The 72089-nt window shown below is 32.4% G+C and overlaps 4 protein-coding genes and 1 pseudogene across 7 annotated transcripts; 1 reads left to right on the top strand and 4 right to left on the bottom strand.

Annotated features, from left to right (window-relative positions):
* Positions 1 to 16603: 16603 nt before the first annotated feature.
* On the bottom strand, positions 16604 to 20258 carry LOC114416332 (endoglucanase 8-like). The gene is made up of 7 exons (XM_028381198.1): positions 20055 to 20258; positions 18401 to 18808; positions 17911 to 18003; positions 17684 to 17836; positions 17445 to 17553; positions 17061 to 17224; positions 16604 to 16933 (listed from the first exon to the last, which is right to left on the bottom strand). The coding sequence occupies exons 1-7, from the start codon at positions 20256 to 20258 to the stop codon at positions 16604 to 16606; spliced, it is 1461 nt and encodes a 486-aa protein (XP_028236999.1).
* A 3154-nt stretch (positions 20259 to 23412) lies between these two features.
* On the bottom strand, positions 23413 to 27141 carry LOC114416331 (annotated as a pseudogene).
* A 12165-nt stretch (positions 27142 to 39306) lies between these two features.
* Positions 39307 to 42089, top strand: LOC114417101 (F-box protein MAX2-like). The gene has a single exon (XM_028382209.1). It carries the CDS (start codon positions 39737 to 39739, stop codon positions 41888 to 41890), a length of 2154 nt encoding a protein of 717 aa, XP_028238010.1. The 5' UTR covers positions 39307 to 39736; the 3' UTR covers positions 41891 to 42089.
* Positions 42090 to 42176: 87 nt separating this feature from the next.
* Positions 42177 to 52237, bottom strand: LOC114417100 (serine/threonine-protein kinase EDR1-like). 3 transcript variants are annotated; one of them, XM_028382206.1, is made up of 17 exons: positions 51931 to 52235; positions 50510 to 50909; positions 49625 to 49828; positions 49081 to 49269; positions 48467 to 48711; positions 47811 to 47930; positions 47540 to 47629; positions 46693 to 46788; positions 45997 to 46092; positions 45380 to 45500; positions 44741 to 45023; positions 43804 to 43927; positions 43691 to 43710; positions 43318 to 43474; positions 42723 to 43011; positions 42518 to 42590; positions 42177 to 42402 (listed from the first exon to the last, which is right to left on the bottom strand). In XM_028382206.1, exons 2-17 carry the CDS (start codon positions 50756 to 50758, stop codon positions 42320 to 42322), a joined length of 2439 nt encoding a protein of 812 aa, XP_028238007.1. In that variant the 5' UTR covers positions 50759 to 50909; positions 51931 to 52235; the 3' UTR covers positions 42177 to 42319. The 3 variants fall into 3 exon arrangements, with proteins under 3 accessions (XP_028238007.1, XP_028238008.1, XP_028238009.1); XM_028382207.1 differs by lacking the exon at positions 51931 to 52235 and adding an exon at positions 51784 to 51807 and having other exon boundaries at positions 42198 to 42402; XM_028382208.1 differs by lacking the exons at positions 42177 to 42402; positions 42518 to 42590 and having other exon boundaries at positions 42935 to 43063; positions 51931 to 52237.
* Positions 52238 to 58629: 6392 nt separating this feature from the next.
* LOC114417099 lies at positions 58630 to 63221 on the bottom strand. Of its 2 annotated transcripts, none has more exons than XM_028382203.1 (4): positions 62989 to 63221; positions 60736 to 61766; positions 59623 to 60636; positions 58630 to 59002 (listed from the first exon to the last, which is right to left on the bottom strand). In XM_028382203.1, the coding sequence occupies exons 2-4, from the start codon at positions 61753 to 61755 to the stop codon at positions 58973 to 58975; spliced, it is 2064 nt and encodes a 687-aa protein (XP_028238004.1). In that variant the 5' UTR covers positions 61756 to 61766; positions 62989 to 63221; the 3' UTR covers positions 58630 to 58972. The 2 variants fall into 2 exon arrangements, with proteins under 2 accessions (XP_028238004.1, XP_028238005.1); XM_028382204.1 differs by lacking the exon at positions 62989 to 63221 and adding an exon at positions 62697 to 62892.
* Positions 63222 to 72089: the final 8868 nt, after the last annotated feature.

Here is a 72089-nt window from a genome sequence, read left to right as displayed (position 1 = left end):
ATTAGGCCACAGGAGTTTCATGTATCCTTGATAAGGCATCTGCAACTGAGTTGGCCTTGCCAGAGCAGTATTGAATGGAATAGTCATAACCGAGAAGGTGAGCTAGATAAAGTTGTTGTTTCAGCGTCTGTATGACTTGTGACGTCAATTCCTTTAAGAATCGGTGGTCGGTCAATATAATGAAATGATGCCCCAATAAATATTGGCGCCACTTCTTCACGACCATCGTTATTGTCTCCAGTTCACGCACGTATGTGGATGAACGCAAAAGTTTGGGATAGAATGGTTTGCTAAAGAAAGCAATGGGGTGATGCGGTTGGTTCAGGACAGCTCCCATGTCGACGTCGAAGGCGTGCATCTCAACGATGAATGGTTGAGATAAGTCTGACAAGCTTAGAACCAGGGTTGTGCAAATTGCTTCCTTGAGTTTGTCAAAAGCAAGTTGAGCCTTCGGCGACCACTGAAATTGGTCTTTGACCAAGAGGTGAGTCAACGGTGCTACAATAGAGGCATAGCCTTTAATGAAGCGACAATAGAAACCCGAGAGACCCAGGAAACCGTGCAGGGCTCTGGTTGTCCAGGGAACAGGCCAAACTTGAATCACCTCCACCTTGGTGGGCACAAGTTCAACACCTCGCTGGGAAACTATATGGCCCAGATACTCCACTTGTTGCTGGGCAAAGGAACACTTCGTGAGTTTCAGGAAGAAATGCCTTTCTAGTAACACCGTGAAAGCTGTGTTGAGGTGCTCCAGATTATCAGTGAAGGTCTTGTTGTAGATTAGGATATCGTCGAAGAAGACAATAATGAACCTGCACAAATAAGGCCCAAAAATGTTATTCATAGTCGCCTGAAAAGAAGATGGAGCATTGCACATACCAAATGACATCACGCAAAACTCATAGTGGTTGTGGTGCGTGCGAAATGCCATTTTACAGATATCTTCAGGCTTCATCAAAATTTTGTGGTATCCTTGTAGCATATCAAGCTTTGAAAACCAACAGGCTCCCCCTAATTCGTCGAGTAGCTCATCAATAGTTGGTATTGGGAATCTGTCCTTGACGGTAATGGCGTTCAAAGCTCTGCAGTTAACGCAGAAACGTCACAAACCATCATGTTTCTTGACCAATAATACAGGGGATGAGAATGGACTAGTGCTTGGACGAATTATGCCACTGTTGAGCAAGACAGACCTAAGTTTTGATTTCTTGCATTTGATAATAAGGGTACCGGTAGGGTCGAACGTTGATGGGTTCAGAATTGGGTATCAAGTGTATGACGTGGTTGGTGGGGCAGGATGGTGGAAGGGTCGCTGGTGTGTGGAACAGGGTTGTGAATTGGGTGAGGAAATTGGTGATTTTTGGGTTGTTAACTCGTTGGCAAGTGTACCAAATCGTTACAAGTAGTAAAGTTCTCAGAAGTCGGAGTGTCGAATCCACAGGGACTTTGTTTGTACTTAGATTAATGCAAACCCAAATTAAAAGCAAGAGATAAGAATTTAAAATGAAAGATAAAGAAAGATAGAAGATAAGGTAAAGAAGAGATAAGATATTTAAAGATAAAATTAGAAGATAAAAGAAAGGATAAGATATTTAAAGATAAAAGATTTAAAGATAAAAGATTGAAAGATCAAAATAGAAGATAAAATATTTAAATTGCGATACTTCTACGAAATTCAAATAAATAAAATCTAAATCTACTAAATCTAAATACTTACTTCTAAAATCCAACAGTAAAATAAGGAATAACTACTTCTAAGAAAAATCAACAATAAAAATAGGGAATAAAATCTATATATTAGAATCGCTAAAACCTAACAAGTCTAATCAGCCTAGATATATGGGTTCAGGATTTGTCTGTTATCAATACCAGTGAACTAATTCTGCCCCACATCTATCCATCTACTTGCCCCTGATGCCTCATGATGGCAAGCCTACCTTAATTACCTATCTTCCAAATGCCCTTTGCGAATACTCAATAACTAAGATACATTAGGATTACATTCTAGATGTTTGCTAAAGCATGGGCATTGGGGCATTAAGTCATGCTAACCCAATAATTTCTTTCTTTTATTGTTCTATTAAGCGTTACCCTCTCCCGAGTGGCCTAACCCTTAAAACCGATTCACGCATTCATTCCTTATCCCTAATTAGGCTTTACCCTCTCCCGAGTGACCTAAAGACTAACAGAAAACAAAGTCCGAGATGCAGAATAAGCAAGAAAGAAAAGCAGATAAAAGAACCTGGAAGGAAACCCCTCTAAAAGATAACCCGATAATTTCTTCCTTTTAGTGTTCTCTTAAGCGTTACCCTCTCCCGAGTGGCCTAACCCTTAAAACAGATTCAAGTATTCATTCCTTACCCCTAATTAGGCTTTACCCTCTCTCGAGTGGATTAAACCCTAACAGAAAGTAAGTTCCGAGATACAGGATGTAAAAAGAAAGAACGGTAAATAAATAAAAGAACCTGGAGGGAATTCCTCTTTTTATTGATAACTCTTGAAATGCTCCATACATCAATGGCTTTTTAGGCCTGCCAGGCCCTTGCTAGGGGGTTTAGCCTCTCATAGTCATGAGGGCTTTACAATGAGAAGGGGGGTGAAAGAAAGAAAGGGAGTAAATGAAACCCCTGGGAGAGGGGTTCTGTGGTGGTGTCTGTCCCTTGGACTGGCTTTCTATTTATAGCTGCTGAAGTGGGCTTTGGGCCTTCATAGGCGCGCTTAGCGCGCGTGTTGGGCTGGGCCTGCTTCAGATTTTCTTCTTTTCTTCAATTTTCCTGCCCTTTTTGCTTGTTACACCTCCAATTTTTATATCTGCAACCAAAAATTCAATTTAATTAATTTCCTAACTTTTAATCACAAATAACTGCTAAATAATTAATTTCAGGCCAATATTTGACTAATTTTCTACTATCAAAATACAATTATTTAGCAGTTATTATGGGTATTGGTCATTGTCAAAGGTGGGTGAGGGTTTGTCAGAGTTAAGGATACAAATGTGGAAGAAAGCACTGGCACCGTCCGTTTGTACCATTCGTCGTAACTGGGTGGGAGTTACAGGTTGAAGAGCGCCAGCCACATTCCCTTTTAATTCTATCATCTTGCCATCATGAATGAATTTCAATGTCAAGTCATTATAGTCGATGAGAATAGGGCCAAGAGATTTTAGCCACTGAACGCTGAGAACCATGTCCGCACAATAGAGGGGAAGAACGTGAAGGTCAATTGAGAACGCCGAGAACCATGCTCGCACCACAGGCGGCGGGCCTTGAATGTTAATCATGACACCAGAGCAAAGTTGGTGACAAGCTAACTCGTTGCCATTCCCTACCACGACTTGGAGAGGATGCGTGAGCTGTGCCTTGAGACCAAGGGAACGAACCAAGCGTTCATGCATGAAATTATGCGTGCTTCCTCCATCGATGAGGATGATCACGCTCTGTTGAGAGACACGACCCACTAGATGAAGTGTTTCTGGGGCCAGGTGGCTCAGGAGTGTGTAAAAACTAATCTGGGCCTGGGTCGGGTCCTGCGCGGGTGGGTCAGGGACTTGGGTACTGAGGTCAATATTAGGGTTTGCGCCTGTACTCTCCTTTTCTTCATAAGAGTCCGCAATGAAAAGAGAAATACGAGAGGAGCACTTATGCCCTCGAGAAAACTTTTCATCACAATTGAAGTAGAGACCATTTTCCTAGCGCATGATGATTTCTTCTGGTGACAGACGGTGGATGTGCGGTGGGGGTGGTTTAGCGGAAGAAGGCAATAGCAGAGAGGTCAGGGGTGGAGGAGGTAACAGGGTGGAGATGGGATGGGGTTGGCACGAATGAGGACAGTCGAAGGCACCACGGTGTTTGTCCACCAACTTCTCTTCCTGAATGCGTGCTAGGCCCGCTGCCTGAACCAGGGTCAAAGGGTGAAGAGCTTGAACCTCGCGCCTGATTTCTGGAGCCAGCCCGGACACGAAGCAACTAAGGAGAAACGGTGCCGGTAAGCCAATTATTCGATTAGTAAGCATTTCGAATTAGCTGAGGTAAGCACTCACTAATCCTTGTTGTGTCAATTTGCATAGGGACCCTGTGGGATCCTCATACTGGGACAGAGCGAATCGGGTCTCAAGAGCATGAAGGAAAGCGAGCCAAGAGGATCGAGATATGTTCACTGCAGGTGAGCCATTGGAACCAAGCCAGAGTAGGGCCTTCCATGGCGAAGGAAGCAACAATTAGGCATTCAGGCTCGGGTGTGGAATGATAGTCGAAGAATTGGTTAATTTTGAAGGTCCACCCCGAAGGATCGGAGCCATCAAAACGGGGCACCTCAAGTTTCATACGAGAAAGGTTAAAGGGTATGGATGGTGTTTGGGGGTTGGTTGAGGATGAAGAAGGTGTGGGTGAATGATGTTGGTTGGATTCCAACACAGTGATGCGCTGGATGAGATCATCAAGTTTGCTGGTGACATGGAGCTGGTTGGAAGCAAGTTTAGCAATAGCTTCTTCCATCCATTCAAGACTGGTTTTAGAGTGGGTAGCTTCGGCCATGGCAACAGTGCTCAATGAAAGCACCAAATTGTTATGGGTGTTGAAGTTCCTGGAGTTTGAGGCCCAGGGTTTCTCCAAAGAAAAGATAAGGAAAATGAACTTTTATTTCAACTTGGATTTTGCATTACATGAGTGTATTATTTATAGACAATGAAATGCTATTTTGATTCAAGTCATTTCTTGCAGGTCCTATAGGATACTACTAGCATTGACAGATTATGGAATTATCCTAACAGAATGATGCTTCCATGGGGAATAGGATATTTTCTTAGCCAATTAATGCGTGCCAGCTTAGCACCCCTTGTCGGGGTTAGTTACGAAATCCCTCAGGTAATGTGGTTTGGTGATTTGCCTCTTGCTCCTTGAATGAATGGCTGATTCTGCTTTGTCTGATGTTCCCTGATTCTGGTTTGTGCCTTGTATGGTTTGCTTCATAACAGTTTTCGTAGAATGAGGACTTTTAACAAATCATTTCTTGCAAAGCAACTATGGCGTTCATGTGTAATGAAAATTCTTTGGCATCTATGATTTTCATAGCAAGGTATTTCCCTTCTTGCTCTCCTATGTTTACTAGGAACTTCGACCAGCATCCTATCGTCCAAGGACTTGGTGGAGGAGGGGGTTGTTTGGTGCATTGGTGATGGGAATATAGTCAAAGCCTGGGAGGACAAATAAGTTCCGGATTTTCATGGTAAGGTTCTTCCACCAATATATAGGTTTCTCTCCAAACAACCAGTTGAAGGGGGTTGACCTCATAAACCATGACTCTCGCAGTTAGGACCCTCAAAAGATTGTGAACCTTCTCTCCCAACATATGGGGCTTTTATCTAGAAAATTCCTCTACGAGCTTTCCAATCTCCAAATTGTTTGATTTGGAAACATACACCAGATGGGTGTTTCTCTGTTAAATCATGCTACCATGCTTCTATCCAAAGTCAAGTTTCGAATGCTGCTTCTGCAAGCAAAGCAATTACCATGGTGATCTCTGGAAGAAATTATGGTACATCAAAACAGTTCCAAAATGCCTTCATTTTGTGTAGAGAGCATGCAGGAATATTCTGTCGGTCAAGCTGAACTTGAAGATGAGATGAAGGGAGGTTGAGGAATCAATGGTCCATGTAAAAGTGGACACTATTTGCCCAAGCTCTTCGACTGCCTCGTAGTCAGGAAGGGACCATATATCTCTTTCAAACCCTAAAAGATGGGAGAGACAGCCAGATGATGTCAATAAAGCCAATTTTGACGTACCTATCTGTTAAGAAAGGTGTAGGTTTTTATTTTGGGGTTATATATAGAGATTGCTTTGGGGAAGTTTTTGTTGCATCAACTTCTTTCTCCCCTTCTTGCTTTGATCCGCATGTTGCTAAAGCTTTAGCTTTCAGATGGACGATTAAGACCATGACGACTCATCTCTCTTTTTCAGTTGTAGTCTATGAATTAGTTTGTCAACGTCTGATCTGGGCTTGGAAGAATAGGAAAGGTGAGGATAGAAGCTATTTTTCAGTTGTAGTGCTTTGTTGGGGGCATATGACCCAAACGTTCTTAGGTTTTTGTATAAGATAGCAAATAGAGCTACTGATACTCTTGCTAGTTTAGCTTTTAACCTTAAAGACAAGTATTGGATGGAGGATGCCCCTCACAAATTGCTGTCTATTTTGGCTGATGATGTGGCCACTGGCCTCCTTTTCTAATTGAATGGTAGGTTCTTGATTTTTATTTTTTTTTAAGAAAAGACTAATAGAAAGCAGGGAGACAAAATCCATATAATCCCTTAGTTTATATATCATATAAGAGTTTATTTTACTGATTATAATATGATTTTTTTTGCGTACTTTATTTTTTATTTATCTTAAGTTATTATTTCATTTCATTTTTTTATTTCTCTTTCTTTATATTGTTAATATTTTTATAATTTTTTCTAATTTTTTTAGTAATTAACTATATATCAATTAAAGTGCGTTAAATTTGAGTAAGAAAATACTTTATTGAATATATAATAATATTAATAACAACGAATAAAAACTAACAATAATCTAATGTCATTTAAATTTAAATTTATTTATAGATTTTATGGTTTTCTTAATCTAATTATTATATTTTTAATGAAATTAATATTAATCTAATTTAACCTAGCCGAGCCTTCAAACTATTTTTTGAGCTTTTATTTATCAATTATTTTTAATCATAATTTCCGTTTACATTTTTATTTATTAATACCTCGTATATTTCAATTCGTATATAGTTCCTGAAATAATTCTTGTACTAAATAGAGTTTTCTTTATCGTATTACTATATCATATATATATATATATATATATATATATATATATATATATATATATATATGCTCAATTCTTACATAAGAAATAACAAATCTAGCTGTGTTGTACATAAAATAACCAAATTTACGCTAACAAGTAGTAAAATATAAGATTTATGAAAAGAAAAGGCACATTACATCAAAATATTTATTTAATTAATGCCCAATTTTTGAATCTTACAATGGTTATAAAGTTTGTATGAATTACCCGCCATTACTAGACATTAAATCTTTTACGATGCATATTTTAATATGGTCTGAAATCGTTGTGATGTGATAACAAACTTATAATTAAATATTTAAAAATTGTTTTTTATATTGTACATCCTAAGACGACGATCGTTAGTGACCATCTTAGAATTTACTTGATTAGCAATTTCGTAATTTTTGGTAAAACAACAACGACAGATTTTACAGAAATCAGCTTCGTTTCATTTTCGTTTCATTTCGTCGTGACTGTCTGTGTCATTGTAATTTGCGCAAGATAAACGGTCTCGCAAATTACAATGGCTGCCCAAGCAACCGAAATTTGAGCAAAATCAATTTGGCAATTTGCAATTTTTGTTAGCAGACAACAAATGGTAATATTTTCGGAAGTACATTTCCAATAATGAGACAGAGGGAATAACATATATATAGAATTAATTATATAACAAAAATAATTTTGTAATAAATGAAAACATGTTTTCAATGAAGATATTTTTAAGTTTAAATTAATTTTCTAATCTTCTAATTTACTATTTAGATTTAATTTGGTCTTTTAATTTTTTTTGTTTAATTTGATTTTTTAATTTTTAAAACTGATTCAAGTTGGTCATTTAGTTTTTTTTGTTTAATTTGATTCTTTAATTTTTAAAATTGATTTATTTTTTTAAAAATGTACATATTGTAGCGGTTTAAAATTATTTAATGATAGTTTTGAACGGTTATAAAGTGTGATTTTTTATTATTTAAATTGAAAGACTAAATTAAATTGATTTAAAAAACTAAATTAAATTGATTTAAAAAAATTAGAGGATGAAATTAATTTTTTTTGTTTTGTTATTTCTATCACCAAAATTCAGCGAAAACAGAATTTTTAATACCCAAATTTCTGAAAAAGTATATTTTTTCACTCAAATCCTATTTTACATGTACAAAGAGTGATAAAATAGAAAAATATGAATATTATAAAAGATATGACGTGATAGAAAGAAAGAAAAAAAATACTAATTGTTGAAAAGATGTTTTAAAAAAATGAATGTCATTGCTTCAAATTTTCAGTGAAGCATCCAAGGAAATCGTAGTTTCTAAAATTCCCACCACATCTCGCAACACCCGAGTTTCCTATTGCTGATCCACCAGTGTTACATTTTGTCCACCCCTTTCCTTGGGTGGTCACAAATTATGTTGGTGGGTTTAGGGATATTGAAATCCAAATCAATCAATTTTATAATTTCAATAAAAAAATTTCTTATAAAATTAAAATCATCCGTTTGAGGCAGTCATTTCTCCGCCTAAGTTTCCTAATTTTAAGAAATTTATCCCCTTTGTATATTTGCATTTGTCAAGAATGAATTTACCTAATTATTATTCTTCGAATTTATTAAATAGATAATATTAAGTCCTTAAAATAATAACGAAGATTTATATTTTGTTTTAAATGGTAAAAAAGTGTATCTTTCCCTACGTCCTTGGGTGTAAGCAGAAAACTCGTAAGCAAAATTATTTTTATAATAAAAAACCTTTTTTTGTTATTTTTTATTTGAATAGCATTTTGATATATATATATATATATATAAACAGTGTATTTTCCTTTATTGTTTAGTTTTTAATATACGTATAAACAATATATTTTCCTCTATTGTTTTTTTTTGGGTAGTATTTTGTTAGTTACTATCATTTGTTGCCTAGTCCTTAAAATAATTATTCGAAACATTTAACATTTTCAATTTTTAATATGGTGCAATTTTGTTTTTCTTGAACATGCAATGATTTGACTATCAGCGGATTTCTTGTTCTTTGATGAGTTAATTAGTGGTTTATCATCATTTGCAATCTTCAAAGAGATATATATGATTATCAATGTCATTTGACCGTCGAGATATTCTTAATTAGTGAATTGAGATGTTCTTAGTTAATTAGTGGCTCGAGTATGCTCTTGTTGGAGGTGTTAGATATATATTCTTAAAAGAAGTTGGTAGTTTCGGTTTCCCATATTCATAAAGAAGTTAATTAACAGTTTAGTTGATTTTCTTGCTAGTCATGGGGTTTGCAATGCAACCATTTTCGCATTTGGATTGGAATTTCCCTTGCTCTCCTCTATCTTATCTCCTATTAAAGGATAGAGATAGAATGGATACTGGTTTTATTTCCATAATAAATGTAACAAGAATGGTGTTTGACGTCAGTTTGTATGACAATGGAGGCCTGAAGGGATCAATTATGGTTTGTTTTGAATCCTTCGTTCCCTTTCAACTAAATAATTACACGTAGAGCATATCATATGGGATAGGATCGAAGAAGCCACTAGGTAGTTGGTTTACAGAGGCTGTTCAAGCAATCATAAGATCTAGGTCGTGTAATTTTATTTTGTTTTTTCTCTCTTTTTTCCCACTAAACTAAGGTTGTGTTAGTAACGAGTGAAAGAATAGGATGAAAAGTTAGGGTGCCAATCAAATGAGTGGAAAGTAGGGCTTTCATGTGTTTTGTAGGCGAGAAATCACCAATGAAAATTGTTTAAAAATGAAGGACCTAACACATTTCAATTTCACTCCAAAAATGAGGTAAAATGCGGTGAAAGTCTACAAGAACCTCTTGACTTCGATTGATTTCCAAAATTGCGCTTATCTCATGTTTGGTGCATGCATAATCAAATATGTGTTGACATATTTGATTATGGCTGCATGCATAATTGGTTTTATTGATAACAAAATGGAATGTGTGACCAAAATTGAATATGGTGTGTTAGGAAATCGAATTGGAGTTAGCAAAATGTTGTTGGTAAAATCTAACGTGTTGACATATTTGATTGTGTATTTTTTCTTATAACAGAAGTCCAGCATATAATCTGTGAAAGTAAAATAAAAAAACATATATGAGTAAAAATTAGAATCGTAAAAATACTAAATTTTTTTTATTATCAACTACACCACTTTTAATTTAAAACTTTCATGTATTTTTTTGAACTCTATTTCACTTTAAACAAACAACTTTACTTTCCATTTTCTTTTTACTCTCTTTTATTTATTTTCATTCCAGACACTTTTATTTCTTTTCTAAAGGAAATTGTTATGGGTAGGGTAGAGAGAGAGAGAGACTATGCTAATTACTGGGACTTGTATCAATATTCTTATGCTTTATTCATGAATATAATGCTCCTTTTATACAATGGTGTTACACCGTTATGGCTCGTAACGAACCAAGCTTAACAGAATAACGGTCTAACTAACGTAACTAACTGGTCTCTAATACGTGATGCATCGTGTACGTGAACCTATATGTAATCCTCGAGATACTTAGGGCGTAAGGTTTGCCTTCTAGAACGTCCCTCGTGGTTCCTTGTTGCAGAACTAATACCAGTCGTAGTGTTGCTAACATCACCTTCCCCTGGGAAGCCCACCTTGTCCTCAAGGTGATGACGACTGCGAATATCTTTCCAATTTTCCCAAGTTGAGTCCTCGGGTGGTAAACCCTCCCATTGTATAAGTACTGAGCGAGTAGGGGGAGACGTGGAGGTATCCAGTCGCGAGTCAAGGATAGTAAGTGGCTTCAAAAGAGGTTGATTGTGGACCGCGTCTGGTGGTAACGGAGACGTTGGGAGTTCAAAAGGGCCGTGGTGCGGTCGTAACAACGAGCAGTGAAATATAGGATGTATTCTAGATCCCGGAGGAAGCTGCAGGCGGTAAGCCACTTGACCAATACGTTCCAAGATGGAAAATGGCCCAAAATAGCATTTGGCGAGTTTATTGGGTCGTCCCTGTCGTAACGAAAGTTGACGATAAGGCCGTAGTTTGACGTAGACTAGTTGTCCTACCTCGTACTGAACGTCCTGTCGTTGCTTATCGGCGAAGAGCTTCATAGTAGCTTGAGCTTTGATGAGTTTGCGTTGAAGTTTCGCGTGGACCTCAGCCCTTGTTTGGGTGACTGTTACTGCTGCGTCGTTATTAGAGGATCCCAGGACATAGCTAGGAATTGATGGTGGTGGTTTGCCGTAGGTGGCTTCGAACGGCGTAACGACGGTGCCAGAATGTTGTGACGTGTTATAAGACCACTCAGCTAAGGCCAGGAATTTGTACCATTCTGCCGGCTGGTGGTGGACGAAGGAACGGAGGTACTGCTCCACCGTACGGTTCATGACTTCCGTTTGTCCGTCCGATTAAGGATGGTAGGCCGTGGACATGCGCAGCGTCGTGCCGTGAAGGCAGAACAATTCTCGCCAAAAGGAGCTGATGAAGACGGGGTCACGGTCAGAAATTATACTACGAGGGAACCCATGGAGTTTGCATACCGTATCCATGAAGAGGCTGGCGACTTTGAAGGCCGTGAATTGGGTGGGTAGGGCTCCGAGATGAACTCCCTTAGAAAACCGGTCGACCACCACGAGAATTGCCGTGAACCCATGCGAGCTTGGTAAGTGTGTAACGAAGTCCATGGAAAGGTCCTCCCAGACACCATTGGGAATGGGAATGGGTTGGAGTAAGCCAGCGGTTTTTCGTGTGAGGTGCTTGACCTGTTGACACACGGTGCAACCCTTGATGAACGCTCGAACGTCCTTCCCCATGGAAGGCCACTGAAAGCTTGATTGCAGGCGGTGTAGGGTTTTCTTTATTCCAAAATGACCCCCAATTGGTGTTGCATGGAACTCGTGTAACAGGGAAGGTATGAAGGAATTCTTTGAATCTAGCCAGATCACTCCTCGGAAAAGGACGAGGTCGCCGGAGATGGAAAAATCGCGATACTGCTCCGGATGGGCCAGTATGGCGGCGCGCTGTTGCTGGAATTCAGGGCTAGCCTTTAACGTCTCCTTTAACTGAGCCATAAACTCATGGTGAGGTATCGAAAGGATAAGGCATTGAGCCTGGGATGAGCAGTCAATTCGAGAGAGAGAATCTGCGACTATGTTAGAAGACCCTGCCTTATATTGTATGTCATAGTCAAAACCCAAAAGCTTGGTCAGGTAGAACTGTTGTTCAGGTGTTTGAACCACCTGAGACATTAATTCCCTAAGGCTCCTATGATTTGTGTAGACTGTGAACCAATGGCCCAGCAAGTATTGCCGCCATCGTCGAACTGCTGCCGTGATTGCGTGCAGTTCCCTAACATAAGCTGAAGCGTGTTGCAGTCTAAGGCAAAGAGGTTTGCTGAAGTACGCTATAGGGTGGCCTTGTTGTTGGAGAATCGCCCCTATGGCACTGCCAGAAGCGTCCGTTTCGAGCACGAAGGGGAGGTTGAAGTTAGGGAGGGTGAGGATGGGAGTTGTAGTCATGGCGGTTTTCAGGGAATTGAAGGTAGACTGGGACTCCATGGTCCATTGAAAGGCGTCTTTACATAGCAATCTGGTCAATGGTGCTGCCAAGCCTGCGTACCCTTTAATAAACTTTCGGTAGAAGCCTGTGAGGCCCAGGAAGCTTCGAACATCTTTCGGGGAACGAGGGGTAGGCCAGTCAATGATGGCCTGGACCTTGGAAGGGCCAGGTTGTACTCCCTTGCCGGAGACGACGTGACCTAAGTAGTCAAGTTGTCGTTGTCCGATAAAGCACTTCGAGCGCTTGAGATAATATTGGGCCTGTGATAGGGCCCCGAAGATGCATTCCAAGTGAAGAAGATGATCAGGAAGGGTTTCGCTATATATCAAGATATCATCGAAAAAAACCGCTACGAATTTCCTCAGGAAGGGGTTCAGTAAAGCATTCATGGCTGCTTGGAAGGTTGAGGGTGCGTTGCACAACCCGAAAGGCATCACTCTATACTCATAATGGCCATTGTGGGTTCGAAAGGCGGTTTTAGGAACGTCACTATCTACATTTAAAATCTGGTGAAAGCCCTGTCGTAAGTCCAGCTTCGAAAACCATGAAGCATGGCCAAGCTCATCCAAGAGTTCTTCAATGGTGGGTATTGGAAATCGGTCTCTTATTGTGATTGCGTTTAAAGCTCTGTAGTCGACGCACATGCGCCATGTGCAGTCCTTCTTTTTCACCAATAACACGGGTGAAGAGAATGGGCTTCTGCTTGGCTGTATTAACCCGGACTCGAGTAAGGCAGTGACTTGTTTTTCGATTTCGTTTTTCTGCGAGTGGGGGTACCTATAAGGTCTTACATTGACTGGGTGAGCTGAAGGGATGAGGTTAATGTGATGGTCATGCTGTCTGGGTGGAGGTAAAGTAGAGGGTTGCTGGAAAAGATTTTGATATTTGAGGAGAAGGGTGTTAATGGCGGGATTAGGATGAGGTGGGTCACTGTCTGAGTCGGGTTGACTGACGGGTAGCAGGGATAAGTGAAACAAACCCGAGATGGAGTGGGTATGGATGCTGCGTCGAAGTTGGTGGGCTGATGTCGGGTCAGTGTTGGAGGAAACGTCTGCATGAAGGGTAATGGGCTGGTCCAAGAAGGTGAATGTCATCGTAAAGGAGGTGTAATCAGTGATAATTGGGCCCAGGGTCCGTAACCACTCAACCCCTAAAACGACGTCGGCGCCACTTAGAGGTAAAACGCGCAGTGTAACTGTGAATGGGTGGTCTTGAATAAGCAACGTGGTGGCCGGACATAACTGCCGGCATTCCATTACGGAGCCATTGCCGACCATCACCTTGAGGGCCATCGTCTCTTCCATGTCCAGGCCCAGAAATTTGGCGACACGTGGTTGTATGAAATTGTGTGTACTGCCACTATCTATTAAGATAGTGACACGTGCGTGGTTGATAACACCATATAAGCGGAAGGTATCGGTGGCCGGGACTCCCGTCATAGCATGTAAGCTGATGTGAGGTTGGAGTGGATTGGGGTCGTAGGGTGGGGGTGTTTCGGTTAAGGGTTGAGGAGGGTTTTCGTGGAAGTTATTATCAGAGGCGGAGGGTGCATCGGAATCTGCAATGAACAAGAGCACACGCCCTTTACATCGATTGGAGGAGCTCCATTTTTCGTCACAATTGTAGCATAGGCCTTTTTCGCGCCTATGCATCATATCTTCTGGAGTGCACTGGATAAAGGGAGTCTTGGGTCGAGGGTGTTGAGCCAGAGTGGAAGATTGCGGAGTTGAGGTTTGGGGTATTAGCGAGGAAGGCCGTGAGTTTTTCCGGCGATCATTGATCTTGTCTTCTTGAAGACGAGCAAGGGCAGTGGCGTGGGGCAACGAAACCGGCTGGAATGCCTGTACTTCCCTCCTGATTTCGGGATTTAAACCTGAAATAAAACAACTTAGTAAATCGGAGAGTGAAAGGCCAACGGTAAGGTTTGCCAATCTTTCAAATTCGGTCATGTACTCCGTCACGGAACCGCGTTGAACGAGTTTGAATAAAGCGCCACGAGGATCATCATAAATGGAGGGGGCGAAACGAGTTTCAATGGCGTGAAGTAAGGCTTGCCAAGTTGTAATGAATCCGTTCCGATACATCCATTGGAACCAACTGAGGGCAGCGCCGTCAAGGTAGAATGACGCGACGGTGATTCGGTCTTCCTCTGGTGTGGCCTGGTAATCGAAGAACTGGGAGATCTTAAAGATCCATCCCAGTGGGTCATGGCCGTCAAAACGTGGTACGTCAAGCTTGACGGGAGGGCGCTGATGTATACGAGGGGAAGAGGATGGTTGTTGATACGGTGGTATGGAAGAGAAGCGTTCAGTCATGGCGTCTACTCTAGAGGCTAGCTCGGAGTGTTTTGCGGCAAGGGTGGTGAGGGCCTCCTCGAGGCGGTCGGTGGTGGCGCGGCGAGTACCGTGCTCCGCCATAATAGCAGGTCGGACCAAGATGTTATGGGTAGGGTAGAGAGAGAGAGAGACTATGCTAATTACTGGGACTTGTATCAATATTCTCATGCTTTATTCATGAATATAATGCTCCTTTTATACAATGGTGTTACACCGTTATGGCTCGTAACGAACCAAGCTTAACAGAATAACGGTCTAACTAACGTAACTAACTGGTCTCTAATACGTGATGCATCGTGTACGTGAACCTATATGTAATCCTCGAGATACTTAGGGCGTAAGGTTTGCCTTCTAGAACGTCCCTCGTGGTTCCTTGTTGCAGAACTAATACCAGTCGTAGTGTTGCTAACAGAAATCCTAATTCCCAAGGATGAAATTGAGAATTAGGAGGACAGAAAGAGGTGATGCCTGCGAGAGAAGAGCACAATCAGTTGATGTTAAACTGTTGAAGAGAGAGATAAACAGTCAATCTGTATGGAGCAGGCATTCTGGACGCTGTCATGTTTGAATTAGATTATTTTTTAAGATTATATATAAGGTGATTCTTAGCATAAAGAAAATAAAAAGCTATATATTAACATTATTATTAATTTTTTTACCAAATTATTAATTATTATTAAAACGTTCTACTTAGTAGTAGTAATTTAGATAATGATTAAACATTGTAATTTAATGAAACAAATAAATTTTTTTCTAGATCAAATATTCTTTACCAGAAATAATAGTTTGAGTTGAGTATGATGATTATGGAGGATAAAATTTTTCTTTTAAGTAAAATAAATAGCTTTTTTATTGTAAATAAAAAAAATCAGAATTTATTACTGCTTAGTTTTTAGTTAATTTTTATTTCTCTATTTTATAATTTCTTGCAAATGATTAATTTGGAGATTTTAAATTTATTTTATTCCTACCAATTAAAGACAAATATCAAATATTAACAACTTCCACACCGCTCAATTTTATAAGGTATGTTTTATATATACTCTCGTGCATTACTTTCAATGTATTTTTTTTACAAGTGCTTTCACGCAATGTGTGTGTGTATATATATATATCACTTAATATTTTTTAATAAAAATTTCATTATTTATTTTTTAATTTTAGCCTTATTAATTTTTAAAATATCATTATCCTTATTATTGGAGAGAGCAAATTTGTTTCAATTATCGGAGGAGATGAAGCAATTGCAAGATTACAAACAGCTGAAATAGAAAGCTCAAAATGCAATTAATTAGAAGGCTAGAAAACAATGAATAAAAAACAATAATGCTTAACGAAAAAAAACGATAATGCCCTCAACTGCCAAAGTGACAAGAAAGAAAATAAGCCATTATCAAAGGAGAAAGCTAACGTCATGGTTAGGAAAAAAAAACAAAAAAACTAACATCAGAAATAAAGATGAGCCAACCAACGAAATGAAGAGCGTTTATAAAAAGGTTGAATGGTTGGTCACCATTTATATATATTGTATTTTAAATAATAATGTTCAGATTACAATTACCTAAAGAGTTTAATGCTGTAAAATAATTTAAACGGTTATTCAATGACAAATTATTATTTAAATTATTTTAAAAGGAAAAGTCAATAAACTTATATATTTTGATAAGTTATGATTGGAGTACTCTATGAGTGAATATGGACGCTATAGTTTTTGTATGCACATGATTTTACTGTTCTAACAATCCAGCAAGTGATGATCCATTGCTTGAGTGGTTATATTTGTTTGTTTAATAATTTTTATGGATATTGAATTTGATCAATCTAATGGAAAATTTATTAAATGAATAATAATTTTGCATACAATTTAAAAGTAATTATTGATAGTAATTGGTAAGGCTAAGAGTAAAACTAACTAATAGTATGCTTGTTGAAGTAAGCCAAAAGACCAACAAAAGGAGCATTGATGTATGTTGTTGGCTCTGATTGACCAACATTATAGCGCGAATCCTGAAAAGAATCATCTTCAGCAGGTCCTCCAACCACAGCCCCTGTTAGAATGTTAGGATTGGGTTTTTCTGATTTGAAATATTGGTCTCCCTCACGACACTGGATATGTTGTGGGTGCATATCCACAGATGGTAAAGTTGAACCTCGGTGGTGTATCTTCTTAGGGTACTTGGCTCCATACCCTACCATGTATGACATTCCTAGTGGGTTCTTTCCCAATATGTAATCCACCTACAAATTTGCAAGACCCATATAATTCAAAAAATTAATTAATATATGCACATGCTTATACTTTTACCCTTCAATCAGGATTTATTTATGATCAATTGCCCTAGCTGCAATGCAATTGCATGCATACCTGACTTTTTGCAAGATTTATGAGCCTAGCTGGGTCGGCAACTTCATTCCCACATGTTACTGTTTTCTTCGCAGATTGCATGTAACGTGCATAAACAATTAAAAGAAATGACAGAGCTGTTGTGTGTTGTAGGTTACTTCCTCCAGGTTTGAATAGAAGTCCACCTAATCATGACCACTCAGTTTTTAATTTATTGGATTGAATCAGTCAGAAAGTATATGAAGTGAGTACATGCTGCATTTAATTTATTTTAACCAAATACAATATTTAATTTCCTATTCTTAGCACGTATGTTATTACTTATTGAAATTATAAGCATTGTTAAGCTTTTAATTGAAAGAATTTCCCGAATATATTTAAAGAAAAGAGTATCCACTAAAACACCTTTAGAGTACGAGACAGATTTGGTAGGGGAACTCGGCAACAAAGAGCATATAAATTTATCTGCATTAGGAATGAAAAGATCTCTACTGGATGCATCAGCCATCGCCCACTGCCAAGATTGGAAGGATTAAATGAGATATGAAAAAACTATTAAGTTACCAATTTTTAGATATACCAGAATTAATGATTGTTTTAAATCAAAATGTAAAAAATAAAAGTGTGGTTGAAAGATTAGTAACCTGCGAAACAAGCACATTTATGCCAGCATGCTTGCAGTCCCATCCAAATTCATCAAGATTGCCCATGGATTGGATGTTTGCTTTCACAAAATCCCGATAATTGGGCTTATTACTGGCTTTATACAACCATGCTGCTCCCCAAATCAACTCATCCTGATCAATTTTGTGCATTAATAATAATAATTTCGTTTCCACTGCAAAAATTATGAGCTTGAAAATTCTAGTACCATGTAGCCACTAAAATCACAGTAGAAGGGGCATGCTCCCGCACCGACGCTGTTATTATAAGATCCACGATATTTATTTGCAAAGTCAAATACCTAAACATAACATAGGGAGATAAACATTATTAGCTAGCAGTAGAACATTTGAAATTGAAATATACATATAAAATTATATTTTTGATCCCCCAATTTATCTTCGATTTTAGATTTGGTTCCCTAATAATTTAATTCACGAATTTGATATTCTTATTTTATAAAATTGTACAATGTTGATCCATAAGGTCACAATTGGACGTTGACATATGACAGACATTATCCAACAAGAACGTAAACTTACATTCAACATCATCCAATTGTGACTTTGGGGATTAACATTGCACGATTTTATAAGATAAAAATACCAAATTCGTGAATTAAATTATTAGGAGATCAAATCCAAAATTAAAGATAAACTGGGACACCAAATTTATAATTTTGCCTGTAGCATACGTACCTGCATAGCCTTAATGAGAAGCAAGTTGGAATAGTGAGGATCAGTTTTCCTAAAAGCCATGGAAGATGCTGCAAGTGCGGCAGCAATCTCAGCAGAGAGTTCTGAACCTGGCCTGTTCTGAGAAACAAAGTACGAGGTTCGAGGAGTGTCCATGTCTTCTGGCCTCTCCCAACAATCGTGATCGGCAATGGGATTGCCAACTTGTGCCACAACTATATTAGGATGTTTTGTGGCTTTGAGAAAATAATCACTTCCCCACCGGATTGCTTCCAATGCATTTTGCAACTCTGAACCCATCAGATCTCCAAATTCTACGACACTCCAACCTAGCATGCTCAATGTGAATGCCATGGGAAAATTGAATTTCACATTGTCGCCAGCGTCATAGTATCCACCTACCATATCCATCTGAAATTTCGAATAATTTAATAAAACATACTATTTAACATTATTTTGAGGTGGGATGAGAATAGAAATTTAATATTTGTATCAAAAATTGAAAATGTCGATCAATATACGTTATTTTTTTAATGCTAAAAGATCAATCAATCTCTTGGAATTAATTCACAAAATTTAAGAATTATCCTTAAAATTATTCTACTCCTTACTTTACTATTTTCACCTAACTATTTTTAATCTAATTAATTAGTATGTACTAATCATCTTCAATCCTCACCGGAGAGAAAATAATTTGATTTCATTAATTTATAATATTTATTATTGAGTTTAATGCCCATACTAAATAGTAAAATAATTTTATAATATCATCTAATCATAACTCACAATTAATATGATTTAGTATAAAATAATTAATTATCATAAAAATTAATAAATTTATCATATATAATAAATAATTTTTTATTGGATAACGTATATTATATTATCAATGCATAAACTATTATATCTTTATTATTTATCAACTATAAAAATTATATAATAGTTAGTATTTTAGCCCTTGCATTGCATGAGCTAAATATTTATTTTATAAGTATAATTAAATTTATGATAAACAAATATTTTTAAATACATAAATTATATTATAATTAAAATATGTAATTAATAAATATATTTGTACTTATAAATTATATTTTATATTTATGATAAATAATTTATATTATGATATATAAATATTTTTAATTATTGATAATTTCTTTTTAAAATATTGAAATTAAGATTTTTTTTAAAAGATAAAATTAAAGATATTAAAAATGGTAGATTAAAAAAATATTAATTAAAATAATTAAGATATTAAAAGTGTAAGAAAATACTATGTTTGAATTTAAATATATAATTGAAATAGTTTAGTTTTGATACTCAGTTACAACTTGTAGATGATTTAGTTGATATTAAAAATATATGAAAAAATTCACTACATCATGATAACATAGTATTCAACTGAGAGTAAATATAAGGAAGAGTTGAGCAATGAGAAAGCATGACATATTGTAATTTTATAAAAGAAATGCAATAAAAAAATTTTAAAAAAATCATATAAAAATAAATTAACAAATTATACAGAAAAAAGTCTTACATATAACAAACAAAATAATATGTTATTTTAACCATATCATTTTTTTAAAGGATCTTTTATGAAATTTAAAAAAAATAATAACTTTAGATATTGAAAATATAAGCACGCATAGAGTTTAATTACATGAATGTCTGAGCCATCATGAAGTGCAGAGTCTTTCCGCCATTTGATGCGTTGAGAAGGTGGTAACTTGCCAGACCTCTGACCTTCAAAAAACAAGATGCTCTTTGCTAATGCTTCTGCATAGTTAATTGAAGCTGCCCTTGTCATTGTGACCATCACCATCATCATTGTCATTGTTACTAACAATAACACTTTTGACGACATAGCTATTAGCTATACGTTGTTTGCTCTCGTATTTTACGTAGTTATGTACCTTTCCAATTACTGGTGTATGCTACTGTGCAGTATGAGCCTTCATTCACCTCTCTAACACTATAAATAAGCATACGTTCCTATTATGATATCCTGAAATCTGATCACTATTTCCATTAACACGTTATAAATAGAAATATAAGAACAACAAGAGAAATAAAAGATACTATAACATATACGATATGTTAAACAAAAGAAATAAAAATTATAAAGTAGTATTAATTAATTGAATAGCTGTGATATTAAAAATATGAATTTAATACTTATGTATTCATGATGTAAAATAATTTTCATCCAATAATAAATCACTTTTAAATTATATTGATAATTATTTTAAAAGTGATAAACTTACCGTTGAAAAGTAATTATATAATTGTGTAGAAAAAATTTACATTATAAGTATTATAAGTGTAACATTTCTTCTCTTAAAATATTCATGTATTTATTATAAAGGGGAAAAATATATATCTAACAATAACAAAAATTAATTCAATTAATAAGAAATAAATTCATAAACTTGAGTTTGATTCTCCCCTAAAGACCTTGTTGGTGGTAAATTGGGAGCATATATGTAACAACCTTGATTAACACCTATAATGATAGTGATGAGGATTTGAGATCTGATTTAACTAAACTTTTGGATATATATATATATATATATATATATATATATATATATATATATATATATATATATATATGGACAATTTATTACATTGGATTGCCTTTGTTTAAGAGAAATTTTTTATTATAGAAATATTATTAGATTATCATTTGGAAGACGTGGAAATATTTTACAAAAACTAAAATATCATTAATTAAATAAGGACGTACGTATCCACTGAACCATGGATTAAAAAATATATAATGTTTCAAGTTCTGTCTCTAGTATATATAGTATAGTTTAATTTGTGTAAATAATTTTATACCGCTGGTTAGAAAAAAAATATAATTATATATTTAAAATTATTATTTTAAAAATTAACAAATTTCTCATTCATAAAATTTATAATTATATGTCTACGTAAAAAAAATACATTATATATACTATTTTTTCTGTATTATATATATATATATATATATATATATATATATATATATATATATATATATATATATATGTGTGTGTGTGTGTGTGTATCCTTTTAGCAATCCGTGTAATTATTAAGGACATCTTTAGATAAAATTTTCTGTAAACACTTATTTGCAGAAGTTTTTTCATATTAACTTCTCTAAAAGTTAATTTTAACTTATCCATAAATTAATTTTTAACTTATAGAAAAATGTATTTCATTTTTTTTCTTTTTCTTTTTGTTGGTATTTCTAAAAAAAATTATCTAAACAGATTCTAATAGGAGAAAATATTAATTGTATGATTTAATTATATCTTTCTAAACTTGTGTATTTTTATTTAATATTTTTCACAAGAGGATGGTCGAGTGGATAAATGTGGGGTCTCCCATATTAGTGCACGAGGTAAATGTAATTATATCGATCTTTATAAGCCATTTTTATCCCAACGGCTTCCCTTATCTCAAATTGCCCCAAACTCTTATCATAAAAAATAAAGAATATCAAGGAAATCAATAAGGTCTAACACTTGCAGCGGAATAAAGGCATCTATTATACATATAAAATATACTATAACAATAATCAATAAAGAAATTTGAATTATATATATGGACGTGTGTTTTTGAAGTAATAATTTTTTTTAATTGTGGGAAGATCCTACCTATATTCATACCAAGACTATCCATGTTATTAATTATTTGATGAATGGAATTTTGAGAAGATTTGGATTTGGACTTTTTAGATATTTGATTTAAAATAATTTTATATATATTTATTTTAAGAAAATTTCTAATTTAAGAGAAAATACTTTTCAAATAATCACATTATTAGTTATGATAATTAATCACATGATTTAGTCCCCTGTACCAATAGAATCCTATCCTTATTTTTGTGAGCAACTTTAATACTTAAGCAAAGATAATTTTTATATTTATACTAATTATATTTATATTATTAGTGCTAGCAAAAATATAATAATATTTTACTAAAATATGATTAAATTAAATTCTCTAACTTAATTATTAAAGAAATTATTTTCTTATGCAAGCTCTTGTTTGCATGTGACCTCCATATATTCAATATTAAACTAATAATAACTTAATGACAATTAATTAATTTACTATTTAAGTTTAACGTCTAACAACACTTTTTAATGATGAGATAACATGAAATAATATCAGTTGTCTTTCAAAACTAATAGAAGTTTCAAAACTAATAAAAGTATAATATAATATTTTCTTTCATTTATCTATTACAACTCTAGGTTGGCTCTAGAGTATGTTATTACATAAGATAACATATGAACTAAGTTTCCCCCTTAATTATTGAATAAGTAATTTAAAATTATTTCGTCATAAAAATATCTTTAATAAATTAATTTTAATAAATTTATTATATATTCACCTATAATGATGATGTCAAACATTATTAGACATGACAATGGGGCGGGGCGGAGACGGGTATTGTCTTCCCAATCCCCCATCCCAACCCCCCAACATGTCTCCATACCCGTATCCGATACTTGACGATTAAAATATATTATCTCATCCCTGTACCCATTGGGTATCGGGTATCCCCGACCCGTCCCGTACCCGATTCAAATTAGAAAAATAATTTTTTTTAAAAGAAAATATTAAAAATTTGATTTTAGAAAAAATAAATTGATTGTTAAACATTTATTTTTAATTACTTATATATCAATAAATTTATTATAGCACATGTGTCTACAAAAATCGTTAAGAAAAAAATATTAAATTATGTAAAAATTCTAAAATAAAATTAACTAGTAATAAAAATTTTAGACATTTTGATTAAATTATTCAAAAATTCTAAAAATTTTAAGTGGCGGGACGGGTCCGGGTTCGGGGTCGGGACAGATGTGATAATCTCATACCCGTACCCATACCCGACTTTTGATTACTTGAAAAAACCCGAACCCGAACTCGTACCCGGTTAACTCGGGTATTACCCGTCAAAGTCGAAACGGATTCGGATAGATACTTATGGGTAGGGATTTTTTTGTCATGTCTAGACATTATTGTCTTTCCTGAAAGATAATTATAGTATCTATCTTAAATATACAAAACTAATTTAATTTATGATAATATTGAGTAAATAAATTTTTTTTATTCATATAAAAATCAAAGACAAGTATGTGAGAGTTTAACACAATTCATGCATCCCATTTAATCAATTAAATTATACTTCCTTGATTATTGAGTAAGAATTTTTTTTTTCATAAAAATATATCTAGTAACCAACTGTGTTTACAACACATTTATTATATATTTAAGTAAAAAATATAAAGTTATTATATAAATATTAATCAACGAAATTATCGAAGTTTTTTGGAAGAAATTTTTTTATTAAGAGAGTGCCATGTGTCAAGGTGAGGGTTCTCTTTTCTTTTAGATAATGAATAGAAATATATTATCGATTATATCAATTATATATTACTATAAAATATAAAATAAGATTTTGTCATATATACAGATGTTACATAAAACCAAAGTCCGAAAGTTTCTACTCTAGGATGGATGTGAAATTGTGAATTGAAGTATGCCAGAACACCCACAAGGGGTGCATTGATGTATGTTGTAGGTTCAGAGTGTACAAAATCTGCTCGAGAATCTGCGTATGAATCCTTCATATCTGGTCCCCCCACAACAGCTCCCACAAGCAAGTTGGGGTTTGCATTTTGGTTGTCAAAATAAAATGATCCTCCTTTCACAATGATGTATTCTTTCAGGATATTTTGCTCCGTATCCTACCATGTATGACATATTCGCTGGATTGCTTCCTAGTATGTAATCCACCTGCATGTACGTACATACATACATAAAAATATGTATTACAGCAGATTCCCAAATATTTTTATTCTTACGAGTATCAATGATTGATTCATTTAATAACTTTTTTTCTATATCTTAGAATTCTCCCCTAGATTAAAATTTCTTTTACGTAGATTATATTCACAAAATTTTAAATTAATCCAAATAATTTGATAATCTAAAATTTGCATACCTGGCCTCTTGCTATTTGTTTGAGTCGCTTTGGAGAAGCAAAAACTTTACCCCCACAGTTAATCTCTTTATTTGTCTGTTTCAAATAGCCAGCATAAACCAGAAACAGAAATGAGATTGTTGTTGCATGCTGCAAGTTACTCCCTCCTGGCTTGAATAGAAGCCCACCTAATTTCTCAAAAAAGTTTGGATCAAATCATCAACAGGCAACAAAACAAAATATGAGAGTTTGGAAAAGGTTCAGAATCCAGTAATGCAAACTTGCTAATCATAAGATCGAAAGTATGTATACTTTAATGTTGATTATACACTTTTGGATTATGGGTAATAAATTTACCTGAACAGTATGAGACCAATACTGAAGGTGATTCAGGTAGCACAGAACAGACCAACTTATCCGCATTGTTGAGGATGAAAGGTTTGGAATTAGAGCTACTATTAATTAGAAGCTGCCAGTGATCACAATTAGAAAAAAAAAATCATCAGCCAGATCATAAACGTTATATATATATGATGGCGTAAATATATACAAATAAAGAAAATATCTGCAAAAAGGAATAATATATAGTTAATGTTGAAAGAAGAAAATTACGTACGGTTATATATATATATATATATATATATATATATATATATATATACCTTAGAGACGAGCACGTTGATGCCAACATCCTTTGAGTCCCATCCAAATTCAGCAAAGTTTTTCAGATTATGAATGTTTTTGTCAATGTAATCTGCGTAGTAAGGGCGTTTAGTAGCCTTGAACAACCATGCTGCTCCCCAGACCAATTCGTCCTATCATTGATAAATTACTTTTAGAAATTCCTTTCTAATATCACTGGGGTCGTCATCCTAAATATAAAATTTGACAATGTTTGTAAAACTAGAATCCACTTCAATCTTTGCACCATTTTTTATTCTCAGCCAAATTAAGAATATATGAAACACTAGCTAGCTAGGCCTACCTGGTAGCCACTAAAATCACAATAGAAGTGGATTCTATGTGAAATAAATGCATGTGTTTCGCCAATGTCATTGTATGATCCTCTGTACTTATCTGCAAAATCAAAAACCTAATTCCAAAGAAAAGTAGATAACTAAATATTGAACCAAACTGTATGTGTAAGAAGAAAATGAAGATATATATATATATATATATATATATATATATATATATATATATATATATATATATATATAAACGTACCTTTATAGCCCTTTGGAGAAGTCTTGTAGAATAACCTAAATGATACTTGCTATATACAATTGAGGAGGCTGCTGAAACTTCAGAGCCAGGGAAGTCTCTGCTAACGGCAAAGGCTGTTCTGGGGGTGTCCATGTCTTCAGGTCTCTCCCAGCAATTGTGATCAGCATATGGGTCACCCACTTGTGCAAACACAAAACCGGGGATGCTTGTGGCTTTGAGGAAATACTCTCTGGCCCAACGAATAGCGTCTAACGCATGTTTAAGGTCTGGACCCATGAATTTTCATAACCCTATCACACTCCAGGCAAGCATGCATGGTTGTTGAAAATGCCATTGGAAAGTTGAATTTCACGTTGTCGCCAGCATCGTAGTAACCACCAACCAAGTCAACCTATAGTATTTCTTGTTCATTGGGAAATCATGTTCCTAATCCATTCATTTATATAAAATGAAACAGAGCTTTGAAAGAGAAAAGCATTTCCATACTTCATATTTATTTCAAAAACCTATAGTACTATTTAAATGAGCCCCAACCCCTTGTCTTATGATGACTTATGAGACAGCAAAGAGCCATTACTTCGAAATGCACATTAAGTTTTATAATTTGATTTTGATTATAGATAAAGAAAAATGAAGTAAATATTCATCTCATTATTCATTATTAATTATAATAATTTCCTGGGCTATACATTTTATCCTTAAAAATAGCCAAGTACATGTGAAGACCCTTCGAGTACTTTAAAAAGAAGTTGGATTTGTTTAAATCTTTTTGTATTTGTTTTCATATATGACTTAAATATTTATTTATTTTTCTAATATAATTAGATTTAACTTAAATTATATAGTTTTTGTTAATTTTAATCTTTATAAATTTTAAAAATTATTTCTCTACCACATAATTAAGAATGATGTGTAATATATAAAAAATCATATATAATATATATTTACTTTGATAACTATTTAAGTGGCATATGACATATCTAAATAATTTATAAAGATTAAAATTACTAAAATAAAATTTAAGCAAGAGTACGTATTGTAAACTAGAATTATATTTTACTCTTCTTGTATTAGGGTGATAGCAACTATTGATATATATTAGAGTGAAGTTTGATGTCTTTTCTGCATTAAAAACAAGCACAAGCATTCCAGTACAATATCAAGACCATGAATTCCCAATTTGGGTAAATCTAGCTAGTCAAAATTTTAAACCAAGGCAGCCATGAAAATTTAGACTAGGAGCAGAAGAAGACAAGTTGATAATTACTTTATTACGAAGGAAAGGTAAGACAGTAGTATCAGCAGGGACTATATAGACATCTTGAAGCGCAGAATCCTTCCTCCAAGTCATTCTCTGTGTTGGTGTCCTTCAAAGAACAATATGCTCTTTGTCAAAGCTTCTCCATAGTTATGCTTCAAACCCGTTACACTCAATATGGTACCTGCTGCCAATATAAACAGCAACCTTTGCTGGAAACCCATATCCTCAATCTCTCTCCACCAAATCAACCCTAATTAAGCTTCTCTTTCTACACCGATCGAGTACTTAAGTTGCTTCACTACTAAAATAATGTCTTTTTTATTACACAGGTCAGAAGTTCTTTTTCTCAGATATTTCTACCACACCGGCTATAAAAACGGTTCAAAATCGTCTTTAAAAATATCTTAGAATCAATATAGAATGTCTTTTTTATAATAGTGTTTGGAATAGGAGATCGAGGGTTATATATATACTTACATATAATGTGCGTTAAGAGGTATATTCATGAAAAGGATAAGGAAGGAATGAGGCGTACGGGTTATGTTTATCTTAAAAAGCTAAGCAAAGCATTTAATTTGCGCAAGAAAAGGGAACTAACAAAGAATATATATAGAAAATTCAGGAAAAGAGAAAGAATGTTGATGATACATAAATGGAAGAATGGCGGAGCATGAGTATGAAGTGGGTGAATCATGGAATGTTAGTCCGAAAGCATTTGAATGCTTCTCATTCTATACTTATTTCTAATGGCGACTTTCTTTACTTAAATACTCTCTTACTTTGGCTTCACTTCATTTTTGACCTTCAAAACATACATTTGATTAAACGCCCCATGAGAATTCGAGTTTTCTCTAAATACAGAAAGAAAAAGGAGAGAGAAAATTTTATAATAAAATAAATAAAAGAAGAAAAAAATATTTAAGTTGTTATATTTTTTTTTATTCATATATAAGTTGTTATATGATTTTAGTATACGAATAACAATTTTTCTTTTCTTTTAGCCCTTCCCCCAATCCATGGTTGTGTTCACTGCAAGTATCTTCTTTCAAAGAGAAACATGGATTAGTGTTTTTTTAAGGGATGGATTTTCTTATATATCCATTCCTATATATATATGTCGTATTTGATTCTAATAAAAGCATCTTCCGTCTCTTTAAATTTTATTTAAACTTAAAAATACCCATACAATAAAAAAATGTTCATTAAGAAATAAATATAAAAGCAATTAACGAAGCCTTATTATCGTTTCTAGTTTTCTTGGACACTTTGTTGCTCAGATTCCACGACTTTATAGCAGTTTAAGGCTTTCATAGAAAATACTATACACAAACTGAATACGTTATGGACAAGACTTAAAACGTGTATATCAATGTATGAAAGAGCTGTCATAACAAACTACTCAGATTGATATACCTTTTATAGGAATATTTAAGAGAAGAAAATAATGTCCTAATTAATTCAAGGTCTGAAAAATCTTTAAACTCAAAACACTAATCAAAAGCTTATATTTATTTTATCCAAAAAACGGGTGAGAAATTGAACTTCTGACCTGTAGACTTAATTTTACTCTCCTGGACCGAGACATTTCAATATCATTCTTAGGTAAACATCACCTTTGTTGCTTAACACTTAACAGTCTATATAATGATCCCCAGACTATGATAATGCATGCGGTAAGTGGTGCATGGAAATTAATTAGTCAATTGAGACTCTGTAGGGTCATTAGCAATAACTTTTCTAATATAATTTTAGTTAATTGAAAGGGCTAAGGTATTAAAGTGGGTAGCCTTTCGATTCTTTTTTTTTTCGTCGTACGTGTTTAACTTAAGAAAAGGGAGAAGTTATCAACGTCCTCTAAACATCTTAATATATAAATTTGTATATGTGACGATCAATCATTCTTATTATGTTGCAGTGGCACTTCAAACTAAGAAGGGCCGTTGTAGGATATATGGTTTGATCTGAGTTTTTAAAACTACCAATGATCCAATATTTACTTTTATTGGTCAATTATTTTAAGAGAAAATATGTTTTTACTCTTTACAAAAATTATTATTGATTTTAATTCTTATAAATTATAAATTTTTAAAAATATTTATATTATTAAATATTAACTAAGTACATAATATGTATGTAAACCTGTCATGTTGTATATATGTTATATAATGGTTCTTGATTCAGAAAAAAATAATCAGAAAGGTTATTAATGTGATATATCGAGATAGGCTTAATTTCTTTTTTTATCCCACTATTTTTTTTTATTTTGTTCAATTTTGTTTCCCTATTAATAAATGATTAAATTTGATCCTTTAATTTTTTTTTAAAATGATATAATTTCATCTTTCCATCTTAGTTTCACATTTAATGATTCTTTATCTTGATTTTAAAATAAGACTCATCAAAATTGATGATTTTTAATTAAATCCAATCAATCATAGAGAATGTAATAAAGAGTATGTTAGCATTCCTCTAATGAGATGAGATATATCATATTTGATTGTTGAGTTTGATCATATATATTGTAAATATTAGGCTTTGCTAGGCTTGTGTCTAGTTTGACCATATATATTGTAAATATTAGGCTTTGCTAGGCTTTGTGTCTAGTTTAATCATGTTTACTGGTTAAATACATTATTTTCAAGGATCTAAGTATAACCTACATAAAAGTCTGATTTTTCCTATAAGTATATTTTAAAGGCCTAGTTTAAGATGATTTATCACTAAGATAAAAGTAAAAATATGTATATGAGACTTTATAAGAATCAAACCTAACTTATTTCTATGATATAAGTATATTTTTAAGGTTTGACATAACATATTCATTATCTTATTTAAAAATATTTTATGCAATTAAACATTTAAATATGACAATTTATTTTTTGCAATTAAATCAACTTGATTAACATTTAAAAAGACAAATAAATATAAAATTTTAATAAATTGTAACAAATTTAATATAATAATAATAATATCAATGAATAATTATTTATCATTTTTTAAATAGGTCAATCTATTAACTAGGTCTAAAAGAATTTTTAAATGATCTAAAACCTGAACTATTTAACTAAATAAATTTTATTAAAAGTATTAATTTAACCTATTTTCTAAAAAGATCTAACCTAGCCTAGATCTGATATATGCAAGGTCATAATTACATGTCGAGCAACATGACCTACTTTCCACCTTACTTAGAATGAGTGGAAGCGATTTTGCAAGGGTTGGTCTTTGGCGTTGATACATTTGGCCATAACAAAAATAAAGCAAGTTTTTTAACAAATAAAAAAACTAGAAATTAGTTAAAAGTATTGTGAAACATACACAGAGAAAATTATTGGACAAAAGTTTTTAGAAAAAATAAATTATTTAATAATTTAATATAATTTATCAAATAAATACTATTTTATTTTTAAGAAAATATTATTAGAAAAAATACTTTTAAGAGATCTAAAAGCGAGTTTTACTCACCATAAGATTGGACTGACCTTAAGTTCTGGCATGTATCTTTATTTTTAAAGTTGACCTTTAAGTCGTTATGTATATGATAGAGAAAACTCAACCCTAGCTCTAAATTTAGTTACATTAAGTTTTTCCTGTCAAAAAAGTTTGAGTGAGCACCCACGGCTATTTCTTTGCCGTCTCTAGTCTATTCTATTATTAGATCTCAATAAAAGAAATAATTAATTAGTTAAGAAGGAGGGTGAAAACAAACGAACATGGTTAGTTTTTCAGTAATTGAAAGGTTATGACTTCAAATATTTTTCATCACGCGTTTTATTACGAGAGCATGCATGACATAATTGATAGCTCACCATACACACATGTTCTGCCGAGTGAAAAATAAAATAAAATAAAATAAAATACAAAATACAAGTGGTATGTTATAACTTACTGTGAAGCAGTTTATTGCATAACTGCGAGTCACTACAAAGTTGGTGACTATGATTCCAAAAGACACTTCTAATCTTTTCTATATCTTATTCACATTATTATCGTTATAATTGGTATTATATATCATTTTTAAGGTGGCATAAACCCACATGTAATCATGTACATTTCCCTGTTTTGTTATCATCTAACTTTAGGTAATAGGTATATATTTCCATTTTGTGAAAACAAGGTGATGACACAATGGAAACTAGAAAAATAACACAATTATTAAAATGATTAATTGACGCCAGAGGCTATTTCAACGAACTTTTGTTTCATTGATGAAATAAGTTGACAAATCCTGGATATATATTCACACATAAATAATGTTTCTTGTTCTCTTTTAACAAGTCACTTATGTTTTTCTGGGCTCACTTTGATGTGAGACTCATCTAATACTTGTAATATCATATAAAAATGATGACTTAATTAACAGACATTACACGACCCTATACGTTTCTCATTCATGTGGGGGTAGATCTTGGTGTAAATAAGTAATGGCCTATGTGATTTCCGACGGAAAATAAAATAAAATAAAATAATGGCCACCCTGATTTATTTTAACAAGCAATTAGATAACTAAATAAAAAACACAAAAAAAAAAAAAAAAATCACAATGCATGTATGAATATTTTCATTTCCTTCTCCCTAATTTTCGTGGCTATACAAGGAAAGGGGGAGTCATGGCTTCCCCAAAAATTTTCATAAAATAATCATTTTCCTTCTAAAATATGTAATGTTTAGCATATAATGTTTTTTTCTATCTTAATGCTAAAAAAGTTTATGCATGTTTTTTTTTTCTTAACTTTGTATTTATATTTTAACTTAATATGATATTACATATTAAAAATATACATTAAAATTTATGTTAACTCCAAAAAAAATTAGGTCAAGCTCCGCTCATGTACCATACCTGTATTGATACTCTCAGCTTTAGCATTTCATGCTCATCTTAGGTACATTATACTCTTGAGATATTTTTGAACCCTACATTCCCACTTTATCCTCGAGAGGTTCAGTTGGAAAGAAATGGTGGTCTAAAGGACAACATTGTCTTTGGGGAGTATACCAACTCTGGACATGGACCCCATAGAAAGATGCAAATGAGATAGTGATATCAGAGGTGGGGCCCCATGTTCATTTCAGAAGTGAGCAAAAGTGATGATTCATCACTGGGGTCTACTTGATTGAATCACGGCCCCACATTAAAAGGTCAACTCAGCAAATTACAAAAGGATAGGATCCTATCTTGGCTACTTGGCTCGGTAATATAAAATTCTATTTTTTTTGTCTGTGTGACTGTGTCTATATGTATAATAAAACAAAAAAACCCCTACATAGATGCGAATCATGCGATGCAACAAATTGCATCGAGATATAAAATTTAGATCCAGCATGCTACAGAATGCGATTCTTTGCATTTATTTCCAATTAATAATAAATTTTCCTCTAGAAGGCCATCAACAGGGAGCGAAATTGGCAATGAAACAAAAGTAGCCAGCATTTTCAAATTCTGAATTTGAATGACCAATGTATTTGTGCATTTTCTCAAATTCTATGATTGCAATTGAAATTGAAATGAACTACCCAAGAAACACAAAAAATTGAAGCCTATCTTATCTATCTGAATCCCCTCCTTAAAGTTTTGGAGGTACGAGGTGTACATGTCCTCCTAGGAAGAGGCGAAGAAAGTCGAAATTGTTGTTGGTGGTGGGAAAGAGTGAAGGTAGTTGATGTAAGAGAATTGTTGAAGAGGTTTGTGATGTGAGAAAGAGGCACCCTCTTGGGCATTCTCTTAGTCAAATAAAAGGTTGTATTGTATTGTAGTTTAGGAAGAGGTGGGGGTGATGATGGATTGTGTGTTCATATATATTCATTGTTCAATGGAGCTTCAAACTAGAAAGAGGGAACAAATAAAAAAATTTGAGAAATTTTTTGTTTTCGGGTATGGAAGCTGAGAAATTTGTTTATGGCGCTTATTGTTAATTTGTTTTCGGGTAGAGGGAAACTCAAACTTGACCCGCGGATTGCAGGGAGAATTCAGATTCAAGTCATGATGGCCCAAAAGCCCAAAACCAGTACAGGGCCTCAGTCCCCATCTTTTTTCTTCTAATAACTCTAATTGAATTTATAATTAATACTAGTGTAACTAAAATATGAATTTAGATTAAACTTTGAAGTGATGATGGGCCAAAAGCCCAAACCGAGCACCAGTGACCATTTCTCTTTAATGTGGTTTATCTGATTAACATTTAATTAAATGTAAAAGTTTAACAATTAGAATATGTTTTTATTCCTCGTAAATATAAGCAATATTTAGAATCTGTCTATGTAAAATGTTAATGTTGGGATGATTTCATCCTCACATGACTTTTTACGCCGATTATGTACATAACTTAGGTAAAAGGTCATAGTTTAGATTTATTTGGGGAGAAAAAAATAATATATTTTAATTTTGTAACAATAAAAAAAAATTACGCTGAAAGTTTTGCAAAAACATACTCCTAAATTTCTGTATTTATAAGGATAAAAATTATATTTTAATCAAGTTTTCAACGTTAAAAAAACGGTTCAATTTTATTCTATTTTTTTCTTAATCTTTCAGTTGCTTCTTGACTAATAGAAATCAGGTAGGTAAAATCCACATAATCCCTTAGTTTAGATATCATATAAGAATTTATTTTACTAATTGTAATGATATTTTTTTTCGTACTTTTTTATTTATCTTAAGTTAATTATTAGTTAATTTCATTTTTTTGTTTATTTCTCTTTCTTTATATTATGCTTATTTTTAATTAATATTTTTATAATTTTTTCTATTCTTTTTAAAAATAAATAGCTATTAAATTTTGGTAAGAAAGTACTTTATTGAATATATTAACAAATTAATTTTTAAATATTTTTCAACTTGTATATAAAGTTAACAAAATTATCACATTCTAAATTACAAGAAGGACATGTTGCATGCAGTTAGTAACAAACATAAATAATAATCCTTAACATTACTAATAAAAATATAAAAAAATATTAAACAAAATAATATACACAAGTATAAATTAAAATTACTTTAGAGTTGAAAATGGATTTAAAAATTTTACCATTTTATATAAATAATTAAGAATACAAAAAACTAAATTATAACTTTGAAGTCATTAGAGTTTTTACGACTTCAATATTAAAAAAAAGGTAAAAATTGTGAATTTTTTTACAATTTCATATTTAAAAGTCGTAAAAATTCTTAAAACTTATTCTTATTTGAAAATTAATTCAAAAAATATTCTCATTTGTTAAATCTCAAATGGAATTACCATTTTCTTTTATCAAACCTCCCTTATTTTCCATTGGAACATGTTATTATTACAATTACAAATAACTTGACCCCTCCTATCGAAATACCTTTCAATCCATTAATTTTTACCAATAATGCTAAGAAAGGATATGATCATAGGTTTCAGTTTGTACAATTTTTTTAATAAATATTTAGAAGAAAAATTAAAGAAATAAAGTATATACAAAAATATATAATATATTGTCTTGTGATCTCAAGAGGAATTAACATTACTGCAGTCACCGATACCATATTTTCAAATAATCTTCTCTCATTTGTCTTGCTGGAAGCATAGTCGAGAATGGTTACTGGGGACCAAAATATTATTGTGATCTCAATTGGTAAAACTGAAGTTAATATGGGGGAAATACTACTACAAGTAATTTTAGTAGTACATGCTGGTGTGAATATGACTTTCTCAACAGGCATATAGGTACTAGATAGTATAAGGAGCTCACAGAACATAGCAAAGCATTTAATTCAAGTTTCCATATTTGGAAAATATGATATCACATGCAGATTCCACTTTGATCTGTATTACTAGCTGGAAGGAGGAACTTCTACGGTTCAAGAGGTTCAGCTATAATAACATTGCAGGGCAATAAAAAAAATCAATTTAAAAAGAAAATTCATATCAGTATATGCAATGAATCTTATTAAAACAAAAAATGGAATTTATATGCAAAGTTATAGTGTTTATTATTGTTTGGACAAATAATTAGTTGTAATTCTAAAAATTTGTTGCAATTTATGAACATTATTCTAAAGACAAATTGTACATTAATAAATTTAAAATAAAAAAAAGACACATTATACAATAATATGTTGCCTTGCACTGATCTAGGTACAACAAATGCTAATTTTTAGTAAGCTAGGTGTGAAGGTTTGCATTAAAGTGGAATGTGCAGAACTCAGTACCAAACCCTAAACGAAACCTATGTGGCTGTTGCAGAACTCAGTACCAAACCCTAAACCATTTTGACAAATACATTCTCACTTTCCATAATTGTATCAGTGCAGGGAAATCCCATTTTGCTTCCAAAAAGCTTCCGATTGACGATTCTTCCTTTTCCTTGAAACAAGCTAAATGAATTTTATTAACACACAAACTTGCTAAAACCACAAGGAGACGTGGCCGAATTAAACAAGCACAACTTTACATAAATAGTTGCTGTCATGTATCAACAGCAACCTACCAACCAGAGGCACTCGTAATTAATACACCATTTCTATCACTCCCTCTTCCTCTTGGCTGCTGTTTGAACACTCTGTCAAGGTAAGGGGGAGAAGAGTGAGGCTGGTTTCTTCCTTCTAGCTAGTTACTTGCTTGATGATGATTTTCTTCTTGCTTTTCTTTATCTATTTTCTGTTACCGTTTGAGTTTTCTTGGTAACACTTTGGACTGTGATGTACTACTGATTTAATAAGTGTCTATTTTTCAGATGATTCTCTCAAACACCATGTCTGTGGTGTTTTAATCCATGGTGTTGTCGATCATCAACAATGGCATTGAAGCGATTTCGGTGAGCGGAGATTATCAAAGAACTGGATTCCCTTTCCAGCCCCTTAAGAACTGGATGAACGGTTAGTATAATATATACTTACCTTGCTCCTTGTAATATTTTTAACCATTCGAGTTAATTTCTTTTTTTCTTGTTCTTTTTATTATTGTTTAATGGAGTCGTATAGAAGCCAACAAAAACGGCATTTTGGTTTAATTTTCTAGGAGCTGAGAAACTATGAAGACTTTAATTCAATTTATTTCTGGGCTTGCATTTTCGTTTTTGCATGTCTACCATATTCTGCTTTAGGTGTTTCTGTAGTTAGTTGTCCGTAAAATTTTGGAAGTTGGGTCCCCCTGCAAACCACCAATCCCAAGATTCATAGTTTCCAATGACCATGGCATGAAATGAAACTATATTCACTTTTTCTAATTTCATAAATTATAGTTTTAATCATTGACTGTAAGTCTTCATTATTAAGAACTAGAAAGCAACTGTGTCCCTTTGAAAAGGATGAATTAGTGAAAATATTGTAAGCTTGTTTAAATTTTTTTTTGGTGGACATAGTAGGGGGTCCTCAATAGGCTATGAATTAATATTGCTCAAAGTGAATTAAGTCATGATGCATTTGTCTTGGGGTTTGTATGGTGTGCTGGACCTGCTGATTTTATGTACTCACTTGGAATGTATGATGTTTGGGTCCTAGATGGCTTATTTGCTTACTGGGTTTCATTTACCAAATTAGTGAAATGCAGATGGTTTGATCCATATATATGTAGCTTTTTTAAGTGGTTAACTGAACACGGATCTAATTTTATGTTTTATTGTATTGTATGTGTGTGTGTGAATGTTTTATTTTTAAAATATTATATGTCATATGATATGTTTTTATATTTATTGAATAACGGTTTTATAGATGATTTTTTATGCAATTTAATAATGTAAAATTAAATTTCTATTAATTTTAAATTATAACGAACATTTTTTGTTTATTAATTTCTTAATATATTTCATACGAATATTTATTATTTATTAATTTCTTAACTAATGTTTTTAAAACTTGACTCATGAATAGGACTTGAGAAAAATGACCTTTTAAAAATAGACCCTGCCTCTTAATTAATTTAATTTTTAATACTAGTAGGGATTGCAATGAATCGGGTAGGGATAGTACTACCAGTGGTCTTTTGTTATTCGTTTATATAAGTGGTGAGTTTTTGTTAAGTGGGTATTCATAATAGATATTTATGAGAATTTGTGGATATTTGTTAAGATATTGGTGCCCTCTTTTTGTAACATACAAAAGAAAATTAAGCATCTCAGTTACAAAACAAAGAATATCATAAATTAATTTAATATTTATTATAAATAGAAAAACAAAAATCGTTTTTTGTGTTATATGGGTATTTAAATTATATTTTATGTTTGAAATTTCTATTGTGTTGTATTATACGCAAAAATTGAAGAGGAAAAAAATGAAGAGAAAACATCCAAAATCATTCATTGCTTTTAACCCAGCCTAATCAATCTCTATAATCTACACAATGTCACTATCGCTCCATACAACATCCACTAGCTCAGTTATAATACATAAAAAATAAAAAAATACACAAGCAGTTGCCTAATCATATTTATCAAAGAAGAAAACAAGCAAGCATTAGCCAGTGCAAACTAGAGTGCCTATTTTTATTTTATTTTCTTAAAAGAAAAAGAAGTGAACGTAGCCATCTTTAAGCACCATTTTCCGTATCCACGTGATTAGGTAATTTCTCAAGCACTTGTGACCCAACTTATATCAGGTTCAGGTCCAAGCTATGCTATACATATTTGTTAAAAAAATCAAATCATATTTAAAAAAAAAAACAAAACTTATGTATCTAAAAAAAACTAAGCTTTAAGTAGTTATTTAAAAGGTTTTCCCATTATCTTGTTATTGTTTTAGTGTTTTAATGATAGCAAATATGTTGATATTTTAATGACTTTTAAAAAATTAATGTTATAATATACCTGTTTTGAAGACATTAATTTTACAAAAGAAATTAATATAAAAATAAAAAAAATGGTTCAACACATAAATGAGTAATATATTAATACTTTATTTTTAAAAAAAGTACTTTATTTGTACCTAAAAATACTTTAGTTTTTTCAAAAGAATGCAATACTTATCCCTTAAAATTCTACGAAAAGGCCAACAGTAAAGACAGGGACAATTGAATCCATCAAATGTATCTTGATTCTTGCCGGTAGCAGGCTCGTGCAAGGTGCAAATCAGCTAATGCGTTTGGATTTTTGTCAACACCTTATATATATATATATATATATATATATATATATATATATATATATATATATATATATATATATATATATATATAAGTAAAACTTAAAATAATTTTTGGTCTAAGTGCAGGTTTCTAAACAATTTGGATAAGCGAGAATTTATAAATTTACTTTTAAATAATTTCGTTTTATAAAGTGGAGTTTAATTAAAAATAAAGTAAATTCTACTTGATTTTTTAAAGATTATCTTTACAATAAAATTGAATATGAAAATTTTAACTTGATATAAATTAATACTTTTCTTAATTCAAAGTATATTTAAGTGGCGTTGGATTCGACTTTTTGGGATATTATTTTTTCAATGACAATAATAAGATTTTTTTAAATTACTTTACTATTTTTTATTTTTAATTAAAAAATTATTTATATATTTTAGGTTTACAATATTATGTTTAACTTAGTCATGTTTAATTAAGAATGAACCACAAGGGTCTTCTAATTGTAGGAAATTTGAGTAGTAAGTTAAATGTCGTAAGTTCTAGCATCAGAGGTAACCTTTGTAATAATAATAATAATAATAATAATAATAATAATAAAAAATAGACAATGGGTTCGAAAATGCAAAATATAAGTCAGACGTTCTAAAGGCCAGCTAGAATTAAATTATCAGTGTCTAATTATTAGTTTAAAGATCACATATAGAAACTAAATGAATTTTTTAAAAAAAAAAAAATTATAAACAACGTTGTTAGTAGTACATTTTTAGCATAGTCTTTAACAAAAATTATCTATTATTTTTCACTTATAAACTTTATTAAATTGTAAACAAAATCGTTAACTAGTGATGCCAAGTAAGGCGTGCAACACTAATGTGTGTTCCAAATCCCAATCCCTGCCAAATATAGAAGCATTAGCCAAATAGGAAAAAACCGCCCAAGATTCTAAAGAAGAAAAGGAAAGCCAAAAAAATAAAACTCTTCAAAATACTATTTCTTTTATAATACTTTTTATATTCATTAAAATTTATGAAATATATAACATTATAAAAATATTAAATAAAAAGTAAAAGCTACACAATAATATATTAAAACATTAAACTATTGCTTGATGTCGGCATGTCGCTGAACTAACAAGTGAAAATAGACTCAAATTTTATAAATAAATTCTCAATATTGAATTTTGTTATGATTAAAAGTGATTAATCAAATTTTAGAGGAGATATTATGTATCAATGAGTTAAAAAATATTTAAACTACTTTTCTATAATAATATTAGTATGAAGTATCAAATTAATTAAAACCTTATAATAATAAAAATAAATTTGAAGTGAGTCAATATACAAGTATTGAATAGATTATGCGAAGTAGGAGGGAAGGGTGTTTATGTAATGTGTATGGACCCATCTAATCCTGTATGGTTTGTCTGTATTACTTTTCTTTTTCCATCATACGTGCAGAGAGATTTCGTAAGCACCATTAGACCCATTCCCTTGGCATGGCTATCTTTCACTAAAAACCAAACACACCCTAATTTTCCATTCTCTCTAAACTAAACTTTCCTTCCATATCGTATTCACGTGGGTCTGCATGCCCCCAACAAAAACCGCTCCCAAACTATCCATTAATATTTAATACCATCCCTCTCCTTACCCTAATTTAACATCATACACCCAATCCATTTTCCTCTCTTTCTCTAGAGTAAGAGTATCATACCACTCAGCTCAAAAATTTAATAAAAAAAAATAGAGATTTTTTTTTTTAATTTTATAATTTTGGTGAAAATAGAAAGAGATAGAGAGAGAGGTGGGAATTGGGAAATATCTTACCGGAGAATGGGCGACGGCAGCATCGTGGGCCATCTCCCGGAGGAGATTCTGTTGAACGTGTTCGCGGCGGTTTCCGACACCCGCACGCGGAACGCGTTGTCGTTGGTATCGTGGAGCTTCTACTGGTTGGAGCGCAAGACGCGCACATCTCTCACGCTCCGCGGCAACGCGCGTGACCTCCACCTCATCCCGACCTCCTTCAAGCACGTCACGCACCTCGACCTCTCCTTCCTCTCGCCGTGGGGCCACGCGCTCTTCTGCTCCTCCTCCTCCGCCGCCGCCGCCGCCGTCGACCACCAGCGACACCTCGCGCAACATCTCCGCGCCGCGTTCCCGCGCGTCACCTCACTCGCCGTCTACGCGCGTGACCCGGACACTCTCCGCCTCCTCCTCCTCTCCCCATGGCCGGAGCTCTCCGCCGTCAAGCTCGTCCGGTGGCACCAGCGCCCGCCGACCTCCGCGAACGAAGCCGACTTCGCTGAGCTCTTCAAGAAGTGCCGATCGCTCGCCTCCCTCGACCTCTCCTCCTACTACCACTGGACGGAGGACATCCCGACGGTGCTCGCCGCAAACCCTATCTCCGCCGCCTTTCTCCGCCGCCTCAACCTCCTAACAACCTCCTTAACAGAAGGATTCAAGTCTCACGAAATCGAATCGATCACCGCGTCGTGCCCTAACCTGGAGCACTTTCTCGCGGTCTGCAACTTCGATCGGAGATATATAGGGTCCGTCAACGACGACACGCTGGTTTCTATTGCTTCCAATTGCCCAAAGCTATCGTTGCTTCACTTGGCCGATACGTCGTCGTTTTCAAGTCGCAGAGAGGAGGACGAGGGTTTCGACGGAGAAGACGCTAGCATTAGCCGCGCTGCTCTTATGACTTTGTTCTCTGGACTTCCTCTTTTGGAAGAGCTCGTGTTAGATGTTTGTAAAAATGTCAGAGAGAGTAGTTTCGCTTTTGAAGTGGTGGGTTCAAAGTGCCCTAATTTGAGGGTTCTAAAATTGGGACAGTTTCAAGGGATTTGCTTGGCCTTTGAGTCTCGGCTTGACGGAATTGCCCTTTGCCACGGGCTTCAATCGTTGTCTGTTGGTAACTGCGCGGACCTTGATGACATGGGGTTAATTGAGATTGCCAGGGGGTGTTCGAGACTGGTTAGATTTGAGCTTCAGGGTTGCAGGCTTGTGACGGAGCGTGGACTGAGGACCATGGCTTGTTTGCTTGGCAGGACTCTGATTGATGTCAGGGTTTCTTGCTGCGTAAACCTTGACACAGCTGCGACTCTCAGGGCTTTGGAGCCAATTCGCGAGCAGATTGAGCGGCTCCATGTGGATTGTGTGTGGAATGGGTTGAAGGAGAGTGATGGCCTGGGACATGGGTTTCTTAGTTTTGATTTGAATGGTTTGGATGAACAGGATGATGTGGGTAAACTCATGGATTACTACTTTGGGGGTGGAGAATGTGAGAACACAAGCAAAAGGAAGAGGCAGAGATGCGAGTATCAAATGAGGGTTCATGATTCCTTTTTGGAAAGCAATGGCAATGGTTTCTATGGCAAGAGCTGGGACAAGCTGCAGTATCTTTCTCTCTGGATAAAAGTTGGTGATCTCTTGACTCCATTGCCGGTGGCAGGGTTGGAAGATTGTCCCGTCTTGGAAGAGATTCGGATTAAGGTTGAAGGAGATTGTAGGGGGCAGCCAAAGCCAGCAGAGAGCGAATTTGGTCTCAGCATTCTGGCTTGTTATCCTCAGCTATTGAAGATGCAGCTGGACTGTGGTGATACTAAAGGTTATGCTCTCACGGCACCCTCTGGGCAAATGGATTTGAGCCTGTGGGAGAGGTTTCTTCTGAATGGCATTGGCAGTTTGAGTCTCAGTGAGCTTCATTACTGGCCACCACAAGATGAGGATGTGAACCAGAGGAGTGTGTCACTTCCAGCTGCTGGCTTGCTACAAGAATGTTACACTTTGAGAAAGCTCTTCATTCACGGAACAGCACATGAACATTTCATGAACTTTTTTCTTAAGATACAAAACCTTAGGGATGTACAGCTGAGAGAAGATTATTATCCAGCTCCTGAAAATGACATGAGTACAGAGATGAGGGTAGGTTCGTGCAGCCGCTTTGAAGATGCACTGAATAGGCGTCGAATATGTGATTGACATGTAATGTAACAACATCTTACAAGCCCTGACAATGGAAAAATTGCTTGGATGTAGAAAAAGTTTACGTTTTGGAGTTTCTGTCGATTATTAACATCTTTACTTGTCTTTTAGTTTTTATTTATTTCTGTTTACACTGTAATAACGAGACTCGTGTCCAATGTTTTAGTCAAGAATAAATCATCCTCTACACAGATTAGAAATATGTTGTTATTTTTTTCATCTCACAGATGTGAGTGATGGATATGAATTAACTTTCTTTCATAGCCCCAGAACTACAAGAGACTGTTAGGAACGCACCGATGCATGACTTCAAATATATATGTTTTCAGATAAGGAACAAAAATTCATAGTTTACACATCAGCCGAAAGCACAAAGTTACAACTCTACCCAAAGTTCACTATGTACAAAAGATAAAAACACTGGCATCAACACATTGAGTACTCGATGTCCACCAATCGAGAGAGAATCTCCTCACAACTTGGCCGTTCATGTGGTTCCGCCCAACACTCTGCATACAAAAAATCAAGTAATCAGTTATACTATATGGAATCTGAATATAATAAATATCATAGAAGCTAAAAAAGGCCTCGAATCAAGTCTTGAATATTTTGACAGTTGCATACCTGAAATCAGCCTGCCTAGCGGGCCATCAGGAATATCCAATCGAGCACCCTCATTAGCAACGGTATAAACCACCTAATCAGCAGATAAAAGAGTGTTAACATAAATAAAGAATCACAATTTGAGGAGCCAAAATTTTCAAGAAAGCATATCGGATATACAAACACATAATGGAAGATGAACAAATTGTCTACCAAACATACATACCCTCTCCGGAGGTACGCCTTCCCAAGGCCTATTCAAGGTGCAGAGCTCCCATATTATCACCCCAAAGCTAAAGATATCACACTTTTCAGTGAATGGTTCATTTCGAATTAGTTCAGGAGCCATCCATTCTGGGGTTCCAGCTGACGAGGAATCTCTCGTGGGGGATTCTGTTACTATTCTTGAAAGTCCAAAATCACATATTTTCACTATCCAATGCTTGTCCACAAGGCAATTTGCACTTTTCACATCACGGTGAATAATCTTCATACGATGTATGTGCATCAGGCCACTAGAGTCACCAACAAGGTATTATCGTGAATGTCAACAGATCAAATGCAATCCTAATAACGAATAAATTTTGACTGAAATGAAAGGTCATATGACACTTGATAATAATTTATATAGGTAATATATGCATTAATAAAGAGAAGGTTCTGAAAGTTATGTATAGCCCGAATCAAGTGTTTATCCGCGTGTTTGGATCTACAGTACTCAAGCTGGATGTGCGTCACCCAAAGCAACTTTTATACGTTAAAAATAATGTGAACATAGAGGAACACGGAACCAGGATGTTAAACCAAACATGCACACTTACCGGCATATATCCTGCAACATCTTTAGTCTTCTCCGCCAGCTAAGCTTCTTCTTTTGACCGCTCACATGAATCAAGTAAAACAAAGATCCCATCTCCATGTATTCAGTCACCATTGACAAGCGTGGGGGCCTTGTGCAGGCACCAAGAAATAAAATAACTGCATAAAATGTAATCACTTGATAAATAACAGATGTTCTCAGAAATCATGCTACATGAGATACTACTGTGACTATATATGCACAATATCATTCTTAAAATTTCAAGCAAAGAAGAATTTGGTCATAATTCCAGTTGTCAAAAATATCAAGAAATGTGCAAGATCAAATTAGTAAAAAGACCCATATAAATAACTAGTTAGGATGTTAGAGAGTACCATTAGGATGTCGAAGCCGACTGGGGAAAAAAAGACAAAAAAAGGGACAGGGAGTCAGCAAATGTTTGATGTAACAAAAAATTGCTTACAAACAGAAAATCAATGTAAAATACCTAAGAATGGATATCTCATTGCAGAAATCTTCCATGTTTTCAGTAGTTAAATCTTGCTCTAGGAAAACCTTGATTGCAACATCTGTGCCATTCCATATGCCACGAAAAACTTCTCCGAAGAACCCTGGAAAAGAAAAGAGAAACCACGTTTCATAAATTTATATGAACCTAGTTTTTCTCAGGGCAGTTCAAATCACGAATTTAAATGGATAGTTTCTGAATCATCAATGGGATTATATTGAGTTAGTAATGAATTAAGAAATTAACTAATAAACTGAGCAAACACAATTTCAATAATAATAGCATGTTATCTAATTTTATTTTTTCCCAAATACTGAGACTCCAATTCTGATTTCTTTATAAATTCCAAAAGTTCGTTATTTCCCTTATCATGGTTGATTTTGGGTTCCTCAATTACTAATTCTCAGCAAGATTTCTATACTAATATATTGATTATTCAATTTCTTTCCACCTTCCCTTGGCACTATTTCTTTGGCTGAAAATTACATATAGTTCTTCCTTTTTTTTCTTTTTCCTTGTTCTTCCTTTCATGGATATCACACACAAAACAACCCCTAACCTTGAAATTGTTGAAACCAGTAAAGAGAGGGTATAAAAGGAATTATTTTCAAGTGGGAAAAGTAAAATTTATTGAAGGTTTTTAAGGCACCATCTTAAATTTAAAACCAGAACGAAAAAATTAAGAAAATTTCTGGCTGGCTGTAACAGATCTGACCCAGATCTGTCTAGGTCTTTCACAACAAGAACAAATATACAGAAATCAAGCCTCAAGAAATATTTGGAGTCAAGTGATTCAGCCAGACACTGATTTGCAATCATTACAGAAATTCAGTCATGCTTAAATCATAGGTGATACTGAATTGCACTGCAAATATCATATGAATTCAATAACTACAAGGTGAAGGCTGAAACTTACCAATTCCAACACGAGTTCCAACAGTCAATTCTGTGAAATCAATATTCCATTCTTCATATGGTAACAGAGGTCTATTACTGAACATTGGTGATTCAAGGATTTTATTCCAAGTAAACTCCAGTTCATCATTCAATATATATTCTGACGCCTTGCTTCTCTCAGAAGCTTGTCCTCTATAATCATGCGGAGAAGAGGGTAACGACATTGCCTTTTGAGACGTCACAGGGTCACGCAAATATAAGGGGGACCTCTCATGGTGATTATCAAGATGGAAATTTGACACCTGTGATATCACATCACAGGAATCACGTGAAGCGAATTACACGGCTTAAAACGGAAGCTAATCCAAATTTTTATATATATAATTTAAATGTTAATATAATCGTCATGAATAAAACACTCAAAATAGAACTATGATTCTATTACAAATTATTGAAAAGTAAATCATACTACAGCTATCAGCAAATTTAGTAGTTGTAACGTTGTCTTATCATTAGAAAAATATCAGACTTAAGAATTATGATAGAATATTGATCTCTTCTAGATTGAGTGACACAATATGCTGAAAGATGCCACAAGCAGAGAATGAAGGCTTAAATAATAGCATACTCTATTGTTACAAAAACAATGCAGACATACATTTTTCTGAAGATCTGCACTGCTGGTTCTATCAATTGGAGAATGAGACAATGAACTATCACCCCCCTGCTCTCTCAGAAGACGATTTTGCTTTAATGTTTCATTCATCGCCCGGACAGCCCTACATAGATTAGATCCTGAGTTATCACAGTATTAAAACAACTTATTTAGTAACGACACACATACTACATTACCTATTAGGTTAAAATAGCGGATGATTATGCACTGAAAATTTTAAATAAAGGATCATTAATTCACTTGACCAAAGTACAAATATAATCATGCATTCTTTGAATTAGTTATTAGCTATTAGTTATTTATCACAAAGCAGGAACCATTTACAACAGTCCAGCCTCCAGCAATCTACAAATTAATCAATCAAATTAGTAAGTTGAATAATTACGAATACAGGTAAAGGGTACATGGTAGGGCAAGTACAGAGTAGTTAATCTTTTCTTCAGAAAAAAAAAGATTATGATCAAAATGTTAGAAATTTTGGCTTTTATTTAGCACAAAGTAATCAATACTAAATATGCAATAAACAATTTAACATTTATCTACACCAAGGACAGCATGCTTAGGATAAATGCATAATGGAGCAACAAGTAACAACCAACCTAGCAATATCATCACCAATCTCTGGTGTAATGCTGATACTTCTTCGTATCCTACGAGCTTCTGATGAGGAAGCACCATCTGACTTGTAGCTGGATCTGAAAAATGAACAAATTCATCTGTTTAAAAAAATTTGATGAAGAAAATTATTTTATAAATTCATAAAGTTACATAACGACATACAATAGCCATAATTAAAATATGCTATGCCCACACCATCAAAGTTATGAGTAGAAAAGGAAATAATCTATAAGTACCCACTCCACAGCACCAACTAGAGTGAGGATAGTATATTATTTACTTGGTGACTTAGTTTTAGGTTGTGTCAATTTAACCTGACAGCTCTTCAGATGAAATCCAACTAGCCAACATCATTGCTTTTATCAGAACTTGAACTGACACTGAATGTGAAATTATTAAAGATTTGAGCAGCCCATAAAGTTTCAATAAGTAAATGCAACACCATTAACTTAGAAACCATAAAAGTCAAAGGCGTGTTCTGATAAATTGCTCCATATAAATGATAAGTAAAATAGTGACAGTAACCCAAAATTGGATAGAAAGAAATTGAAGAGTTATGTAGCAATTGGTTTTCATTCAGTCAATAAGGGCCAGAATAAAAAATTTGAGTGAAAAATAAAGTAGCCAACACCCAACCACAGTAAGAGCAAGTATTAAGGCATCATAGAGGCATAAACCTTAGTGTAGACTGGTCATCAGCAAAATCTCTAAAAGCAGTCCTGTCACCACTAAGCTTGGACCGTCCATGAGCTCGCAATGATGGATGTTCTGGACTGCAAAACCAGAAATATTTGAATCTTAAAAGACAGCATAATTTAATATTCTAAGATAGTTTAGCATGTAGAATTCAGAGATCATTTAGGTACAGTTGCCACTAATTGAAAAATTGGTAACACAAGCCTGGGCAACTAGAGAGTGCCCAGTCTCCCCAAAGAGTCCCAACTAATTCCAACCTACCCCCCCCCCCCCCTCTTTTCAGTTACCCCTTAATACCTCCTTTACTCCCACATCATACTCCTGCACCTTCCCACTCTCCAGCTCAGCAATTAGTTCCACACTTATTTTCATTTTCTCTTGGCTTTTATTCCTTACAGCTTAACTGTTCTTTCTTATTTCATAGACTTCAGTAATTTTAGGGGTTTTATTCTGCCAGAGATAAATCCCACATTTGGAAAGAGTAATCATCAATGAGTACAGCTAATCTATCCTATCAGACTGGGTACAGAATAATTTCTTTGCACAATTCCTCATACTGCAACATTATTTTTTTCTTGGCAACAACAGTAATTCTTTCATAAACACTCTAGGCTTCCCAGATAGAGACAGTCAGATGCAATAAAAAACCCTTAATGCCATCCATCCAAGTTAAATAAAAGACTTCATACAAATTAAATTTAAGAGAACTTTAGAAGCGCCATTCATTAACAATAAAATAACAAACCAAGATCATGAACAAAACCAATAATTGTTCTGAACGTAACATGCAAACTCATCAATCCAAAACACAAGGAAATTATGAATAACCTTGAACTAGCAGTCCTCTGTTCAGCAATGACCTTTCTCCGACTACGCCGACCAAATGCAGTTGCAATGTTGGGTTCACTATGAGAAAAACTGAGAATTGAAAAAACCATCAACAAGAAAGAAAAAAAAAAGGATCGTAATCAAAAAATGCATTTTAAAGTGAGATGGGGAAAAACTAGACAAGAAATGCTTTAATAGAAGAAAAAAAAATAACAATGTGAAAAGGCCAATATGTGTCATTTGAGAATAAGCAATGGAATGGAAGTATTACCTCAAATTCCTGTCCAGACTGGTATTTGATCGTAACATCATATTTCGCAGGGGAAGGCCTGATACATTTGAAGACACTTCAAATCTTCTATGGAATTGGAGGTTTTCCTCCTTTTCAACACTGTCAGAGGGGCCAAGAGAATTAATAGTGGTAAATTGGCAACACTTATAACTAACATAACAGATGGCCTAAAGATTATTATGGCAATCAATAGTAAGAGTTATTGATTAAAAGTATAAATGCAAAAGGAAAAGCTGGTCCTCCTATATTTCAATTGCAACAATGTTATTCTCGAAGTTTTCAAAATTCAAATTGATAAAATAAAGCCACCCTGTCAGTTTGATGCTGATATGGCACCATTTTTGCTTATGTAGCCTGTAGGCAATGGCATTTTGCCAACATGGCATAAAATTTGATGATGAGGCACTGTTCAATTGACTTTGCTGACTTGGATAGATGGCAACATGCCACATAAGAAACAAAGTGCCATATCAACAGCATCACTTCAACAAGGACTTAATTGCATGATTTAGAAAACTATGAGAACACACAATTAAAATTAGAGTACAATCAAATTTAAGAGAAGCAAAAGGAGGCAAAAATGTAACTGAGTCAAAACAAAAAGTAACCATTTTCCAAACCGCTTAGGATCTAACCTCTCTGAAACCCCATATAAAGGACTATTTGGTTCTAATGGTGAATCACAGGAATCATTTTCTGCAGAATCACTCTCTCCTGCTGCAGAAATATGTGTCATAAGAATTGACTTGGTTGATCGTGGTAATAATTGGCCAGGAAAACGCATAAGATCAACCAGCAGTTCCACAGTATTTAACACAACTATCACTGACATATGCTTGTAAGAGTCTACACATTCAGCAGCTCCATCATTTGGAAAACCCTGATAAAGAAAATGGCAAAACAAGACATCCTTCCAAATTAGAGATGATAGTAAACTATGATGCACATATACAATACGTGTATCAGATACGATACATATCCGATATGGCAATACAATTATTTAAAAATATATAGGATGTGTATCAGTGAAGTATCAAAGAATATCAGTATCGAATATGTATCCAATATGGATACGTGAAACAAATTGAAGTATCAGTGCTTCATACATAGTAAACAAAAATGAATATTTATCATTGATTCTTTTGCTAAAAATATTTTCATTAGAATATTAAATTGAAACTAGCAAAGAAATAGTTAACTGTATGGCAGAGTAGCTGAAATTGCAACAACCAAAGAAATCAGAGCTTACCATCATAAGCCTACTTTCAAGACCTACACTATCTGCTAATACTTTAAATAAGATAGCTCGAGGACAGCATGAACCGTGCCTGATTTGCCCCAGCATCTGGACACCACGATTCTCAAACATGTTGCATGATTCCTCAAGTGCAGCTTTTGCTGGACTTTCAACATTTGGGGGCTTATAAAAGTCAGAAACCTGTGCAGAAATTGAGGTGAAAATAAATGCTGAGCTCCTTTTTAATATGCTAATAGATAATTGACATTAATACACACCAACAAACTTGTAATTGATAATTAAAGAGAAATAACTCTTAAAAAAAACTACAATGACTAAATCAGAAAATAGAAGAAAATATAAATAAGTCAGTCCACTAAAATGAAAAAGTCTCTTGAAAATTAATAATGGGACGAGTTTGGAAAGTATTTTACATTGTAAAATATATTGTGGAAGGAAGAAAATCACATCAGATCAATGGAACCATAATAATATATTACAAAATCTGTACACAGTAAACACAAGCTACAAAATAAGAAGCAATAATAGTACATACTAATCCAGCTATCTTCTTAATCATCGCAGGTGGATTTGAATTCAATCCTCTAACTAATGCCACAATTAGTTGCTTCAACATAGATAACCTTCTATCTTTCTCTGCATCCACAACAATGACATCAGCCCTAAAACCTTCTCCACCCATAGCTTGAAGCTCATCCAAAGTAGGAATACTATCAAAAAGTTTCTTGAGTCTTTTCTCCTGCACATTTTAGTTACATGTGAAGAACAGGGATACTACATAAAAACCACACAATAATGCCATAAATGAGCAGAAAGTCATTAGTCATTACAAAATATTTAAAACTATATTGCTGAGTAAATTGCTTGTACATCTAATTAACCATAAGAACTTAAGAAAATACATGTAGAGATATATTGAACAAAATGGGCTAAAATATGATTATTTTCAACAGGGAAACTTCAATAGAATATGTATCATAACTACATCAAATTCCAGAGTATACTAAGTTTACCTCTTCCTGCAAAACTAAATGATCCTCTCTTTAACAATCACTTATACCTCTAATGAAAGTATGATGCTATAAACACTAACTACTTTGCAGTCGCACATGATAACTACACAATCTTATCCCTTGCCTCTAGTCTGCACCAGGCAAAGTAATTAAGCGGCGACAACTTTAGCCTTGGCATGCACATTACTATTTCAGTTCCATTAATTACTTTAAGTACAGTACATACTACACCACTCACACCCAAGTAGCTGCAAATGATCTTCCAACAATTTATATAATACATATATTCAATGATTTTCCTAAAAATGCTGCTACAAAGGGGTCATCTTTTCCATTTTTTATTAAAAAGTACTTATTAAGAGAGGAAGAAGAAAATAGTACAGAGTAAAACAAAAACAAATACTCACCGGAATGACTGAATAAAAACCATTGGGTATTGGTTCTGAAAGCATTCCAGTGCGCCACAGGATTTGTGACGCCTTCTGAGGTGACATAACATCCTGGTTAGAATGTCTAGGTGATTCTTTATTATTTAAGGTTTCATCTTGAGCGCTCAAAGAAACAGATTCGAATTTGTCAACAAAATCTGAAGGCCACCATGACATGTTGGATGGCCTTCGCTCTGGTTGCCCGGCATCTTCTCGTGTCTCTTCCATGTTTTAATAATAAAATTAGAATGTAAAACCATTTCGCCACACTCCTTAGACCATAAGAAACATATCAAAGCTAAAGGTAGCTCTACAACCACAAATCATCGAAACACATACTTTTGCAGCTCCAACTGCTTCAAGCTGGAGGCCACGTAACCTGCATAAACCAAATAACAAGGTATAGGCATATTCTGATGCAAAATTGGTAGTTCACTAAAGCAAGAAGAGGCCCTTTCACCTTAGTATCAAACACTCAGGCATAAACATTGAATGAGTATCAGCCGTCACTCAATACCAGTACTTATATCTTTTTCGTTGCACATCCAAAGGCAAATCTTGGAACAAAACTAACATCTCCAAAAGTACATCTATTTATATTTATTCCATTTATTCAGTATCAGTATACCAAATATTCTCTCTTCAATCAAGCATCTTCATTTTGGTTTTTATTATTTAATCTCATCCATAACTTCCCAATTTCCATCTAAACCGACTATCCCTACTCAAGTCTCCAAGACTACTACTCTCTTCTCTTTTCCAAACTCAACTATACTCTCCTCAACCGACTTGCCGTGTTTTAGGCGCATAAAGAAACAACAGAGAGGTTCAGATTTCAATTTAAATCATCTCATCTTACAATCCTTTCATTAATATTAAAGCATTTTTATAACTTAATCAGCGGCGCCAATAACAACAAGATTCAAATTATTATCGCATCCGCACAATAAATAATAAAAAAAAGGATCTATCACGGTATTACTGCAATGACAACAAACAACAGTAGGATTCAGAAACCGCCTACTACTATAAAAGAGTCTTCTCAAGTCTCAACTATAGAAGCAGAGGCGAAAACGGAAAACCTCGCATCGCAATTTCAAAGCTAATCCATACAACGAATCTAATTTCCAAAATTGAGAACCGAGCTAGAAAAAAAGATAGCATCTACATTGCACGCAGACTCAAGTTCATTCACTCCAAGATTCAAATCGGCAACAAGCAAAAGAAAGAAAGGAAGAAAGAGAAAAACGAACATTAGATTGTACCAAAGAAAGCATCACGAATGAACAAACAAACAGTAACGGAATTCAAATTGCCGCCAAGACGAAAAGACTAAAAGCGAAGAACGCGTTGACGAAGAAGAGAGAGAGAGAGAGAGAGAGAGAGAAGGTGTTTTGTACCGGCGAGAGATCCGAGCATTTGAGCGCAGAAACAGCGTGTCGTCCAATAGCATTTAAATGTGAATGAATCTGTTTGGGGGGTTTTATAGCAAGGCACGCACGGGGGCAGTGATGATAATAATAAGGGGTGTGGGGGAAAAAGACAGAAAGGAAGCGTGATGATGGAAATTAGAGGGATTTGATGGTTTTTTGGGTTTAGGATTGACGGAAGGAGAAAGCGATGGGCCTTTGCTTGGGTTTGGAATTGGGAGAGAGAGACGAGTTGAGAGAGGTCACGTGCGAGCGAGAGCGAGAGAGAATTTGGGGACCAGCTAGTATAAGACTTTGCTATTCTAGTCTTTGTAAATTGTAGTAAGTCTTTACTTCCACGTGAAATCAACAATTCTTCCCTATTCTTCACTTCTTCTCCTTTTCTTAATTACCCTATATTCTTCTCTCTTTTTTTACTTTCTATATTAATTTACATAACTAAAAAAATGTTTATATTTACTCAAAATGAAACAATAAATTCTGAGTAAAAAATGAAACAGTAAATTAAGAAAAAAAAAAGTTATATACTTAAAGCATAAAAAATTTTACATAATCATCTAATCATAATTCATCTGTTAAGTTTATTAACTCTTAAAATAATTATTTTAAAATTACTTTCAATAGTAACTTGTGATTGAATTGAATGACAGTATAAAATTATTTTCCAATATCAGCATAGACATTAAACTCATAACTTAATATGAAGAAGAGTTTTAGATATTTAAATGAATAATATGCAACTATATAATTTTTTTTGTCCTAAGTTCAAGATAATAAGTTTATCTCAGTTCACTAGTTTAGAGACTAACCCTGTTCGTGTTGAGTAATTGTCACTGGCCCAAGAAAATTTTACTCATACTAAAAATCGAATATAAGTTTTTTCGTTAAATATATAAATTGTTCTCTTTTATGTGAACCTAATAATATCTTACACCATTGAGTTAATTATTTGGGTTAATTACACATTTTTAAGTGAATATACAATTATATATTGTTATCTAATCTTGTTATCTAATCGTAATTCAAATGAAAAAAAATTATAAAAAAAATCACACAAAAAAATTATTCAAAAATCATATAATCTTAATAAGATCGTTTTTTTTTCCTTTTAAATCTACGGTCATTTTAATAACATGAGATCCTAAGTTCTAAATCACAAATAACATTAAAGTTTGTTGAGTTTTAAGGTAAATAAAAATACTATTATTATTTTGATTATGCCATTATTTTGTGCATATAAATTGAAATTTTTTTCTTAAAATTTTGCATAATGGTTATTTTATGTATGATTTAAAAAATCTTCTAAAGCATTATAAGTTACTTAACGATGTTCGATTAAAGTTTAACTATTTTAGTAGAAAAGATTTTAACATCATAGTCAAAGATTAAAATTGGTTGAGGTTATCCATCTCCAAAGACTGTTTACCATATTTAGTGTTGTCAATCATTTAATTTGTTAGACGGATTTCATGATCACAACTAATATAAAATTGTCAATTGAAAAAATCATGAATTGTGCATTTGAATGAGATTAATGCAATCAAGAATAACAATAGAAAATGGTAATCTTGTTTGTACATGTATTTTTTATTTTAATATATATTTAAATTTAAATTACAAGTATGTTAACTTTTATTTTTTAATTTTTTTTATAGAATTTGCCTACAAATTATATGGTTAAACAAATCATGAAATAACAGAAAATTTTCTCTATCACGGAAAACAAATAATTCAATAAAACACAACCTAAATAAAAATATTTTTTCTTATATGAATACTATTTAATTCAAATTAATCCTATAAATACATAAACAAACTGTTTAACTCATGCATCCTACGGATAAAAACTAATAATAGTAATAATAATAGGTGCTAATGTAATAGTCACACACGTTATTTGCCTTTCTATGCATGATTTTAAAATTATTAAATATTATAATATCATAATATAATTATTTTATATTTTTTACATAATATTTAGTTAGAAAATTAAAACTATTTAAAAATTCTACTAATTTTATTTTTAACAATACCATTCATTAGTATTTCTTTCTTTTACTCTTGCAATATTATTTCAATTATGTATATGATTTTTTGAATTATATAATATCAGCTTATTAATATTCATGATTATATAATATTGTTTATATCTTCTGTTTTTCCTGTTTTTTTATAGTATTGTGTACACTTTTTTTTAATTCCTGATCATATTTTATGATTTCAATAATTTATATACGTGATTTTTTGTATTTTATATACTACTTTATTATTGTTATTCTATATATTTTCTAATATTGTCTAATTCAGTTTTATTTTATATTATTATAGTATTAAGTTTTTTATTATTATATTACGTATATTAGAAATAGTAATAAAAAATTACTATTGATAAAAGTTGCAGAAAAAATAATAACATATAAACGAGGAATGACAAACATAGCATGGCATGATTTGGCAGATCACATTGTATTTGTTAATCCATGACTCCCCGTCAAAAAACAAATGTTGTAAGAATTAAAATCATATAATAATAGTATAAATTTAAATTAATAAAACGTTACTCTATATAACAATCACAATATAATTGTATATCATAAGTAATATAATTAGAAGTTATATTATTACAATATTATTACCTTTTGTATAAATATTTCTCAATTGAAGATTGAAAATATTTTATTCTAACTATAAAAATAATCGAAATGACTTTTAAATTTCACTATCACCAATAATCAAATTTGTATTTAAAAGACCTAACTACCAAACTTTATTGCTATTAATATCGGATTTGGCCTAAAGTGTAAGAAAAGTATTAATTAGTAAATTCTCAAGTACACTTTTTCAATACATTATTTATTATTAATTAAAATATATTAGAAACTATAAAATTATAAATATAACGCTGAATTTAAAGTATAAGACATACATAATTTTATAATTTTTAATAAATTTTATCTAATCATAAAGAAAGAGCATGTTATTAATATTTTTTTATATAATATAGCTTATCTAAATTTCAATCGTTTATGAAAAATGTTAGTAACATGTTCTAACATACTTTTCCATTATTTTAAATTTATTAACATTTAAAATATTTTAAATAAGATTTACTAAATTTCAGTTATAAATTTGTCATCAAATCTCATACATTGATTAAAGAATCACAAGTCAATCACGATCAATTGCCATATATGAAATTCTTGCTGACTAATTTTTTTAAATGAAAAATGTTATGAAACACTTCATATGATGGAATACACTTTTACTGCATCTCAAATTATTTATCAATTTTATAATTATTTTTATAGAAAGGTACATTAATAAAAATTTAATGGTACTCGTAACATGCACAAAATATTGTAAGAAAAATAATTAAAATTAGCTTACACTTTAAATTAAAATTAAAATATGTGAAATAAAAATTATGTCCCTCTCCTGACTATTATTAACTTAAAAATATATCCCAATGATCTCAAGGTAAACTTGAAAACTATAAAAGGAAATGTTACATAAAAAAAAAACTCATGAATTACCCATAAAAACACTAAAATAATGGACTTAAAAGAAGAAAAATCTAAATAAATAATCACTAAATGCCAACCATACACAAGCTAAAACAAACACTTTTGTATGAATAGTATTTGGTACAAGTTGGTACGATCTTAGTGGACCATAGAGGTCAATAATACTCAATAGACTCCGATCGGTTCAAATCCTTGATCAAGCTGCCATGCACTTGGAGAATTAGTTTATTTAGCTATCTCTAATGATCAAAAACTTAAATATCCACTTTGAATATTTTAAAGCATGCATAAGAAATTAATTTAGGTGATTTCTATAATGTCACATTAGATTTAAGACACTTGTATACAATTTTGTTTCAATGATAAAAATATCAAACAACTCATTTTTTTATATTTTTATTTTAATTTTAAGAAACTTTGAAAATACATTATTTATATTATTTTGTCAACTAGACTTGCTCCAAGAAAGAAAAAAAAAACCATTTCTTATCCTAAGAAATCTAGCTAATGAGTATCTTACGTTGGAGATGGTCTAACCGACTACTGAGTTATATATATATATATATATATATATATATATATATATATATATATATATATATATATATTATCTTCTACTTTTATTTTGAGGGTATATTATTATCCCTAACTTAGTTGCATACACACAGTATAATTTTTAGAAGCAAGGATGTACTCTTCCATAAGAAGAATAATAGTGGTTATTTTCTTTTTAACATATTTGCATATTCTTTGGTAGGCTAATTTACTTACGAGTGATGCTACATGGTTCCAAAAAATTTGGTAAGAATCCAAACGAGGTGGTCAGATACAAGTGGTCAACTGGTCAAGTATATGAAATAATGGAATGAGAGAAAATTGTAGAATCAGTCAAAAATCAAGGAACACGTCTTTCACATTGTGTTCGTGTAAACGTTTTCGTACTATTGTTGAACAACTTTTTTTTTTAGATAGTATTATATTATATATTTTTTCCCAAAGAAAAACATGTTTCACAAAGGAGGATGACATCACCATTAAAAGTAAAGATTTATCTCGAGCTTCAGTAAAGACTTGTAATAAATATATATGTATCAAAAATAATTTTTGGACATCCAAAATATTAGTACTTGATCCCTAATGAGAAAATGTGTAAGCATAATAGGTGATGTAATAAGAAGAAAAAGATAAATAAAAATAATAAATGTAGATTAAATATTTGAAAAATAAGTTAATGCTGTATAGATCTATCAATATAAAATCATACCATTATTTATAGATGTCAATTTATAAGTTGAGCCAATTCTTATTAACACGTGTATATGGTACAATTATGCAGGAGAGATTCAAAGTTTCACGTTAGGTTTGTTTTACCATTTTTTTTTTTTTTTGTGAACATGTGTTCCAAAGTACTGTTTTATGAAAAGCAACAAAATTGTTACTCCCTTCAAAGTATAAATAAAAAAAAAGTTCAACGTATGTTGGAGTAAAATATAAATAAACTTTAATTATTTTTTCATTTAACGGTAGTATTTCTAAAATATCCTATATTTAATTGGACTTTTATTTTTAATAATTTTTTTCTTAGGTAATTAATGTAAAGAGTACTCTAGAAAGTTTATTAAAATTAAATGGTATTAATTAATTTTATTTATGGGTGAAATTCATTTTTTCTTCTTCTTATATTTCAGTCTAGGGAATATTTCTCCTTAAACATCCGTTTGAGGATATTGAACGGGAAAACAAACACATTTAATATTATTATCGGGATGAGTGAATGTTAGAAATTCTTATATTAAACAAATGTGGTTGTTACTTTACTGGTGTATTTCATTTATATTTTAGAACATTGGAATAGAGATTATTAAGTGTGAAAATGAACAATACATCAATCCTATAGTTCCATAATCTCTCCGGAAAATCCGCATTGATTCATTTTTTTTCCGATCCTTTCCATTATACCCTTATCAACAGTATATCAGAGAGAGAGAGAGAGAGAAAAAAGAACAACCTCATCAATAGTTCATTTCTATTTTCCACAATCATCATCATCATTAATAATTCATTTTTTTTATCAATGGTTCACTTGGCCAAATCATAGGGAATCCACAAGTTCCTCACCGCCACTCAATTCTCAAATCACCTCATATATTCTATTCAAATATGTAATCATCATAATAATGGATTAATATTCAATTGAGTAAATAAAAGAATTCACAATGCCCAAACTTATTAAAATAGTATGTTTGGATAACAAGTAAAAATGGACTCTAATCCATAAAATCATGATAACACTGGAAAAAAGGCTGAAACAAGCATTTGTTGCTTCACTCATACCATGATCTTATAACAAATTATGCCAGAAGTGAATTTAAACCAAACATAACTTTATTCAAACCAACTTACTCTAACTCCTTTCTTAGTTAATTTTAATTATTTAGCTAACTTTACTTAAACTTTATTTTTTACTACTTTTTTATTTTATTTTTAGTGTCTGGACTTTAGATTACGCTTGTAATACACGCGAATGTTTACTAGTTGATGCCAGCAACATTATTTTAGTTATATTTTGTGTGCCAAGGAACGCCATTCTAATTGGTTCCTGCACCTCTATATTGCTTCCTACACCCTTTCTGGAATATTTTACCTTTTGAATTGGCCATTTCAGAAGCCAACATATGTAATAATTTTGGAATATAAATTTACATTCCACCAGAAACCAAAAAAAGAGAAGCAGAAAGCAACTTGAAGGTGCACGAAACAACAACTTTCTGATTGTTGACATTCAAATCTTAATGCCATTCAAATGTCATCCTAATTGTTGACATGGATTTGATCATATTTGCAATACTTATTGTCCTTTTGTCTTCCTTTTGTGTGTCCAAGCTAGTTGGGCCACATTTTCGAAGAAAAATTCTGCTGCCATATAAATTTGAGGGAGCAGGTCCTCCCTCATGAAGCACTTCTAAAACTGTGCACAAGGTTGATGTTAGATTAGTCATTGCTGAAGCAAATCCAATTTTAAGAATCATTGGCACAGTAATAACTTTGACAGCAAATCACATGGATCACTGTCAATAATATTTGATTTTCATGACGCATCAATAGTAAAAGTAGTTTACTCCACAATTGAAGAGCAGGACCACCATTATCATCATTACAAATTTATTCTTAGCAGTATCTCAGAAACAACAATTTTTTAAGCAAAAGGTCTTTTGCCCTGATATTATTACATGAACAAATCACCTTAAAGTTGTTGTGATTTATAGTGATAAATTTTAGTTGAAACAACTTATTACATTTACAAGACAAAAAGGGCAACTGTGATTTACACTTTTGAGTAGTATACTGTCTCATGTATATATATAAAAAAGCAAAAGGGGGACCAAGCTGTAGAATGAGAATCCTAAGAACAAATAATTACACTAAGAAAACGTGGCACATTTCACCAAGCAAATCAAATAACCAATGGCCTAATATCTCCGGAAAATTCATGCTTCTGGAATGGGTGGGAGTAGTTCCTGAAAAAAATTATAGGAATATAAGCATGAAGATACCACATTATGACATTATAGTCCATACCAAATCACGGCCGTGCAAGATGCAAGACAAATTAGGCATCAGCTTAAGAACCAAAAAAAAAAAATTTTAGGTCCCTAAAATTTTTATATTACTAACTATTAATAAATTTTAACTGATCAAAATAAAATAATTTAGAATCTCTCTCTTCTCTAAAAATTAGTCAATCAATATCATTTTTTTAAAAATTAACCAATATTACAATTAATGTCATTTAAAGTATTTTATTTATCCCAAAAAAATAAATCCCTATTAACTTTCCTTTAACTCATCCCAAATCCATATTTTAACTAATCAAAATAAAATAATTTAGAATCTCTCTTTCTTAAAAATTAGTCAATCAATATCCTCTTTTTAAAAATTAACCAATATCACATTTAAAATATTTTATTTATCCCAAAAAAATAAATCCCTATTAACTTTCCTTTATTTATATAATATATTAAGTCTCTTTAAAATTCTTGTAAAAAAAAGATCCCTTTAACATTTTTCTCTTGGACTCCAAAATGTCTATACACGACCCTACCAAATGATTGGCATTTGATGCAATTCACTAAATTACCTGAGCAAACTGAAGATGCCCATGATTAACTTCAGAAGTTTTAACAGGTGCATGGAAGTAGGTAGCAAGATTAGAGCGTAAAGATATACTCTTCGAAGGAACTGTTGGTAATGTGCGCTTAAGCCAAGACTCTGAAGGAGCTTTTGGTGAAGGAAGGGCAAGAGGAAGCTTTGAAGAGCTTGCATTTGAAGTCTTTCCATGGCTCAACTTCATCCGCAATTGACTTTCTAAGTTGATCTTTGTGTCACCCACCACCTTTGAGCTAGCCAAATTACTAGGATCCTCACTAGATCCAAGAGTGCATTCTTGATCAACCACTTTGGTAGCTTGTTGGCACTTTGAATCAAATTTCACATCACTGGCAAATTTCCTGTTTCTCATTGAAACAGGATTCTTAATTAGGCCATTAGAACTTTCCTTAGTGCTAAAATCTTTGCTTTCAGACTCTATTTTCTTGCATGCAACCATATCTGGACTTGAGATTGCAACCAAATCGCGATCTAAGTTACTTCCTTGGTAATCAGGCTTTGTCAACTCTTGCTTTTCTGGGCATATTTTGCTGGAATGATTTTTCATTTCCATTTGCATATTGTTATTTGAATTATCAGAACAAACGGGGAGAGATGAATCAAGAGAAGCTGAACTTTTAGGTTCTGATACTTCCTTCTCATCCACAATACCCAAGGGTTTGCTATCCTCAATTGAAGAATCTATAGAAAGGCTTTTATCAAGGTCAGTGTCTTTTCTTAGAGTATCAAAATCATCCCCTCTGATATTGGTGTCTGAAGATTTGACCTTATGTACAGAATCTACATATAGAGTTTTCTCAACAACAGGGCTTTCACAACTTGATTCAAATTCGGTGCTCTCAGAGGCTGATGATTTGCTGCAAGCTCTACGATGTGGATCAATATCATGCTTAGATTTTTCTGCAGTACTCAGAAAATCTCTCTCTTCTGTATAACCAGACTGGGAGTTTACTGACTTTTTCCCATTAGTAGCAGTTCTACCATGCTGCAAAAGAAAAAGGTGAACAAAATGATAATAAAGTCTAAAGTGAAATAATAACAAAAACAAAATAAAGGTATGTATTAGGTAGGGACAAACTAATACCTCTTTTGCAGTTCTTCTGTGAGAAGTAATTGATTTACTCTGCACTCCATGAAATGTAGAACTTCGAATCCTACCCTCCATTCTTAATCCTGGAACTGGATTCAAAAGGCAGAACCGAGGAAATAGCCCACAAACTTTGGGTGCATTGTTTTCATATCCATCATTATCATCACTTTCATCTTCGCTCTCTTCCCTACCAATATCTTGAGCATAATGCGGCAAAACCTTTTGCCATTTTGGATTAAGGGGACGGGAATTCGCTCCACTAACTACCTTCCATGCCTGTTTTGGTTGTTCTTGTGTAACAAGTGGCTTCCTAGAGTTGTGCTGAATTTGAGGTGTTTCAGAAGCCATTGCCTTTGCTGCAGGCAAGAACCTGCCAATCATGAAATCACGTGCCTGTTGATCTGTTGAAAAATTTCCTGATAGTTGGACCTCTTGATCATCCCATTCACTCAAACCACTCACACTACAGCTCATGAAGAATGATTCAGTTCTAGAAAGTGTATCAAGAGCATCTAGATAGTTCTCATCCTCATCATCTGAACCAGAACTTTCCTTTTCCTCAATTACTTCTTGGGGGCTTTCATGTTTTGTCACTTTATTATCTAGAGATCCAGTACGCGGAGAATCTGAAACACTGCTTCCTGTTCTGGATTGAGTAACTGATGCACCTTTAGGAACTTTATCAGAACATTGCTGTTCAACTTTCAAAACCCTCCCGGGTGGAAGCTTTGGAGCAACGGAAGGCCGTTCGACAGCCCTTGTTTGTAGTTTGCTTTCATTCTTAGGTCTTCCAGGAGTCTTCTCCCATACAAAAGGAACAGTTCCAGGGTTAGTCACTGGACCTGATTTTAACTCTGATTTGTAAAACGGAAGAGGAGGTCGTTTCCGCACTGATTTATCAGGTTTTCTTTTATTGTCATTTTCAGAGGCCGCTGTTGATGAAATTCGCCTTACCGATAAAAGAGGCTGATTAAAATCTAACTGCTTTTCTTCCATTAGAGTTTTTAGTATCATGTATTTGGTTTCTGCAAAACCCCAATGTCAAATCAAGTTGAAACTCCTTCACCAAAATAAATAAATGAAATTGAAACTCAACTTGATATTTTCATATCCAGGACCACATACCAAGAAAACAAATTGGCATTTTTGCATTTGTCAATTCTTTACTAATTACAAATTACAAGTGAAACATGAAGTTGACTTAGCAAAAGGAGATAATCTCAAGGCACTTCCAATATGAAATATACCGTAACAGAACACAAAATAAACTCTACATGGCTCACAATTTCTATTTGACTATGGAATACACAACAGTGATTGAACATTGACTGAAAGTCGAATCAACGAGCCATCGTCTAAACGATCATGATATAGCTTTTGAGGTTTTTCATATCTTATGTTCAAGTCAATGTACTTCCCAATAAATCATAATTGTCATATGATAGCATTGGATTGGATGCTATCCCACTAGCTTTCTACATGATGGAAACAAGTTTTAGTTATAAGCTTTTCAAACATAATAATTCCAATCAAGTTTCCATTGAATCACACCATCTATTGATATATATATATGAATTCTGACATAAACCGGATTCCTCTTATCCATCTCATTAGAGAGGAAGGAAGGAACAAAATTAAGCAAATTGCATTACATGGAGCTGAAAATTGAAAGAAGAATATTCAACAGAGGTCAAACAAACCATTTGGCTCAATAGGAAGCATTCAAAAATGGCAAATACGACAAAATCCCACCCTTATGCAATTTCTTTTATAAAAAAAAAAACATGTCAACAGTGCTTCAAAATTCAAATTGCATAGCTAAAAAAGTCTTCAAGATCAAGATGGAAGAATAGAAAGTCTTCGACTAGAAAGCACAGCATGCTACCCAATTCTTAAATCCCAATCAAACCAAACCAAACCAAACATGACCACTTTGAAGAAGAACACACACTCACCAGAGAAAGGAAGATTTTGATTAGTTAGAGCAAAGACCGTCTGTTGAATAGCTTATTTATTTTCTTCTTATAAAGTCACTTTATTAAACAAGAAAAAGGGTCAATGAAAGTTTTGAACTTGATGAAGGACACCCTCAACAAGAACAATAACGTAAAAAAGATTTTTTTTTACACGTTTTCCGAACTAACAAACAAACCCCACTGTACCATTCATCTTCACCTACCAAACAAAAAAAACACCGACACACAGATATAGAGAGAGAGAGAGAGGTTGTGTGAAAAAGAAAAGAACCTCAGTAATAAAACGAGCAGGCCCAGAAATCAAGTCACTTTCTTCCTCTGGAAAGTTGGTGAAGGAAAAACCTTCAATGAATCAAAGCTACCCTCAGAGAAGAGAAGATAGAGGAAACTTCGTATCGTATAGAAGAAGGGAGAGAGCTTGAAGAGAGAGAAAAAGAAAGTGTTTGAGAATAAACCAGTTTGTAAGTTTGCGTTTATTGCTGCTTGGTTGGCCGCAAGCAGAAACTGAACTGCAATTTGCCAAGTGCAAATATGCAAATCCATTTCTATTTAATAATAATATTTAATTTCGTGTACTTTTTAGTGTAGATCATAAATATATTTTTTTAATGAAAAATATATTTATTCGAATTGAGTAGTTGATAGAAGAAGTAAAGTTATTCTTTTCCAAATATTTAATATAACTTATTATTTTATTCATATTTAATGTAATTACTTCCTTAGGACTATGTTTAAATTTAAAATTATATTATAATTACAATTTATAATAAATAAATATTTTTTAAATATATAAATTATGCTTTAGATTTATAATAGTAGATAATCCGAATTATGATATAAGGTTATTTTAAATTAAAATAAATAGTTTAAAAAATTACATATACAACTAAATATAAGAAAAAAGTAAATTAAGATTATTGACGAATATTTTTTAGTTAATTATAGAGATATAGTCGTGAAATACACCTTTAAAATTGAAAAAATGAAGAGTAAGAAATTCACTTTTAAAATTATAAATTCCAAACTCAAATGTATAATAATAATATGATTAATAATAATAATAATAATAATAATATTGTAATTATTAGAACAGATTAAATTTGTTTTTATCTTTGTATGGATAAAAAAAAATTATACGTCATGGGTCATCCTAGAACCCGCGTTTTCTTCTTCGAGAAACAAATTAAAAAAAAAAAAAAGGTGTTCGTTAGTTGTGACTATTTTAATGTTCATGCAAGGTTTTGAACATTTATTTAAGGGGCCACTTGGTGTGGGATCATGTGAAGGGGAAGGTAGAGAAAGCCAAGCCAGGTTGCTATGATATGACCATGAAAGGTGCCCAAAAAAAATGTAAAATTTGTATCGATGATAAAAGATTTTTTTTTTTCTTTTAGAGAAAGGGCAAGGCACCAATATGGATATATATTGATAAAATATCTTTCTAATGGAAGACAAGAAAAAATCCCTCCACACTTTTATTTTTCGAGTTCAATTATTGAGGGTTATGAACTTAGCCTAACATATGGGTCCACTTTATTTTTTGCATTCATGCTATGCCGGTGCCTCCTCCAACTTCTCCTTTATTTATGATCTTTATGTTAAATTTGGTTAGCTGAGATTGGGAATATACCGCAATGAAAAATCATGTGATTACTTTATTTGTTCTGCATATAAGAATAAAATAACAACCATGTGATGTAATAAACAATAAAATAAAATAATTAATAAATACAAAAAATACAATAAAATATATCTTGAATTATTTTGTTTTGGTTCTTTCAATCTCTCATTTTCTTTACAGATAAAATAACTTTCAAAGATATGAGCTCATGGTTCAAGATTGATGGAGTACTTCAGTCAAATAACTTTCAAAGTCCAAAACGTATATACTACTAATAAGGATTTAATTAATCACAGCTTTTAATAATAAAAACTTATTACAATCCAAACTATAATAAGGAGGAAAAGAAACCAAGGCACAAAGCAAATAGTATATAAGCTATCAGACATGAGCTTCAGCCTAAAAGAGAACAAGAAAAAGAAAAGTTGAAATAACTTGTAGCCACAATTCAAAAAGGTCTGTATATTTCATGATAAGAAAGGGTTTTGTGTTTTAAAATCCAATGCCAATATAAAAATAACATAAAATTGCTGATACAATTTCTTTTACAACTTAACATGTAAGTTGAACTTTACGTAAAATAATGCAAGTTAAACAATACACGCTTCTAAAAATAAATAAAAAAATCCTCACACTCTAGTAAGAAACAATTCAAACAAAATTTATTTTAATTTAACCGTATACACATTGGACATTGGAAATTGAGAATATGACAATATAGCTGGTAAGTTCTGCGATCGTGTCACAATTCACAAACATATGTACGGATGGTAAGTCAGACCGACTCATATAATAATAATGAACACATATATGAAATAGATTTGGTGGAAATAAATAATTGCAAAAGCAATAATCACAATTATAAGGATGATAATGACTACGTTAGGATGACAATAATACTTATCCGAGCCTTTGAAGACTAACCGGAAGGAATAGATTCTTATGGTTATGGAGTCGAATCATTCCTATGTTTTATAGTCTGGAAAATGTCATTGTCACACACTACTCGATAAGGGCATTTGAATTGAATGATTGAATCACTGGTCAAACTAATTAATTTGGGTGAATTATTTAACTGATAATTTATTAGTTTGATTAGTAATCTAATTATAAAAAAGTTATAACCTATAAATTTGTTACTTTAAACAATTATAAAAAATATACTAATTCAGCAAAAAAAATCATACTATTTTTTTTAACCAAATTACAACAACCTCCTATGAAATTTACACTATTTACATATGTTTTTCCTTTTTTTTTACACTACATAAAATCTCTTAGATTATGTGGTCTTGTAACACTTACACCCTTTTATCGTTAACTTCGTTTATTGTTTAGATCACATAATAGAAACATGATTTTTATTAAAATTTTAATCTTGAAATTATTCGTATTTTCTTCCTTCATTTAAAACTTCTATTTTTGGCATACCATTAGTGAATCTTTATGAGACACTATTATTGCTGAATAAGATGAAGCTGAAGTTAGTTTGTGTTTCATGGGTTAATATTCATGGAATATTAGGTGTAATATTCATGGAATATTAGGTGTAATATTCATGGGGTTCATGAGATGAGACACTATTATTTGCATTTTCTTCCTTTGTTTTTTATGATGTTCAACTATTCTACTTTATTTCTCTTACATTTCAATGAGTGAGAGGAATGACGGGTATTAGGTGTAATTTTTTTTTATAATAGAAGGAGAACACGTGTATTATTTGTAAAAGATGGTGGGGGGGGGGGGGGTTGTGTGGAACATGTTTACAACCTCAAGGGGTACATGTGTAACATTTTTAAAACATTAGGAACGATTCCGAATTTTCTTAAAAATGAATTAAAATTTAATGTAAATATATTTTAATTTTCAAACGGCAGCTTAACATCGTTACTGTAGGGGTGTTAATGTAATGATTTTAAAAGGAGAGTAGACATGTGTAAATAGAGCAAATCTCAAGGGAGATTTATGTAAGTTGCTTTTTTTAATGAAGAGGCCTAGGGTAGGAATGACAACGGCATGGGCGGGCTAGGTAGTACCTAACTCTATGAGCTAAAATATTTGCTTGTGTCCATCTCATGAACCCATGGGTACCTGTGTATGTAACTACCCGCAAAATTTTGTAAACTTGAGGATTTTTGTCAAAAAACTAAAAAAAAAATATTTTTTTTAGCAAAATAAAGAAAATTATATAATGCTGAACAATTCCACAAGAATTACACTCTTTAAAACATGTTCTATGCATAACTTCAAATAACATTAGTCTCTTTAAAAATAAGTTCAAACTCTCCCTCCCTCCCTCCCCCTCTCTCTCTCTCTCTCTCTCTCTCTCTCTCTCTCTCTCTTTATATATATATATATATATATATATATATATATATATATATATATATATATATATCAAGATACTTGGGTTATTCTACGAGTAGTAGATACTTGCATGTGTGGGTACTACTATATTCGCCTTCGCCTCGCTAACTAACGAGTAGCTGAAAATACCCATATCCATGAGTAGTGGATATCCATTACACTACTTGTTTCATATCCATTGTGAATTTTATCAGCTGACACTGATTTTTTTATCATCCCTAGTCAAGGAGGTTGAGCGAAAAAAAGGTGGCAGCACCAACTTAGAAGGCTCAACAACCCCAATCGCCCACCCACACTAGAGAATATAATTTAAAATTGGAAATAAAATACAAATGAACATGGATGGGGCCAATCCAAAATGATACTATATCGTAACAAATCTTTAAAAGACTTAAGTATGTTTTTAGCCCATATATTTTGTTCAATCCATAATTTTGTTTCATCTATTTTAAATAGAGATATTTGATCTACTATTTTAGGAAATTTACTTTTTTTTTGTTCAAACTCAATTTTACCTGAGTTTCATTTAATTTATTTTGGTCATGTTAAACCCTAGTTCTAAATATTCATTTAAGTACCATCAATAAATTATTTAATTGATTAAAATGTAAGAAATAAAAGAAATAAATATAGGCAAAATTAAGGATTCAACCAAAATATTGGATTTTTAAAATAGGAGGATCAAATGTCTCTATTTTAAAATAGAATGATCAAAATTACGGATATAACAAAATAGGAAGACCAAAGTTGTATTTAAGTCTAAATGAAATTCACAATATACCAGTTCATTAAAAATATGTTGAGTAATTAGTTAAAATAAATGAGAAACAATAAGAAATGAATCAACACACCAAGAAATTATATATACTGGTTCACCCGAACTTAGAGACTACATCTAGTACCTACACCTGAAGGCTTTATCCACTAAGACTAAGCACTCAACCATGATATTCTTTTTTTCTTATAGTCTCTATAGGTTCCTCTTAAGTATTTTTTCGAAAAGTCTCTTCAGGATTTTACGCAAGTATTCTTTCTAAAAGCCTATTTATGCTTAAACTCTATTATTCCCTAAGCTTATGCATGCTCTACCCGAGTATACTTTCAAAAAAACCTCTTTGTAGGCTTCACACCCTTAATAGTAACTATTATTGGAATCACACAACACTAGTTGTGCTCACTCAATTTTAGAAGTAGTAATCCCTTTGCCTACTCTAACGAGTTTTCTCCCTCTCACCCAAGGAATAAACATTGTACCTTTTGGAATACCCTTCTATAATGGTATGTTAACATTGGTTTCAAAATCGATGTTAATTTTCAACGTCGCTAAATACAATATCAGTTCAAAATCGATGTTAACAAACTTTTTTAATAGATGTTAAATGTCTTTTTTGTAGTAATGATTATTATTCTTTTTTCATTTTGTCATGGTTTTGTCTGATTAGATTTTTTTGACAAAGTTTTTAATAAGGCAAGTGATAACACATTGAAGAATGATGTACTATTTCTTTTTTTCACTAGGTTTTTTTATCTCACATGATTTTTCCTAATAAGGTTTTAATGAAAAATATTCTTAAATAATGAAGATTGATCAAGGAGAAACTATTGTGAATTTTGTGGTTGTTCATATCTATTTCAATATCTTTTATGATCTTTTCTTATTTTTATTTATCTTTTATAACTTTTCAACTATCTTTTGTTTCTATAAATAAATTATTCCTCTTAGAAAAAATACATACGACTCTCATTCTCCCTAAACTCTTGTCTCTTCTCTTTAACTCTACTTTTTAAATTAATTTGTTTTATTAGATAAAATTTCTACCAAAAATAAAAGATAAGATCAGAAATTGCATCTCGTGGGCTATAAGATGACATCCCAGTATGCTTATAAATCACACCTTCTCTTATGTATCGGTACATTGACTGAAAAATATCAAGGAGTTTAATTTAAATATATATTGCTTCCACTCATCAAGAATTTGAAATTAAGATTGACTTTCGTTATGAACATGAAGTCTTTACCAAATTGAAAAGCTTTGTATGCTTCAAGAGTTGATATTCGGATACTTGTTTATTTATTTTTATTGTGATAGTATATTTTGAATCTAAAATAAATCATTTTATTCCGTTATGAGTATTGTGAACATCTTTAATTTATCATGTAAAATTATTATAGGTGACAAAATATTTTCTTTAAATATTTATCACAATTACATATTTAAGATTCAGACTTAAGATTTCTAATTAAGCTGGAACACTCCCATACTAGTTAATCTACTTGTTCCATAGCAAAATAATTTCTATCTTTTAGTTTATTGTGACGAAATTGAGTGAGATATTAATATATAACAGTAATTAACAAGTATTTGATATATTACCGGAGTATTTAGAGTATAATGGGCGTGACACAATTTTTTCTAATTATTTTTTCATTTCCCTTATTTGGTATTTATGTTTCCATTTTAATTGAGTACTTTGAGACTCAGCTCAACTTGATCTAAATTCAAACAAGTTACATCAAATCAGGTAAAAACCATAAATTAAGAAAAAAAATAAAAGTTCTCATCCTTTTATTAAAATACTTTTGTTTCAAAAATAATTTTTTACATGATTTCCAAACATACTCATATCTAGTTTGGATTATATTTACCTCCAATCCCAACTCGACAGAATTCTATGGAGCAACGTTTATTTCCTTCTCTTTCTCTTGACGCTAGGAATTTTAAAAAATATATCCAGTAGTGAGATTTATGGAAATACTCATCAACAGATAGAAAATTGAAGGACGAAGCAAACATATATAACACATTTGAATGGATTTGTTTGACTTGCTACAAAAGTATAAGATATCTCACATAGTGATTGATGAAATGCAATTTATAATAAACTCCACCTCAATTAATTTGAATTCCAAAGTCAAAACATTTAAACATGAGGCTGGCTACACATGCATGAAATAAATTTTGCTTGTCAATTTTAATAATCATGATCCTCCTAGGGATCTTAAAGGATAACCTGTCCAGATATATAGTGATATGCTTCCTCATACAACGTCTACAACGTTTTCAGCGTCATCTCCATAGATTATTAGATTTATATGATGATGTATGTTAAATAGATAGAGCTGATATAACCCTTATATTGCACGGTAAAATTAATAAGATATGAATATTTTAAATTATAATATGTTTTAATTAATACGATGTTGCAGTACTTATACACCTTGACTTTATATAATATTCACAATGTCATTTTTTTTAATGAGATATTTATAATGTCATGATATTATATAGAAGTTTTTTTTTTTTTTTAAAAAAAAAAACTATATAGAAGTCTTATTGTAGTAAGCGACAGTGTCATGTTAAAATAAATAATAATAAAAATTTCTCCTATTATGTGAAGGTTTTCTGCGAATTTAGTATAATTTTTTTTAAAAAAGTTTCATGTAGATTTTAATCTGCAGGTAATTCTTTGATTTTTTTGATAATTTTTCTTACAATTTTTTTTCAATCAATTTTATTTTTTTTGGAAAAAAAACTGTAGAAAATTCCTAGGTATTTTTTTGCAGATTTAAAATTCGCTTATAACTTTGCTGCAAACTTAAAAATCAACAGATAAATTTTCAAGAAATTCCAAAGATAAATTTTCTATTGGTTTAAAAATTTCAGGAAAAATTCTAACAAATTTAAATAAATATATAAACAATTTAGATTTTCTTATATTTTTTTAAAGTATTCATATATATTTTTTCATTTTGTAATATCTTGAAATTTATATTTAATTTGTAAAATATTAATAAAATTACAAATAATATTGATATTAAATATAATACTATAATTGTTATAAGTTATATTATTATTATTATTTTCAAATTTTAAGTGAGTAGAATGTGTACTTCAACAAAAAAAGATGTGAGTAAACGTGGCAGAAAGAGCACTATGCTTGGTGAAGCTGTCCAAGTTAGCAACGTGTAAATAACACTTTCTAGTTTCTACTACTACTACTCAAAATGTATTCTACGTGTCTAATATCATGCAGAGTTTCCACCTGCAGCTGTCAAAATGCATTGAAAATTAAAACCACGGGCAATTCGGTCATCATGAATTTGGGCTGGGCCGGACGGAATTTATTTATTTTTTTAGATTTTGCAATTATCTTAAAAAATATATTAGATACATTTAGTGGAAGATTGATTTTAGCTAAATATTTTTTATTTTTAAACTCATGAAATTAAAAAGAAATGCAATCCTTGATTATTTAAAGTTCTACTAACTATTGAATTTATTATTTTTTTTTAAAATAATAATTTTCTATTGAATATTTTATATTAATTTTTTTAATTTTAAGTAAGTTGATGGACCAATCAGTTTAACCCATGAATGTGTAGGCTGGATCAGCATTTTTATTACTCAATATAAAATGAGTCGAATTAAATTGATTTAATTTGAGTTTTTTTTTATAAACTATAATATTATTCAAGCCTCGCAACCACTAATCAGGACTTATAATGCAAAATCAATTCGAGTTTTTTTTTTTTCAAACCCATCAACAAATCAATTCATCAATCCATAATCACATAAATAAACATATAAACAACCCACAACAAAGCAAACCAACACCAAAATAAAGACTTTTGATGTACCTCTTTGTTATGTCGAGGTGTGTTGTACATCTACCACTATTATGTTATCCATTTCCAACTTGTTCAACCATGACAAAATTCACTATGAATAAGATTTAGTTTGTGAGATGTTAACTCCACCACTAACAGGGGGCAAAGCTACATTGATGTTAAGGGACGGGTTTGGGTCTCTCCATTTCTTTTATTATTAAGTGTGTGTCAAATGGGGTGTTACATTGTGTATTTAGATCATAACCTTTAAGATTTCACTGTCAAATATAGGACATAATCTTATACTCCCCCATCACTCGGAACATTTGCATAAGAAAGAATAACCTTCAGAGACAAGCATAAACCATAACATTAATTAAGATCCTCCTCTCCATTGGGACACATTTGCTACAACAATCACACAGTTTATATAAATGAACTCTCTACATTGATATTTTGCTAAGGAGAACCAAAATCATCAATTTATAAAATTAGGAAACCAAATATTACAATTAAAATTTAATAGAATTAAAATCATGAATTTGAGAAATTAGGGAGATCAAAATTATAATTTAACCTATTATATTATATTTTTCAGTGTATGTTTTTTTCTTTACTATTTTTTTCCAATTTGTATACTAATTTTATATAAATATGTGCGCAATCTATATGACTATAAAAAAAATCAATATAACATAAGACTTGCCTAAGATAAGTGAAAAGCAAAACATGCGAGGCTCAATATATATATATATATATATATATATAGCAGTAT

This window comes from Glycine soja, chromosome 6 (assembly GCF_004193775.1).
Source record: "Glycine soja cultivar W05 chromosome 6, ASM419377v2, whole genome shotgun sequence".
In the NCBI taxonomy this organism is placed as follows: domain Eukaryota; kingdom Viridiplantae; phylum Streptophyta; class Magnoliopsida; order Fabales; family Fabaceae; genus Glycine; species Glycine soja.
The sequence above is the reverse complement of the archived record's forward strand: the minus strand, read 5'-3'. Positions and strand labels throughout refer to the sequence as shown.

Coding starts and splice junctions, on each gene's coding strand:
- LOC114417101 (XM_028382209.1), top strand. CDS start 39,737: ATGGGCGACGGCAGCATCGTGGGCCATCTCCCGGAGGAGATTCTGTTG.
- LOC114416332 (XM_028381198.1), bottom strand. CDS start 20,258: ATGTCGTCAAAAGTGTTATTGTTAGTAACAATGACAATGATGATGGTG. Junction 18,004..18,400: donor TTCTCATTAAGGCTATGCAG/GTACGTATGCTA, acceptor TGTTATGTTTAG/GTATTTGACTTTGCAAATAA. Junction 17,837..17,910: donor GTGATTTTAGTGGCTACATG/GTACTAGAATTT, acceptor AAAATTGATCAG/GATGAGTTGATTTGGGGAGC.
- LOC114417100 (XM_028382206.1), bottom strand. CDS start 50,758: ATGGAAGAGACACGAGAAGATGCCGGGCAACCAGAGCGAAGGCCATCC. Junction 45,501..45,996: donor ATTGGTGATGATATTGCTAG/GTTGGTTGTTAC, acceptor TAATCTATGTAG/GGCTGTCCGGGCGATGAATG. Junction 42,591..42,722: donor AAGGCGTACCTCCGGAGAGG/GTATGTATGTTT, acceptor TCTGCTGATTAG/GTGGTTTATACCGTTGCTAA.
- LOC114417099 (XM_028382203.1), bottom strand. CDS start 61,755: ATGATACTAAAAACTCTAATGGAAGAAAAGCAGTTAGATTTTAATCAG. Junction 60,637..60,735: donor ACAGAAGAACTGCAAAAGAG/GTATTAGTTTGT, acceptor TTTCTTTTGCAG/CATGGTAGAACTGCTACTAA. Junction 59,003..59,622: donor GGCATCTTCAGTTTGCTCAG/GTAATTTAGTGA, acceptor AATTTTTTTCAG/GAACTACTCCCACCCATTCC.